We start from the raw sequence: 54,298 nt of genomic DNA, 5'->3' as shown, positions 1-54,298 counted from the left end.
CCCCTCCTCTCGGAGCCACTGGGCCTAGGCCCTAGGCTACAAACGGAAGTGTAGCTAAGGCCAGCGTAAGTGTAGACTATGCTGGTTTTATCAATTTGCAAATAATATAACTGGCTGATGAGGTACATCACCCACCAATGACCTATGTTTTGAAAAAATAAACTTATCACTTTACGTTCTTAGGGTATTGCATAGGCCTAAGCCAAGTGAACACAAAGATATCTGAACACAAATCTGTATAACAAATACGACTATAAAGGGTGCACAGCTGATTATAATCAAAGTAAGCATTACATAATCACAAACGAAATATAATTCAAATCAGTTTTTATTCAGCAAGAGGATGGCTGAGCTGCTGCTTGCAATTTAAAGCAAAACGTGTGGTGGCATTAGACTGTAGGCTAATGATTAGTATTATAGCATTTCTCTAGCATTACAATCACGCAAACTAAGTTATAAAGAGCAAACGCGTAGAAAATGAAACACAAATTATGTTATGAATTTTAGAAAGAACTACTAGAACATCGTCAGTAAAACTGATACGACAAGCTTTCAGAAGGTTAACAATTAAGCAGGTTTAAACTTCGAGCATGTCGCATCACCTCACATACAAAATCAACTCCTTCAACGTAGATAAGTGCGTGTTTTCAAAAGTACCGGTAGCTGGTCTAGCTATCTACTCCGAAAGCAATAAACATGTTTTGCAATGGTCTCATACAAAACAACACACCCAACTAAGTCCACTTTCCAAAAAACTAACAAACATAAGCAAATAACACTACCCAAATCATACAAAAGTCAGGTTTCATGAATACTTTGAATTATATTTTTTGATGGGGTGTTTATTTTTTTCAATTTTCTGTTTATTTGTTAAAAACTCTTGTTAGGCCTATTATGTTTTTATTCAGAATTTGTTGAGGAGTTAAATCAGATCCTTTCCGGTGGCGCAATAAACAGTTTCTGAAATCAATAGAGCAGTGATCTTTAAAATGCGGTAGATTAAACAAAAAATAATAATAACAAACGCTGCTACAGTGCTGTCAGTGAAGATCAGTTTAGTCACAACAATACAACGAAAACAGAAGCTGGCAAACACTTTTGCTGCAAAATACAGAAGAAAAACAATCATTGCAATATAATTTCTGTTCACTGCCGACAGGAATCGGGAAGCTTTGCTTATCCTGAGGTAACCTCTTCCTTGGATGCTTTCTTGAAAAGCTAGCTGCGAGTTGTTAACACTCCGTTTCCCCGAATTGGTGAAGAGGTAAAAGGCAAAGAAGACACAAAATCAAAGCGGTTATAAAATGATTATCGTTATATTGCACTCTGTGTAAGATAAATTAATTTTTGCGCTGGCCGCGAGTGCAAGCTGAGCGATATCAAACAGCAAAATTTTATGGAAACGCTCCGATGTTGTTGCCAAAAAAACAAATAAGCGTAAATTGATGTTATCCTTGATACCAAAAATAGCTTTATGAAATTTTGAATCAAACCTCAAATGTAACACACCACCAGGCTTGAACGAGTCCTTGATTAATTCTAACATTTTATTGCCATCTTTAGATATTCTATTGCTATAAATAACAATAGAAACGATCTTGCTTCGCTGGTATGTCGTTCAGTGGACTCAAATACATTTTTCTGCAAGAATTTTCCCACTAAATTAAACTCCTATTTAATAGGCCCAATTTCGCTTGGTCCCGATATATCACAAACAAGCGAAGTTTACGGTCGTAGAAAGCTCAAGGCTGGCCACTTGTGACACCATGTGGTCAAGATTGTCAAGACAGCGGATATTACATACATGGCAATATTGTTGCTGCAACTCCATTGCTTGGCAAAAATTCATCGCATTGCGTCATGAAAATATCACGAAAAGTGAGAAGGCACTTTGCAACAGAACTTACGCACAATTTAGCCGGGGAGAAGTTGTCTGATTTAAATCGTTTCAATGTCATTAAACATCTCAACATTGAAACAATGTATTGCTTCGCTTAGTGCAGACTTTTCATGTTGGTAAGTTAAACGGCCTCAACGTTGAAACAATGCAAATAAATGACACTTTTGCTGGCTGGAAATGATGCGAAGCAGTGCTTTCAGATACGTGGTGATTTTGACAGTTCACTTTTTGTATCCAGCATAGAATTGCACTTTTTTTTAAATAAAAGCAAAATCAGCAAATAAATGATAAGCGGAATGGCGTAAGGCAGCATTGAAAGTGGTGTTGCATTACTGATATCTCAGAAACCGACATTACAAAGTTCACGATTATGACTAATACGACTTGAAGAATTAGTATCACAGAACACTGAAGTACAAATCCGTGAACACTGCAACAAAGTCTGTGATATCATATTTGCAATGTAAGCACAAACTTGAAAATACATTCTTCGTCTTCCTAAGGATTAAAACTAAATACAAAATTGGCAATTACACTGCAAACATTCTATACTCAAAGTTTTTTGTGCATAGCCAAACATGAATATATTAAGTGTTTGGCGCCGTCATGTCCTAAAGTCTTTGCAACAAATCTAAAACTTTATCTCAAGATATTCTTATCAAAAGTTAATCCCGGCAAAATAAGTCCAATGTCAGAAATTCTCTCTCGATTAGAGATCGATGCGTAAAAGCTTGAGAAACTATTGTTCATCAAAAATGCGCATGGGGACACTGTATCAGTACTGACCCAGACAGTAAATCTGCAGACGTTGAATCAACGTAAAAACGGTTGATTTGGTTTCTGGGTAGTTGTCGAGTAGCCATGGGCCTAGTGATTAAACCTCGATTTTTCTTTTTGAATTTTGTCTTGCTTACGAGAAAGCATAGTGTTCAATGAAAAAAGAATGCCAGGGTTCTTCTTTTTCTTTACTAAGCTAGGCTTGACGGCAGAACGCAAATCAATTTGAGGATCAAGATGATATGCAACATAATTCTCACTGACCGGCCTGCTGCTGCGCGGTGTTCCGTAGCGCTTACGGTCATCCACCACACCCTCAACCAGCGACGATAAGTGGGATACCTCAGGGCGCGCTTTTATGTCTTCCTGGTGAAGGGCAAGCATACAACCACTACTACTACTACTACTATCACTACTAGACGGTGGCTTGTTAGACTTAATGCTAGTGGACATTGTTTCAACTGTAAATGTTGGCAAGACAGTAACAGCTGATTCGGCGCGGCGATGGCCTTTCGAAGCTCTTTTTTGGTGGTTGACTTTTGTTTTAGATTCGACGGAGTGACTTTTGTCCAGAGAGTCGGTGCTGCCTGCGCTGTTTCCAGTGTGCTCTCGAGTGGCAGTGTAGAAGATGGTATGAGCAGATGAACGTTTTTCTAAATGTTTAGCTTCCGCTTGACCATGTGAAACTTGTCGCCCCTCATCTAGAAGATCCGCTGATCCTCCAAGACCATTCCCTCCACGAAGCGCACTCTGCGTCCACAAAAATAACAATAAATAAAAGATAAAGAAAAAGTGAAAGTTGCTCGACAAGTTTTTGATTTCAAGAATAAATAAACAATATAACTGTGAGACGTGAGTTGGTATGAAAAAACTATTTAATATGGGAGTGCACAGTTTCAAAGCAAGAACTTAGCTCGAAGGATTTTAATTCTGTACGCACACGCAATGACATAGCTAAATGAAATAATAGAATAGTCTTCAGATTGCTTAGAGTCATGTCATGGTGATATGTCACTCGATATTATTTCTAAGGAACTGGAGAGCATTGTAAAACTTGTGTAAGACTCCAATGTATTGTGGTTTGTATTAAGTATAGCTTTAGTTCAATGAGGAAAACATAGTGTTATGAATAGAAGTGACATAAGCTTCTTGGTACAATGACAACAAAAAACAACCATGCAACTTGCGAAGTCGCCGGAAGAGTAAAGATTAGCGGGAATGAAAAAATGATGCTATAGGATGCACATTGCACACACAATGGCTTCTGTTGCATTTTGTGCATAACTATTTCGAAATTTGATATGTGTAGAAATAAAAGCAAACATATTGATGTTGTTAAAACATAAAAATGCAACAAACACACGTCGATTGATATACAATACGGTGCATTGCAAGCTTTAATATGATTAGACTCTTGGAAGACAACTTACGAGAAGATTGAAAATGCTGATATAATCAAGTTGAATTGAACAGTTATTTAAAGTACGAGTAACTACCTGCATAAGCAACGTACAATCAGTGATCACCATTGCAACTTTGATCGTATAATATCTCGGAATGAATTTGATTTTTTGACCTGCTCAATTCAAACAAAGGGAAAAAAAGTCAACATGAGTTCAGCATGCAAAACGATAAGCATGTGCCAAATAAGGTGTTCTTTCGATACTTTGTATGCCGTTAATCACGAAAGGGCAAAACAAAAAGAACAATCAGGTTTCAGTATGCATAGCATATTGGGAACTCATAAAATGGCATAAGCAAACTTTCAGTTCTAACAGGGAGCGTGCAACACGTAATAAAACTCTTTGCTGCAACTTTCAGCAGAAGGATGTGAACGACTTCTGAGTTTTCTAGTAGTTGGACAGTTGGACACAAGTGAACATTTTTTCAGTTCAAATAGACACATGCTGTCTCTTACAACACAAATTAAAACAAAATGACAAAAACAATCATTTTTAACCAACCGAACAGTGACATGCAGCATAAAGTAAGATTGGAAGTGATGCAATAGGATAATAGGCTATTGCATCAGAAATGAACTAGAACCGCGCTAACGTTAGGTTATTTCTTGAGATTTCAGATAGCAAATTTTGAGTTGAATCAACGTAAAACACGACTGATTTACTCTCTGGTACACAACCGGGAAGTCGATGCGCTTGAATTATCACTGCATATTATTATCGTCTAAGCTTTTGCATTGTTTTAAAATAAAGTGGGATCTTTCAAATGGTGCAAAATAACATTATGACAACTTTGCTTCTATGATTGCGCAATCAAAAGTAGATGTTTGATTTTATAGTGAATGGAAACATATGCTGCCAGTTCCCCAGACAGCAAAATCCATCGTTTTTACGTTGATTTAACGTCTGCAGACGATTTTTCTGTCTGGGGATCGAAACCTTTCAAACATGTTGTGTTAACGATTAACACGTATCCCGTGGAAAAATCAACAATGAAAATTGAAACTGAAGTCAGCCACACATGCTTTCGCATATATACATTCCCAGTCAGCAAATCAGTTCTTTTTATATTGATTGAATGTCTGAAAAAGTTGAATCAATGTAAAAAATGTGTATTTTTTGGCTGGTGAGACAAATTTCATATATACCGGTTGCTTCTTGTTTGTGATGCGATGCGTTGATATTGCATTGTTGAACGTCTTAACCCAATCGTGCATGTCTTCTGGGCTATCCGCCTAAGCAAAAGTCTCTCATCAGCAAATGAAGGTTCACATCGGTTTGCGAAGAACTGACACTTACCAGTCAGTCCAAATGCCTTTGTTGCACAAACGGAAATTGCGAAGACCAAGGCCACGTTATACTTTGTGCGACTGTAACTACCCAGACAGCAAATCAACATTTTTTTACATTGATACAACGTATAATCAATGCAAAAAACGGTTGATTTACTGCCTGGGTAGGATTCTTTCACGTCGTGGTGAGAGTGAGACAAACAGTGACATGCGGCACGAAAGGTGCCGATGCTGAACGCTTGCCGAAGCAGAGATAACTGATATCAATTGAGAAAATATTTCAAAGTTTGTCAGGTTTTGCGTTGGCAAGTCACACTCATTAGCAGTATTTCTTATCAACGAGGTCAAGGGATGTATATGGATCGATAGGTGTTCGTAGTACAAGGGCAATCGGGAAAGCAGTCAAATTATTGTATGTGGCAAAGCAACTGTTTCCTGTTTCGTTAAAATTGTCTTGCAAAGACCACTATGACTACAACGCGAAGACGTACAATGAGAATAACGTTGAAAATACGCAGAAGATGCGGGTCATTTAATGAAATGCAGACGTCAGAACAAAAAGATTTTGAATACAATAATCCAGTGAACGCAAGTTGATCATATTCATAACAGTTTGAAAAATACATTTTGTATCCCCTGTCAATGCCATCTTTACCTGTGCTTCTCAACCTGTTTCAGCTGACAGCCAATTGAATTATTTTAAAGGTTTACTTCATTAATACATGGGTTAACTTCACGCAATACGTGCAGTGGAAAAACATTAAAGACTTGGAAGTAATTGAATAAAAAAAAATAAAAAAATCCGCGGATAATGCAACCACAAAACAACTTGTTTCTGCAAAGCAAACTCTCTTCCAAAACTATATATGAAAAATGTTGCTTAATAATACTCAACAAAACATGACACAATTTGGTGTTAGTGCTACTGTAATATCATTTTTTGATACTATTTATAGCAGTGAAATACTGTCTTTCTTGAATTTATTTTGGTATGCCCAGTGGTTGAGAAGCACTGTTTTGTACAACACTATATGGGTAAGCTAATGTAGAGACAATTTTTTTCTAATTTCTTACCTGTACGTAATAAATTTTATCAGTTGTCACAACCAGAAACAAATTATCGCGCAAACGTGCTACTTCTTCGTTTTCAGGCTTTGCAGCCAGGATATCATTTATAGATACCGTTCGCAGGGGTTCTTTTTCCTGTTTGAAATATAATTAACATAATTCTTGAAGCATCTACGTTAAAACGTGCGCTACCGTCTACGAGGCAACTCTTACCAAAAAAGCATGACTGGACTGGCAGGAAGCGATTATTTGTAGACATAATACTAACAAAAAATACTGATTTTAATATTATCATGCTTTTTCGATGTTAAATGTAATGGATACTATTTATGTAAGACAATCACTATATAATAACAGGCCAAAACAAGCATTGATGGGTTTACGTACGTGCTCTGACTTGAAATATGCAAATCCATCTTTCTTGAGCACAAAATATCGTCTTTTCCAATTCTTTCTCTGAAATTATAAATTATATATCATATACAGTATACACATGTTGTCAATTACAAGTTAGTAGTCACTATTTGTAACTACAAGATCGGATAGCTCAGTTTCTCTAAAGAATTAGCTTTATGCAAAAAATTGTTACAAAACAAAGCAGCTTCTACCAGCCCGCTTTCGATTTGATTGTATAATCATAATACATTCATGAGATTTCTTCTCAAAATATCAACTTACCAAGCTACCACTATGTGGTAATAAAAAATGCGCAGGTTTTAAAAACTCGTTATAGCATTTTCGGAAAAGGAGGAAAATAGTAAATAATAGTGACATGCTTCACGACTTCACATTGTTTCTGAATGGTGGATCACAAACGTCCAATCTCAATAAACCTACCACGTGACCTTGCTTGACACCCCAGCCCTTCTTCAGAATATCTTCATCATTGTAATCAAACGCAATTGGAAACTTAAAATCGGAACCCACTGAGTCAAAACTTGGTGAAATTGGTTCTTCAATGGACGATTTCTGAGAAAGGCATAACTTGCACAGTTGAAATATAGCAAGTACAACAGCAACCAAAAACGAGCAGTAGGAAAATTATGCTTGCATTGGAAAAACAAGACACAAAACATCCAAAGTGAGTTGATTATTGTTAGCAAGAACCGTACACCTGGTGTGTAAAAACTTTAATAATAACCAAGCAACTAAACAAACCAGGCCTGTCAAATTCGCAGTGCTAAGCAAAGTGGAGAAAAACAAAAACAAATAGCTTGTACAGATAACAAGTACCATACATTAACATGGTAATTATCTCACCACACTTGTGTAATTTACCTTCATGTCCTTTAGTTTTTTCTTGACAACAACATTCCCAACTATTTCTGTACGATACGTATAATTAGTTTCAGATGATTCTGCAGAGAGGTCTTGAATGTTTTCTTTGTAATCTTCAGATTCGAATGCAGTTATAGATGTAGTTTGGGGGTGCATAGCTTCTGGTGGGACCTACAATCATAAAATTGAAGACATTATTTACAATAAGTCTGAAAGTTAATCATAGTTTTAAAAGCAAGCATAACTCTGTTTGAACCCTATGTAGTTTCATGATAAATAAATTCAAGTTTTTAGAATGTAAAGTTACAGAGAGATATATCCCATCTCTGAAAACAGACAAACAATCTTTTCTAGAATAAAGTAAAGTATATTTTCCGAAGAATACATTAGTCAAACAACAGATTCCCTGACATAGATCATGTCGACTTTTGTGTCAAAAGCACGGTAACATGGTATCTTTTGTAAAGTGAACTGACATGAACATTGAACACATATTGAACATTATTATAAGTTAGAAAATAAAATTGATTGAAATGATCTAGAAAAAAGAAAAAAAAATGAAGGCTTAACAGACTCAATTAAAAATTAATTTAAGAAAAATCAAGGACTTTGAAAATACAAACAATCATAGGATACATCGTTTGTGCTAATTGCCCAAAGTCCAACAATGCAAGTAATCTAGAGCAACATCAACATTATTACACTTAGTGATAAATACTTATGTTCTAGGAAAGAACGGTGGTGTGTTTCTCTAAAGTCAAAAGCAAGAACAAATAAGTATAAAATCTGCTCTGCTAAACAGATAATAAACAACTCACTACTATTTTACTGGCATCATTCAGTATCTCCACCCATTCTTCCACTTCTTTTTGATTACTTGCTTGTACATAATATGGTCGGTAAGGAGTGTTTATAACTAAACAAAAAGTCCATCAAAAGTCTCTTTGTGGAAACTTTTGCAGGTTATATTTTTTACAAAAATGTTTTTATATATATGATTTAATAATATATGAAAGCATTTATATTATATAGTAAAAATACATACAAAACTATTACCGTACGTACTATCATTTAACTGGAAAAAATTTTTTCTCTAAAGCTACAAAACATCACCTGCATATTTAGCTTTCCAGTATCCAATCATATTTTGTAATTTGACAATATATTTAAATGGCTTGTATTTGTAAGGTCATGCATTTTGCAATTACAAAAGTACTGCAGTCAATTATACTAACAGGGTCCCACCAACTAAATTGGGACTTTTTTTTATTTTCGAATAATTTTTATTTTTAATTTCTCTAATCCAGATGAAACTTTCTGCAGATAATCAGAATCTTATAACTTCAGGTATTCTAAAAGATAGTATATATGGCAATAAAACAATATTTAGACAAACTTCTTTAAACATGGAAGAATTAACGAAACGGATATCATAACATGTATATATAATACGAATTGAGATGTGGTGGGAACACACGAGTTATTGCCGGTAACCATGACCTTCTTTATAAAGACAGCCAATGGCTATGCCATGACCCTTCAGAATTTCCTCATCTGATGCAAAGAAAAAATCCTACTTCTATGATCATTTTTGCAGCTGTGGCAAGTGACACCTCCTCATTTCATCAAAGCTGGACTTAGAATCTCATCAAAGATTAGAATCAACACAATGTAGTATCTGAAGATTCTGAATCATATTTTGCTGCTTTGGATATGTAGAAATTACGATGCTACCAAAGTTATGAGCTTGTTCAAGACTCTGCCCCAGCGCATGGAGCAAGTAAGTCCAGACTTATCTGATGGAAACTCTTCCCATGTTTGACCCGAAAGACATTTGGCCTAGTAGCTCTTCAGATCAGAACGTTTGCGACTATTGGCTATTCAGCAATCAGCATGATTGAAGGGTCACAGTCTAACTCAATTCCACACCCTAACCTAAATTCTTTTAAAGCAGCCATTCGACGAGCATTCCGGAAACTCGATACCGATGACGTGAAGAGTTGTTCACAATTTTGCCACAAAATATCCAAAATTATGGAAGCAAAGGGCCACCATATTGAATAATTGTGTTGAATAGACTGTAAGGATTACGTTAATAAAGTTCAATTGATAATTTTATCTTTTTTATCCTTTAGTTTAAATCAGGAAATTACAAAAAGATGTAAAAGTCCCAATTTAGCTGACGGTCCCTGTACTGTTAAACAACATATATATAGATCTTTAAAGTAAACAAGTCTTAATTTACCAAAAAGAAATTCCATCTTCATTTTTCTGGCTTCGTCAACTTTAGTAATATAATCAATATTGATACTTCCACATGGCTGTGTAGCATTTTCTAAGTTCTGTAATTAATAATCATGTTTTATTTTGCGACAATTGCGACAACATGCAATAGTCTATACTGCGATTACAGATGCAATAGAACAGAAAGCAGTGAAAGGACATAATAGTCATTGAGTCAGCTGTTGCTCCCCCTTACTTTGACATGACATTAAGTGTCATTGCCGAGATATAGCTGTGTGCTCTTTTGAGTGGTATTGAACTGACGTTGTTTCGAAAGTAGTGCAGATGTTCTTACCACTCGGCCTGCAACTTACGTAACTTTACTTACACTTTAAGTAAGTAATTACGACACAAGGAAACTTTTAAATGTTATAAAAAAGTTTTTATATTTTAGCAATTACAAAAAGTATTTTTGTAAACGTAAATGTAGTCCTATACTCATTACTCAGTTACTAATCTTCAGAAAATACGATAAGAATCTTATCACTCTAAGCTTTCGGCACTAACGAGGGTAAGTTGATCAGTTCCTTCACTTAGCCGCCTTTCCTTCAGCACCTACCCCAACACAATTTATTACACCCTGGGTAGAGGTGAGCAGTGTTTATAACAGCCAATTAAGATAGGTGTAGAACCAAGTTTGCAATATTGGAAAATCAACGCCTTATCCGTTGCACCATCTCACCACAAATGTATCATATATATAAAATGGATCTAATATCCAACGATCTGAATTTACATAGTGGAAGTTGGTTAGTTTGAGGTACAAGTTTTTAAAACAAAGTAATAGCTACATGCAAGCTCATCCATAACTACAATGCTCGCTCACCGATGGACTATCCATGTACCATTCCAAGAAACCTTTACTTTTATCCAAAATGAAATACCTTCTTTGGAACTTCTTTCTTTTATCCTTTTCATCAACATCAAGAAAACCACAGGTTCTGCCAAGCTTGTCTTTAAATGGCATTTTAATATTTGTGTTGTAACAAGTAGAATGAAACTATCGTTGAAAAAGTAACTTCATTTTTGTACTTTGGAAAGTAAGGTATCCCAGTATTGCCGCCAAAGCTTCTTAAAAACAAACAGAATCAGACAGGCTACATGTCAATAATCAATTACGTACAACTAATGTTCAAGTTTACGTAAAATTAAGTATGGTGTTAACCTACATAATTTAATTCTGAAAACATTTTGATGATTGGTTAGCACCTTTGTTTGGATTGAGACTGTATTCAATTTTTAGACTTATGGTAAAATAAAATAAAGCAGTTATAATCGCTTTTGAAACATCTTTAAAAGCCTAGAGCAAGGGTCTCAAACATGTGAGTCATGGGCCATATGCAGTATTCATTTGGTCCTCAGAGCAGTTTGAGACCCCTGGCCTAGAGGGTGTATGGTTTGGTTTTGAATCTTTATCCTCGGACTGATAAAGCCTTGATAGGTTATTCCTGGTAGTTTCGCATACTTGTAGACTGTAGAGGCTCTTGACACAGGGCCGGTTACTGAGATTGACAGAGTGAACTTTTTCGATTGTTGCCTGGGAATTACTCCATTCACTAGATGCCGCTGAATGGAGAAAAGTCCTGAAATGCATTGCTCAAGCGCACACCTCGAGAGTCGAACCAGCGCCGCGTGATCTTGTGCCGGGCGCGTAACCACTGAGCTAATGGGGTGGACATAATGGGGTGGACAACCTCTGTGCTCAAAACAGATCTACATTACAGCATACCAGCAGTGAAGCACATTACAGCATTTGCTAGCCTAGTGTTTAATTTCTTTAAAAAGGTGCACTGATCTAACATACCCTTTTAATTAGGGATACAATAGGTTATATATACATTGATTGTGGAAATCTTGATCATAGTTTATGGAAGTGTAATCCCGGCAGTTTTACATAATGCTGAAGAATTTAGAGCTGGAGTACAAGTCTTCTACATATAAGCCAGGGGTTCCCAACCTTTTTACGATCTCGTACCACTTGGACGCTCTGTACTGCCAAACGTATCACTTCTTGCAGAACAACTAATCTGATCAAATCATATTTTATTCAGAAGAATAATATTGGCCTACTAAAATAACACTAAAGCACCACAACTAACTTTAATGAGATTTTTGTTTACTGTCCAGTGTCCACCAATTGGTCGATGCGAGGTGTAAATTTTCCAACAGCGCATCGAAAGTTATTTCCAGGCGCACCTAGTCGGTTTCGATTTTTTGACTTGATGTTCATCATGACTGAAAATCCCTGCTCGCATTCCCACTCGAAAGGGAAAATTAGTAGCTGTGGAATAGGATGGGAAGCTAGCGTTGAATATGAAGAGGCCATACTAAGCCAGAAGTTTATTGGAGAACATTCTTTGTAATCGTTGTTGAACATTTTATTCCGATCTATTTTTAGCTTACAACTAGCATTATTCAACGCTATTTGTACTAATTGTAGCTTCAGCTTTAAAACAGTAGAGCTATCTATCAAGAGCAATAATCCTTTGACATAATTAACGCCCACTGTCCCACAGCGTTGTAGGCTACGGCTTTTCAAAGCAACTGTGCTTCTTGTTGACAATTGACATGACCTGTATTTTGAAGATCGTAATGTTACAAAACTACAGAAATAGTTACATAACAATAAGAATAGGCTTCGAGATTTTTTTTTTGTGAACAAAACCAGATAAACAAAATATAAAGTTGTGAAAAAAACGGAAGCTACCCGCGTAGAACCTGAAAAACCTTCGCGTACCACTAGTAGTACGCGTACCACAGATTGGGAACCCCTGATATAAGCATATAACGTTTGCATTTTTTACCATTATCTAGACCTCTGCTTAGTTTGGCATATATCGTTTTTAGTTGTGATAGTCAGAAATAGAAACAAGCTGACCCGAACTACTTTCCAGAGACTGCAACAGTACAAGTACAACTATTTGATTGACCAAGCCTAAACTCTCTAACGCCCTCAGTGAAAAATTATGTTTGTCTGAATGGTGAAAGTGTTCATTTTAGGCACAGTCTCCACCGTGTCAGCCTGTACTGAATTGTTACACAGTTTCCTGTCAAACAAACTTGGTAGAGGCCAACTTGTTTGAACCCCGAGCATATAAAACCAAGCAACGACATGGCATTTAACAGAATACACAAAAATAAAAGATTGCAAACATTTTCGCCTGTATAATATCATCATACAAATTCGGTTTTGTCTTCGTTAGTAGGGGCGGCCGATTCTTTCTTTGCAGCGATTGCCTTAACTATTTATTAATTCTGTCTATCGCATCTTCTTCCTTCACTCCGAGTTTGTCTGCTCTACCTTATGATGATAAACTGTTTTATTTTGATCAACGACGCACGAGTACAAAATAATTGACACGGCGAGAAGAACACAATAAACATAGCCAGGTCAGAGACTTTAAAGAACCGGCCTGCCACGCCCTGTGGAGGCGGGGAGCGGCGTGATTATGGGGTGGCGATGCACCCGGAAGGGAAGTCCACCAGCTTAGGTCGCGGGGGCCAGGCTGGGGAGTCTAGGTACCTGTGGAAGGAAAGTGTGGATCGAGAATTTTGTGCGACTCGTCCGCAAAAGTTAGAATGGCGGAACGGGCCAGGGAGACGGGCTTTGCTTTCTGCAAACGCAAAAAGGTCAGCTCACGACGGGCCGGGCGACAGAAGTTTTATAAAGCCAGGCAGCGCCCACGTCTCCATCACGTGACCGTAACACAGGTACGTTTAACTCCTATACCCGGTCTGCCCGTAGGCAGAGCGGATAAACTTTGGGGTCTCCCACGAGGAAGAGAAGCTTAGCTACAAGGACGATTTGAATACTCGTGGGAGACGAAAATTATATAAAATCTGGAGCAAAGGCTCAATTAATTGGTGTAAAAAAAAAGATGGTAAGTGGGAATATATTGTATGCTTTACCTACTGAAAAAGTGTTGACGTTGAACCAACGAGCACGGATGTGCACTGGCCAGACGTTGAGGCAGGTTCGCCCAGATGGGTCGGGGGGACTAGCGATCGAAGCGTAGATATGACTAGGCTACGTTACCAGGAAAAATATAGCATAGTGGGATGAAACTTTGGAGGTTGCATCGAGTTGATCAGGAAATCATGTTTATCGATGAGTTAAAAGCAACGCGAGGTTGATCCGAGCGGGAAAGAGCAGCATATCGGGAGAAGGTAGTGTGTGACGGAGAGGGTGACTAAATCCTCACACCCAGTGCCAGTGGTCGAGGTTGCCTACATGCGAGATTTTTTTTTTCGCGCAACATGCGAGAGTGCGAGCGAGATTTTTTTTTTTTTTTTTTTCGCGCAACGCTCAGAGTTCAAGATGGATACCACTACATCTTGCAGGTTTACAAATTGTCCATATGGAATGGATTTGTTTCCTGTCTCATCATTAGTGTGTCCGCTCCGGGAGCCGTCCACACACCCAAACACTCAGCAGGCACACCATACTTACATGGAAGATACCTACCAGGGAGGCGAGGGACTCACTACGACCGAAGGGACCCACCGCGGTAGATGGTAATCTGTGGATGTAAATGTTTGGTTAGTGGCTGCCTCAAGCTGATCTGCCTGTCTCAACTTTCCTCTTGCTGATCTTGGAGCAGTCTAGGAGATGGCGGGTCAAGCTCAAGAACTAGCGCGTTTTGGTAGAGAGTTAATTTTAATTGTAATTGTTTATGTGTGTGTATCTTCTTGTTGCCCGCTTGAAGAAGGGCACCTGCTTGTGGGAGACGGGCCACTGCAGTCTGACACCTCATTTGGCGAAGATGCCAGAGAGGAGCGGCCAGAGAGAGGGTAGCTTTCGCTGACCCCAGAGTCGTCTTGGAATGGGCCGCTGCAATCCTGTCATCCCAGAGCGAGTGGGACAATGGAGAGGGACGGTTAAAGATCTCCCGCTGCAATCACTCTTCCGGCATCAGGCCGTTGTAGATGAGTGAGAGGGACGGGTTAAAGGTGGGTTGTTACGCCCTTGCGAGCGAGAGTAAGAGCTTTTGATGTTAGATTGCTCAGCGAAGAAAAGTCGACCCTTCTGATCTGTCGGAAACAACTTAAGTTTGTGGTGCCAAGTAGAGAAAAATCCTAAAAACGACTTTAGCTTAGCTGCTTCGTGCCACCATTTATTAACTATGGTGCCACAGACGTCCATGTTTGGTTAGTTGGTTTTTGAATCTTTATCTTCGGACTGACAAAGCCTTGATAGGTTATTCCTAGCATACTTGTAGAGGCTTTTGACGAAGGGCCTGTTACCGAGATTGACAGAGTGAAGTTTTCCCATTGCTGAAGTGTTGTTGCCGAGGAAATTATTCCATTCACTAAGTGCCGCTGAATGGAGAGCAGTCCTGAAATGTGTTGCTCAAGCGCACACCCTGAGAGTCGAACCAGCGCCGCGTAATCTTGAGCCGGGCGTGTATCCATTGAGCTAACGGGGCGGACCTTTGAAGGCAATTCTTGTGAGAATTTCTTTTCTCTCTCCTTACCGACATGTTTATGCCATCTTACTCAGTTTGCCTTTGCGTGTTTTTCAATAGTCTGCTTCATCTCGCCTGTGCAGCATATGATAACTTTTATCAAGTAGGCTATAGGCCTAAGAGCTGAAATATGCTTCACAACAGCCGACATGATGTAGCCTATTTTCAAAAATGTTTGAAATTTTTAGTCTTATTATGTTGAAAAGATATAGTGTCGTTGCTTTGCTTGGTTTTATCTGTTTGTCGGCTAGTTTCTTTTTGTTCTTCACCACGCATGACCTGTTGAAAAGCTTCCTTTCAAAGTACCAGAAAGCATTCTGTCACAAAGAGTGCCTGATATTCGTTAAACATTTTCGTATCCTTGCCACCCTGGTAAAATTATCTTTTACGAGCATATCTCCAAGATACTAAAACTCTGTAGGCCTAACAACTCCTCTCTCATCCAGAGTTGGACTCCCATCTCAGTCTGTTACAACATCATGAGACCTTTTTTGTAGTGTAATCGTAATGTCACAAGATTTTGGTCCAAATCACAATCACATTTGGTAAGTTGCACGCATGATATCAGTAATGTTGGGGCTCAAAAGGGACTTTTACATCACAACCTAATCTTTATCAAACGCAATTCTACTTGCCTTTAATGAAATTGTAATTTGAAAATTTCGGAACACTAGATAGCCGAGAAACATATGTAATTGAAAATACTGATGGTGGAATTGTAGGCAGATGTAATTGAAATGAAAACTGTGCCATTGATCCAACTCGGATCTCATCACATGATCACATCCCAGTTTTGCCCACATAGCCTACGTCTCGTAGGCTACTCTCCACCAACTACCACACCTTTACATCGTCCACACTCATATCGCATACCACTTGTTCTCAATTTATTGATTAATTCTGGAGTCATGGTCTTGGGAATTATTGAATTACATAATGCAATGGCAGGACTGTAAGTTAATGACAAAAGTTGGCTATGCGAATGGCAGAAAAAAAAAACGATTACACACGAAAAAAGTTTTACCACCAGGTGAAAAAATCCAATGCGTCAAACAAGACCGAAACCGGAAATAATACATATGTGCCCATACACGTTTATGTAGTGGCCTGCGTTATTTTACGTGTGGGTGTCGTTTGGCAGCCGAGCAAATTTATGTGGACTAAAGATGCTGTCAGTTGCTATTTTGCTGTTGAAAACGTACAGAGTTCACGAAAAAAACGTTGACATACAAACAGCAAGGTAGAATCAAAAAGAGAAAAAATCTACACATGTCACGTTGACAATAATAAAATATCAGAAACTGAACGTTTTCTGTTGATCAGCAAGCATGACAAAAAAAACTTTCAATGAAAGCAAAACAACTGGTTATATGTGTTTTACTAAAAACGTTACGTGTTTTACTCAAAATCAAGAGTGAAACTACGTCACTAACACATTGAAGATTAGATAGGATGGGTATATCGAGAAACATTGCACATAAACAATCGTCAGTTAATTAGTGCTTGAACAAAAAGGTAAAAGAGAATTTTAGTAACAGCCAGGCGCGAATCTAAGAGTTTTTTTCGGGGGGGGCCAGAAAATTTGAAAATCAATTAAAAAGAAAGAAAAAGCTAAACAGATATGAACAATGATACTACGACATATACGATATGCTAGAAAATATACATTAAAACAACCATTTTGATCAATTGTGATTCCGAGGGACTAATATCAGCTGTTTAGAAGCATATCAAACCATTTGATGCGGAAACATACAATTTTTCACAAAATTTCGGGGGGGCCCCCCCGATAAATCCGCGCCTGGTAACAGCAATTATGCATAAGCACATTTATAGTAAAAGCTTTGCTTTTAGTTACCCACACAAACAGCAAGCATAATTCAGTTAAAAGTTTATTTCAACCAATTACTTTTTATCAAGCTTTCAAAATGCAATAAGTACTCAGTACTTCATAAGCAAGCCAATAACAAGTTTGTGCAATACGACCCTTCCATCTAACTGAACATTGTGTTTCTTTTTTTATTTGCTGCTGTCAGTGAGTTAAACGCGGGTGTTATCTCCTGAAGAGAGAACAAACGGATGGTGCTGCTAATACATAAGGTTATATGTTGTGGGATGTATCTTAAAAAATAGCAATAAATGGCTTATTTTACGCTGTGATGTTTTAACACAGACAACTCAACATATAATTTTCAGATCAAGCAGTTATTTTACCGTTTTAAGGTTGGAAGTATAGAAAGAAAAATTTCTAGCACTGAACAGAAGATTTTCGCAAAATGTGGAGGTCTTATATTTCATACCATGCCTTGACTGAAAATATTAACATTCGTAGAAGTTTGTATTATAGCATCACCAACGCAGATTCTGAGTATAGAGCATATGGGATAGCTTATTATCAGCGTTGATATATTTTGACACTTTTTGTAAATAGTGCGTTTTGAGAAACTCGACATACAAAAGAATATCTTAAATATTAAAATAAAAACAACTGGCTTAAAGGTAATCTAGAAACGCGTAAACATAACTTTAGTACCTTCTTTCAATACACAGTAATCAATTCCAGCAATAAAATAGTATTTTTTTCATACAATGTTGGATCTCCTTTTTGCAGAACATTTCATATGTTTTATCAGAAATTGCCTTATTTTCAACAATGGGGTTTTAATTTATATAAAAAGCTGTACCGTATCTAAATCATTGACAAATATGCATGGACTTTTAACTTTCGTATTCTAAAGCTTTACAATAATAATTCAAAAGCTTTTTGCATTTTACATGATGGAAAGACGCCACAGTCTCCTTTCTATGTCTCACAGTTTCTATAACGCCAAGCGATGCAAGGTTACTGCTTCAAAGTACACCAAATGCAGTCAGGAGTTCAACCGTAGAAATAGAAAACAGTAAATTTGTACAAATCCACAGTACACCATTTTGCAATAGAGAAGTAAAACAGAAAACAAGAAATCATTTAAGGACATTTTTCACAAGTGCCCAAAGAGAAAACTGCTCAAGCATGACGGTCATATGACGCAATGGAGAGGATTATTCTCAGCAGAGGCGCTGACATCAGTCCTTTGTTAGGTTTTGGAGTTGAAAAATACAGCAAAGACTTTTCTATACACGAAACTGGATCCTGGGAACAGTATGTTCAGCATACACAGCATCAGGAATCCCGTCATCATCAAAGTCATCCTTAATGACAACGATAATTAATTAAACGGAGACACTGCGGATGTTGTGTGACAACGAATGTCACTTTCTAAATTTCTGGTTTGTTTGTTGTTTAAAGATATTTTGCGTTCACAAAATTCTGCATTGTATGTTCCTTACATTGAGAAGTAATTTAGACCAACTTTTGTCATTTCTTTTTTTAAATATTGTATAGGCTACTTCATGCCTAACTAGTAACTAGTTAATACTTTTCGATTAAATTGAACAACTGAAAATATATAAACTACAAACAGTGATAAACGTTAATCATAAAATTATGTATATATTGCTTGAATACAAAATATGCAAAATGAATGCAAAATATATATTGCTTGAATACAAAAATGTTTCATTAAAAAACAAAAAAATTGTTCACATCTTACCATTGGAACTTCCTGCAAACGGCGGAAGCGAAAAGCGTGCAAGAACTTTCTTTGATACTTGTATATTATCACCAGCAAAGCAACGACAAGCACAGCTGTCACAATACCCAATGCAACACTAGCACCAGTAGGCAGCGAGCCTGAAGCGGCCTCTGCAAACAACATGTTGATTTGGATCAGCAAGCGTGTGTGCAACCAAACTATTTAATACACATTTTTCACACAATGGTGCTACTGCTACAGTGTATTCATGTGATGACAAGACTAGCCTAACGATCAATCTAGATTCTAGAACTGGCATAGAATTTAAAAACAATCTGATTTGCATTATACAAACGTACACCCGTCAGACGATATGTCGGCATTTTCTTGATTTACATCATTCCACATACCGGTACCTGATTCAACTGGAACATTTGAAGTATTCATCCTGGCAGAGGTGGTGGTGATAGGCGATGAAGTTACAACTGTTGGTTGGTCTGCAAAGGTAATACATGTCACCACAACACAATAGAAGTGAGTATTTATTCCACACAAAAAAGGAAAAAACATTAAAATGTTAACACTTTATTTACTAAAATCATTTTTGTTTAGAAAATTACTAAAATAAATCTTTTAAAGGCAAAACAAATCAATAAAAACCTTTGGTTGAAGAATCCGACACTGGAATGATGGGCGCAGTTGAGTCAGTATAACTTTGCACAGTCGGCACCATAGATGTGGCAGAGGGCGTTGTTTGCGTCGTCGTGACCCTGTTCTGTACGGTGGTAGAAGTGGAATGACTGTTCTGCTTTGTAGTCATTTCTGTCGTGGAAGGAATTCCACTTTCTGCTGCCTGTATTGTGTTTGGTCTGGATACATTGCTATTGAGTGTAGTACTGTTGGAAATATCAGCTATTGTGGAAAACTTATTTTGCTGAGAAGTAACGTGGACTGTCATTGGGTGAGTAGTGAAAGGTGAAGTTGTTAAATTTGGTTCACGAGGAAGAAGTGTTTGAACACTTCCATTAGTATGCGCTTCTGTGGCGTTGGTATACGTAGTAAGGTTCAGTGTTGAAGGTGTAGTTGTGGTAAATGGAAGGCTAGTCGTTGCTGTGCTGTAAACAAAATTAATGCACAAGTTACATTCACCTAAAATAAGGTTACCTCAAATGTTATCAAATCAGAAGACTTTGTCAGAAGCTGCCGCACACGTCATATCATTTGAAACAGAAGTGATCAGTCCAAATGTTAGGCAATAAACACCATTTTTAAACTACCCAAGCGCATTCTTCCGTCTTATTTGAGCGACTAAATTAAAAAACTCTTCACACTAATTTATCATTGTTGTTCTTGCCTGTTCAGTTCCTGTTTCGTTGCTCCAGTTGACGTTAACTTGTCAGTGTTGTCACCTGTATTACAGTGACGTAAAATAGATTAAGACGATACCAGCGTAAGAACTAGTAGTGTCTTCACAACAGATATAAAAAAATTTGACTTATCATTACCAGAAGTGTTTACTTTTTGACAATGCCCATTGCCCAGTGATGTGAAATGCGTTCGATGATAATGCAACTAAAGTTTAAACATCTGAACACGGTTCTTGGAGTATTGCTGACACGATTTTACGTCTAATATTTTTGACCATCTTGCATGAGCAAAAATTTTACAAGATTCAATAAATATCAAAACAAGTGTCTTCACATTTCTATCAAAAAGCAACATACCTTTCACAAGATAAAACAATCCAATACATGGAAAAAGACAGAAATAGACCTGGGATAACTTCATGACGTCACCTTTAACCAACAAAAACGAAGGTCCGTGTAACTAATAAATGAATGAACGATTCAACATGACCTGATACTTTGTGTAATTACATCGTTCATCAAAAAAACGTTAAAATATGAAGATATCCGAAAATTTAAACCTTTTTAAGTGATAAAATTATACAAATATAATATAGCTGATTTTAGATCGTTTATTTAATGGCAACATGGTCGTAATCCTGCGGTTAAAAATCGAAAGACTTGAACATGGTTGTTTAAAATGCATGGATCATGCAGTTTTAACCACATTGTAATCTGACAGTAGTCAATATCTCAATAAAAGCTTAAATAAAAACAAAATTATCGTTCATGAAATCATTAACTAATATGCTTTTCACCTGTATTGCGTGAAGAATATCTTGCTATAGTTCAATTAACAGTTAAGCAATTGATTTGAAACAATAACTCTAAAGAAAAAGCAATGTGATAAATCATTGTATTGTGAATATTTCATGCAATTTAGCAGAACTCACTTTGAATTAGACCTAAACATGGGAGCAAGTCTTTTAGGTGCAGACAGTTAGGCGTCGGTCTAATAGGCGCGCACACTGTGGCGTCAGGATATTTAGGCGCGGAGCACTGTGGCGGCCGTTCATTTAGGTGCTATTCCTAGTACAGTCTGCAGATTGTATCAGCTTCTATAGGTAGGCAATGTTTTACACACAAAATGTTATATTGAACAGAAAAATATGTTGTTTTGTTAATGCGCCTGCATTTATTTGTTGTTAGTCATGGCTTCAGTGAGTGAAGCTCTGCTTTATCTGGCAATGCTTTTCACACAAAATGATGTATTGAACAGAAAAATATGTCATGGCTTCCGTGAGTGAAAGCTGCTTAAACCGGCAATGCTTTTCACACAAAATGTTATATTGAATAGAAAAATATATTGTTTTTTTAATGGGCGTGTTTGGCATTGATTTGTTGTTAGTCCAGGTTTGCGTCGGCGAAAGCTTTATCAATAAATTATTCAAGCTTCAGAACATGATTGAGTTCACTTTTAGTTATACAGTATAAGTCAAATAATAACATCACTAAAAAATATACCGTAGCTTATATTCAAGCGGGTGGTAGACTTGAGTGAAGAGTAACTTAGTTTTCCGTCAAAACCCCGACTAGGTTTTGCCAAAGCTGAGCTGATGCAATCTGCAGGCTTTACTAGAAATAGCATCTAAATGAACCGGAGCCACAGTGCTCCGCACCTAAATATCCGGACGCCACAGTGTGCGCGCCTATTTGACCGGCGCCTAACTGTCTGCGCCTAAAAGACGTGGACCCCTAAACATCGCTACGAAATTAAAGATAACAAAGTCCAACGCTGTGCAACAAGTGTGTTGAATAAATGAAACATTTTTCACTCAACGTTGAGGAATCTGTAACGTGATCCGCTTTCGTGACTATTTCATTGTGTTAGAAACACGGCAATTATTTCAAAATGAGCAATTTTTCTTCTGATAAACAGTTACTGCTTTGAATGAACAGGATCACAGTCCAATAAAATTAATATTGTTGATGGTCGGTCTGCTACTATTCGGAGAATCCGATTCGGAGAAAGCCCTTTCGGAGATTTCTAAAATCCCACATCAGCATCTGTTAGTGTTTATTCAAAGGAATTAGCTTACACTTATAGAGGTTAACCAATTAAATTGGCAGTGAAAAAGTTTCAACTAAAGTCTCAGCGAGAAAAAAAGTTATCAAACGGCGTTTCATGATTAACAATGAGGTTAATATAAACTCTCAGCTAAAAAAGAAAGCAGTGGTCAAACCGCGTTGGATGTTCATAATTAACTAAGAAGATCTAGTGGCAGTTTAGAATAAACCTGAGTTTCGGCGATACATGACCTGAAATCGCTTTGAGCTACTTGTTCTTGAACTTATACTTGTTGCACTGTTGCAGTTGTTCTTGCAGCAATGCTAGTAACAAAAATACAGCAACTTTACAGTTACCTGATAAATTTTGACGAAGTATAGCACTGGCTGCTTATTAGTATTGAATACCAAAATTACTTGGAAGTGTTTGTCGTGTAAAAATTTCTTGTAGACCAGTGTTATAGATTAAATTAATTGCCTAACCTTTTGCATGGGTATAGAAAGGTAAACACAAAAACCGCCTAAATAAATCGGAATGGCCCGTTTCGGTGAGTCCGATCCCTTAACGGGGGATTTTTTCAATTCTTTTTTTAAATTATCGGGTACCGTAGCCTAATTATCATTGCCGTTTTAGGATTAGGAGTTAGGGGTTAGAGGTTAGGAACTCACCGAATCGGACTCACCGAATAGTAGCAGACCCAAATAAATAATCCCTACAAATTCTCGAAAATGGACAAAGTCGTTTTCTCCGAAAAAGGCTGTCTCCGAAATAGGATTTCTCCAAATCGGATTTTTCGAATTGGATTCTCCGAAACGGGCCATTCGGGTTGATGATAGTACACTTTGTACTTGGTAATTTTTTTTTATGCTCAAGCAAACCAACTAGGAATCGCAATCGACAGCATAATCGTTGAAACTGCATTTCTCAGCATATTAACAAAAAGGGAGCGACTGGGCACTTGGACAATGTGATTCAACCGAAATCTGTAATCTTCTTTTGCAGAACGAGCCCAAGTTGATTGCATATCGATACAGTGCATCAATGACAAATTCAAGTAACTCTTTTTCTGCATCTCCTCGTTACAGCTTTCTTCTCACACCTGGCTCATAGATGCCAACTTTTTAACCTCAATCTAAAAAATATATAAAGATTTATTCAACGCTACAAATTTTGAACTAATGACACACATGATAAATTATTTAAACGCTTTATATTGCTACTTCATTAAGGCTTTCTTGAAACATTATTGTATAGCTTTGTAGTTGTCATGTCAATTATCATTAAATCTCCTCAATTAGTATTATTAAATTTACTTTACAACATATATACTACAGCAAAGGTATATATAGTATAAAAGCTCTAGTTTGATATACAAACTTACCATTGAGATTTCTTAAATTCAGTTTCAGTTGTTGAGTGTGATGACGAATGAATGACTGCAATTCCACATACAATCATGGCTCCACCTAGCCACCATGTAAGAGTCAACTTTTCTCCAAACAGTATCCATCCAACGGCAGCAGAAAGTAATATGTTTGACCCAATGTTGACAACCATCGCTTCAGAAGAACTTAATGTTTGCATTGATTCCACAAAAAGAGTCCACATTACCCCATTCAAAGCAACCGTGACAAGTAAAAACAGGATTTGAACAAATCCAACAACCACCCAGCATACGTTGATGGGATTATTACAATAAAAAATATAATTGTTGCAAAAACTATAAAAATACTCTCTGAATCCAATGCATTTGCCAGCTGTTGAAGCCAATGCACCACAAAAGCCAGCGCTAGCTGCAAGCATGTGACCTTTCATTTTTTGCTAAATCATGACCTGAAAAAGAAAGAACACAAAGTAATATGGCAGTTGGAATAAACGAACAAATTGTCTGTTTGATTCATCAGTATATAATATATATACCAGAAAAAAAGACTATCTATAACGGTCGCAACAATTCAGCAAATCGTTTTCAAATGAAATCCGTAACTATCACATATAATATCATTTTTCAGTATTACCAAAACTTCCCTGTGATCATGTCACATCCACAAATAAAATAAGTAGCAGTTATCGATTCAATGATATGTAGCTTAAATTACTATAAAACATGTCACACAGATTTGTATAAAGATCAATATACTAGAATGTTGAATCTTTTAAATTCAAATCTAAATAAACCATTTTTGTCAAACGCAGTAGTCCCTGTGTAATATACCAACACTTGGTAATATTACAATAACAAATTACATATATATGCGGCATATGCAACTTTACTGCTTTTCACAATACCGTAGTTGTTTCATATGTTTTGTTCTTTCTATTCATGTCAGACATGCAATTGCATTACATAATAAAATGGTTCAGGGTGTCCATAGAGAGTTTTCACAGATGCTAATCAAATTAGGAAACAATTCTCCAAAATAACAAAGAAAATTGTAATCGCTAGTTGTTGATCAATAACAAAACATATAGCAACTTTACAAACGGCCAATGAAAATAAAATGCAATTTTAGATTGGTTGCCTACTTAAACAGATTCTCCAAACAAAGTTTCAGTGTTCGACTGCGATCAGTATAGTCAAGATAATTATAGAAGAAATAGCTACAAAAATAATGATGCATTTTGAAACAATCATGAAAAAATGAATTACTTGTAATTGTAAAGACGCCAACAGTGACTCAGAAAAAAAAATCTCCCCCATTTACAATTTAAGAAAAACATCTTTGTGTCATACAGCACAAAGATAATGGTTGCATAACCTGGTTTGTACACTTTGGCTCAGCAATCAATTTTTCAGTTTTGTGGACTTGACAACTTAGATAAATTCTACTGTACCCGAATATAATAAAATCACATAAAATGGAGAAACTAGTTCAACCCTAATTTACTACAATGCAGTGGTAATGCAAAGCCAAATATTTGTGCATGACAAAAAATATTCTCCACTCAAACTTTACTGCAATGACTTCGACCATGTCATGACAGATTAATAATAAAACAGAGAACAAGTTTATAAAAAGTGATGCCGATGAATGCAAAATAAGAAAGTTTGATCAACATTCAAAAGTAAACTGTATGTACCTTTGAAGAGTTAACTAAAACAAAGTGGCTATATCTGCAGCTCTAGTTGCCATGGGTACAATCAAAAAGTATTGTTTTGTGGCAGGTGTAGCCAGAGTTAAGATTTTGCTCTCTGCTCAGGACTTTAACATTTTTGTCTTTAACAGCTGTAAAGTTTTCTCAAATTAGGACAGAATCTGGCAACACTAGTGCCATAAATATATCCACATTCTAACCAAAAATCATTAGTGTCCAAATTTGATCTATCAACCAATTCTCAAAACTGTCATGATTAAACAAAATTTAATGATGTCAAAATCAAGATATATATGACATTTTTTAACACTATTTTTAAGCCACTTTCAATTACAACTATGCCAGATTAGTTGTTTAAATCAATAGGCTAGCATGTTATTGCTGGTTATGAAAAACATGTTTACAAAACTCTTTTGAACCAAAGCCAGCCAAATAGGGGTCTGCTACTATTCGGCGAGTTCCCTATTCGGCGAGTTTTTGAAATTTTTGAAAGGAAATTATCGGGTATCGTAGCCTAATTATAATTGCCGTTTTTACATCGTTTTAACGTCGCTAAACGTTGAAATCGTGCAAAAAGAAATAAAAATAAAATGTTTGAACTATTAAATTAAAATTTGTCATGTCAATTCAGTTGTTTTTATTTCTGACCATCATAATTATGAAAAACAATACACGTCAACATAGCAAAGGTAGAAGCGACAAAACGCGAACGCTAAAACGTGCTTGAATTCGTCATGTCAGTTCAGTTGTTTTTCTTTCTGATCATGATATCAAAAACAATACACGTCAACATAGCAAAGGTGTAGAAAAAGGTAGAAGCGACAAAACGCGAACGTTAAAACGTGCTTGTGACCGAAGTAAGTTATTGAGTTGAAAGAAATTTGGCACGGTCGCAACACCTTCAGAAAAATTTAAGATATGAAGGGAAAATAAAACAAAGAAAATGTTACAAAAAAAAAATAAATAAATCATGTTTATGTCTATAAGTTAGTACTTTTGAATAGTTAAAATGATTAGTTTGGATCAACAAATGTGTGGCCTACAGCTTGGATTGAAAGGAAATTATCGGGTACCGTAGCCTAGTTATCCCGACCAGCAAAAATTTGTTCCAAGAACACAGTTCATTTTTACATTGTAGTAACAGAATGAAAAGGCTAACCAAATGTGTGGCCTATCGTGTTAACGTCGCTAAACGTTGAAATCGTGTAGAAAAGGGAGCTTTTGCTGACTAGGATACTTTGAAACTGAGAAACACTCACAGAAGCCTTTCGATGTGTTCCAAGAACCCAGTTAGCCTAACAGTTCATTTTTACATTGTAGTCACAGAATGAAAAGGCTAACCAAATGTGTGGCCTACAGCTTGGATTGAAAGGAAATTATCAGGTACCGTAGCCTAGTTATCCCGACCAGCAAAAATTGCCGTTTTTACATTGTTTTAACGTCACTAAATGTTGAAATCGTGTAGAAAAGAGAACTTTGCTGACTAGGATATGTTGAAGCTGAGAAACATTCACAAAAGCCCTACGATTTGTTCCAAGAACCCATTTAGCATAACATTTCATTTGTACATTGATTCAACGTCTGAATACATTACCGTATCTTAAAAATGCAACCTATCGTAGGGCTTCTGTGAATGTTTCTCAGTTTCAACGTATCCTAGTCAGCAAAGTTCTCTTTTCTACATGATTTCAACGTTTAGCGACGTTAAAACGATAGGCCACACATTTGGTTAGCCTTTTCATTCTGTTACTACAAATGTAAAAATGAACTGTTAGGCTAACTGGGTTCTTGGAACAAATTTTTGCTGGTTGGGATAACTAGGCTACGGTACCCAATAATTTCCTTTCAATCTAAGCTGTAGGTCACACATTTGTTGATCCAAACTAATCATTTTAACTATTCAAAAGTACTAACTTATAGACATAAACATGATTTTTTTTGTAACATTTTCTTTGTTTTATTTTTCCTTCATATCTTAAATTTTTCTGAAGGTGTTGTGACCGTGCCAAATTTCTTTCAACTCAATAAGTTACTTCGGTCACAAGCACGTTTTAACGTTCGTGTTTTGTCGCTTCTACCTTTTTCTACACCTTTGCTATGTTGACGTGAATTGTTTTTGATATTATGATCAGAAAGAAAAACAACTGAACTGACATGACGAATTCAAGCACGTTTTAACGTTCGCGTTTTGTCGCTTCTACCTTTGCTATTTTGACGTGTATTGTTTTTGATATGATGGTCAAAAATAAAAATAACTGAACTGACATGACGAATTTTAATTTAATAGTTCAAACATTTCATTTTTATTCCTTTCTGCACGATTTCAACGTTTAGCGACGTTAAAACGATGTAAAAACGGCAATTGTAATTAGGCTACGGTACCCGATAATTTCCTTTTAAAAATTTCAAAAACTCGCCGAATAGGGCACTCGCCAAAAAAGGCTCTCGCCGAATAGGGAACTAGCCGAATCGGACTCGCCGAAACGGGCCATTCCGGCCAAATAGAGTAGACAGATGGCTGCCACCAATGCCATCCATTAAACATGTCATTCCAAACCAAATCAAGACGCATAACGAATATCACCATTCAAAAATACTTTATATTAGGTACCGGTACCATATAGACCAGGTTTTATCACGAGCTGTATTGTCCATGTCTCACTTGTAAATCCTTACGCTTCATTGAGTATGGACTTCCTGTATTAGGGTACATTGTTACACTGTATGTATATGTAGGATACAACAATAACAACATATTACAATCTTCTCATGTACCAAGTTTGACTTGTTCCCAATTAAAAAGCTGGTTGTAGAATGTAGAAGCAAATGAAAATGTTACAAAAATCGAATATGGTATCTTTCCTTCACACACTGGGTAGAGGTGAGCGATGTGACCGGCTTTTATAAGTTAAGAGTCGAACCAGAATGACATGATTGAAAAGCAAGCGCTTCATCTGCTGTGCCATCCCATGAAAGATGAAATGTTGTTCATTTAAGTCAAATTTACTAATAAAGTATTCTTACTTTGATTAGCAGCTACTTGCATATGCTTTTGTGATCATACAAATTCGGAGTTACTTTTAGTTTCTACAAACGAGGGTAGAGCTATGACACTTTTTAATAGTAATAAAACTAAAACATCAGGCCATGTTTGTTTCTTTTCTGAGAACAACTTGCTAGAGCAAGATACAACATGGTTAAGGTACAACTTGTTTAGTTCGATGTGTTTGAAGGATATGAGTGGCATTGACTTACATAAAAGCTGTATATACCCTTGACGTTAGAGTCATGAAATCACAAACAATGTCAAGGTTTAGGTTTCTTTATAGCACCAACTGCAGATATAATTGTTGTCTTTGAACTAAGATTAGTAATGACAGCAGAAGATTTGACATTTTTGCTATCATCGGCAGGTGTGTCCCATTTAGTTTTTTTAGCCCCCTCGGCACTACCTGATCCCGAGGAAGACTTTTTTACTGTTCCAGTCACAAATTCGACTTTCGTCTTTTTTTCACGCTCTCTTTTTGCAACATCTTCTCTTTGAGCCCTTGCTAAATCTTCATAGTCTGGTGCCTTTCTCCACGAGGAAGGGTCAAATCCAGATTTAGGAAAGTTAGTACCCCTTTCCTCTATTTTTAAATACAAAATAAGTTTATCATATATGCTTGGATTGCGAAAGTCTTTTCGGTCTTGAATGGCTTGATTTAGGTTTTCCCCCTCTTTAATTTTTTTTTCAAAAAGTCTTTTTATTTTATCTTGAAGTTGCTTGGTGCATCGTCCATCAGGTTCCGGAGGAAGTTGAACATCTTCGTCAATCATTCCTTGAAGCTTAACTGCGAGTGCTGTTGCACTTTCACAGCTGTAACGTTTAAACTTTAACTTTGCTGGCTTTGATGTTTCAGTTAGAGGTGTCTTTTTTGTGTCCTCATCACTAGACACTATCATGTGATCAGAGTCTTCATCACTATCATCTACCTCATCATTTTCATTCCCAGAAGGTATATCAAAGTCATATTTGGAGATGTCTTGATCATCATTGTCATCAACATCATCAACAATTTCTTCATTTGTTATAGATGTAACTTCTATCTTTGCATTTTCTTGCACATCTTCATCGTCTTTTTCTTCCCCTGATTCAACATCTGAGACATCATACGCAGCTATAGCAGATAAAGCAGCCATTACATTAATATTGATTAAATTATCTGTAGAAAAATTATTATAAAATTATAAATAGTTATTCCAATGTCATGTCCACGGCTGCGGAGTCGGGCAAAAACTATAAACTCCGACTCGTAACTAGCCAACTCTGAATTCAATGTTGCCAGATTTTTTAAAGGTTTAAGCCCTTTTTAATTTTTAAAAATTTACTTTTACTTAAATTGCAATCGAAATTGTAACTACGGCTTTTCCATAAACTGGCAAGACCAAACACTTCTATTTTATGTTCAAGTTAAAGAGCATAATACAAAGAACAAGAAAAAATATTGTGAATAAGGATTGAAAACAAAATTGAATTGTTCATCGTTTTGTATCAAGCCGAAGTTGACTTTTATTTAACAACTCCGACTCTAGACATGCCAAAGTCTTTCCTACTTTACACTTTCACAGCCCGGTCATATCAACAAGAAAACATAAAAATGGAAAAATATAGAGATGTGTCAATGCAATGGTATCGGCAGTATTGGCATATCAGCGTCAGCAAAATTTGGTCAATCTTATCACCAATATTAAATGATTTATAAAAATAAAATTTCATAAAACCTTTAGTATAATTAGGCCTATATATCGCTCACCTAGAACCGAACTATGTTATGTCCATTTTTCAAGTTTTGAGAAAAACAGGAAAATAGATTCTGAATTGGGTTTTTGTAAATTATTTCCCGATATATATATGCAATATTTTGTACCAGTGTGACTAGTAATATCTTGCTGGTTGTTAGGCATCATTTATGATACTTTTTAACCACTAGGGTGAGCAATATAGTGTTTTTTTAAGTATCTGACGGACTTAACATTGTTTGATTTTGAAAATTCTAACTGGTAATTTCATAAAATAACTGACATAGCATACTTATAAAATCGATTGAAGTATTGTAACCACTGTTTTTACATTGAAACGACTTGAAATGGAGCTATAAATTGAGATAGTAGCATCCAGGTAGGGGTGCAACCTAATTTGTACCATGAACAATTCGTACTGTCAGTTCGTACCTTGAAAAGATCGAGAGAAAAAATTAATAAAAGCCGAAGTCACTGATCGCAATTTCCACAAACATTTTAAAAGGGTTAGGGTTAGGGTATCGGTCCGCAAACAAACAAACTGAAAAGATCGAGAGAAAAAAATAGAACATCGCTTGTAGGCATCAGTCCTACGTGATTCTATGAGAAGGTACCTACGCTCACTTCAAATGCTCTCTTCAACCCTTCTCCACAATGAATTAACGATTGATGCCTTTTCGTCGACGTAACACTCCGCAAATTTTGCAAGCAGTATATTGTTGTCATAAGCGCAGAAGCATCAATTTCAAAGATAGAGAGAAAAAGAGAGAGATTTAAAAACATTGATTGCGATACCCTTATTCAAATAGAAACACAATGAGGTTAATTTTGTAAACATTAAATAAGAAGTAATAACTTACAATCATTATTCAGAACCTTCACCTGCTCTACTTAGAACTTAACTTTGTCAAACTATGAAAGATAAAGTACCGTACCATAAATTATGTTAACTTTAAACATTAGTAATGCAATAACTTCATGCATCTATTCTGATTACCACTTTCTGATTTTCAAGGCAAAGTATATATTTTCACGACAAGTATATATATCGTTGCAGTTACAAAGGAAATTTATACATTGTGTTTGAAGTCTATTCCCAAGGGAAGAAGTTTACCGCAACAGCAAATTGTGACATCAGAAGTCTGACTTATGCACTTATTGTTCCAAGATAGGAGAAATAGTTTACAATAGGAATAAAGGATAGTAGACATTACGTAATGGGCGATTTTGCACTTATATTTACAAAGCACACAAGTTTGGACGTCTACAGGAAATTTGCCTCACACCAGGCAAGATGCTATCCTTTGAAAGATTTAACAATGATGGATTTATGTAGCCAGTGCAGGATGACGAAAACAAATAAAGATTTCCTTTTTGTTACATAACTTAGAGCAGGTGATTGATACAGGAGAAAATAATCGCACAAGCATACAATACTAAAACACAATAAATTGACGTCTACATCGCTGATCGCAGTTTCCGTTTTTCCGCAAACATTTTAAAATTTCCGGCAATGATCCTAAGAGTTTGCCGAAGTCGCTGATCGCAGTTTCCGCAAACATTTTAAAAGGGTTAGGATTGATCGCAGTTTCCGCAAACATTTTAAAAGGGTTAGGATGTTTCCGCAAACAAACAAACTGAAAAGATCGAGAGAAAAAATAGAACATTGCTGATTGCAGTTTCCGTTTTTCCGCAAACATTTTAAAATTTCTGGTACCGGTAATGATCCTAAGAGTTTGCTGAAGTGGGTGATCGCACTCGCAATTTCCGCAAACATTTTAAAAGGGTTAGGGTTGATCGGAGTTTCCGCAAACATTTAAAAAAGGTTAGGAGTTAGTGTTCATCGGAGTTTCCGCAAACATTTTTAAATTTCTGGTAATGATCCTAAGAGTTTTTGTTTGTTTGCGGAAACTGCGATCAGTGACTTCAGCTTTTTTTAATTTTTTATCTCGATCTTTTTAAGGTACGAACTGACGGTACGAATTGTTCATGGTACGAATTAGGTTGCATCCCCAGGTACGGTAGTATTTGTAAACTTTTTGACAGTGTAGAACCATGATTTCCTGCTTTGGTACTACACAATCTTTTCACTTATGTGATATTATGTTCAATTGTTTCTTTGCCATACTCTTACACATCTTCTGCAATAGTGCTATAAAATCTGCCAGGCTGCGCTGCTCCTGGCTAATCAGATTGAATTATTTAACACTGAGCATACTTATCCGTTCTTCTATGTTTATGAACTATACTATATGTATTGTGATGTAAGCTTGTTGTATACGGTACCATTATACAATCTGATTGGCATGTAAAGTTAGCCTATTCTCTCATGTGACAACCTAAAGCCTATAACAGTGGTCGGCAACCTGCGGCTCCGGAGCCGCATGCGGCTCTTTAGCTCCTCTAAAGCGGCTCCCTTTAGATTTGACAAAAGTTGGATTTTAAATTTACGTTTGGTTATTATTATTAACTGAATAATAATAATTTAATCAGGCACAAAAATTAAACGATATCAGGTTCAATAGTGAACCTGGTTATTCAAATTAAAAACATAACATTGCCAAAAGCGTTAAAGCACAGGGAATTGTGTTTATTGGATGAAGTCGTCTGCAAGTATTCAGATCTCAAGCCTCACATTTTGATGGCTGTCTTGGCGTGATGTAGCAAAGTGTTTTTTTTTATAATTTTATTATGAGATTTTACTTTCTACTTGTTTGACGAAAAGTGCTAAAATGATTTCATTCTTAATAAAAAAAATTATTGACAAACAGACAAATAGAAAGTGAAGTACCTGCTGTTGTCGATACTGGTGTTCTATCTTGTTTGTTTTGTTTGTTTTATTATCTTTATCCTGCATTGCGGGAAAGCAGACTTGAGCACTACATGCATCGGTGTACGCCTTCCGACGTACACCTGACCCACGCTGCAGCCGACTACAATGTCTGTTTCCGGTTGTCTACTCTATTTATGACTTAAATTTGATACTACCCATTACTCGAAATCGATCACTGGGTAGAGGCAATTATTGTAAAGTTTCTTGCCCACAGAAACAACAGCAAGTGCGGGTGGCTGGAGTCGAACACGCAGGCTCTCGACTGCGAGCCCAACGCGCTAACCACTCGGCCACTCCAAGTTAGCAAACGGCCACTCTTACTGTATATTTACAGAAATATCACGAATACGTATGTTAAATTTTGCGGCTCTTTGCTGGTCACATCTTTTGGAAGATGAAGCAGAATGACTCTTTGTTAAAAAAAGGTTGCCGACCTCTGGCCTATAAGAACTGACGAAGTTAGTTTGAAGTTTTGATGAATCTGAGTTTGATAGAACGATCAGACAAAGATTTCAGCTTTCAAGGGCACTATTTCAACTGAAACAAGGTAGAATGGAGGTTAATATTTGGTTAGGATATTTCCAATCTTGACATTCTAAATTACAAGAGGTGAAAGATACATTTGTATGTCACCACACTTTGAAATCGATTAGACAATAAACAGGCTATCAAAAATTCCATATACGATGCTATTTTTAGTTTTTTTTAAATGGCTTAGTGTGGCTCAGCAACCTATTTTCTAAAACTAAAATCTAGGCTAGTCTGGCTTGGTCATCAATCAAGTTGGAATCAATCTGAAATTCGGATATCTGATTTCGTAATACGAAATATATTCGGATGCAGATTCTAAATCACCTAAAACCTCAGTGTTTCCAGATCAGATTTGACAGAGTAAAGTCTCCAATACGAGAGTAAGACTACTATTTGGTGCTGCTGAAAATTGAATGAGGCTGTTCACCAGGCATTAAATTAAATGATATGAGATGTTCTACTGGTGCAAATTAAGCTAAACTATCACAAGATGTATACAGTGACAATCTGCTTTTATTCCGACGTTTCGTCAATCAGACACGACTGACTTCTTCAGGGGGCTAGACCAGGTAGTGACTACCTGTCTAGCATGGCAAAACACAGGACATATTGCTGAAAACAACTAAACATGCAAAATAAAAATTCAACTTCTGGACAAAAACTTATCGCGCGCAAAGTTTGAAATAAGTTAGAAAAAAGGGGGACTTAATTGCGATCAACAAGAAACTTAAATAACAACAAGATAGGAGAGTGAACGGCATGAGTCATGAATCGAGTTTTGTACGCACTACTGCACAGTTTTACAATCAGCATGAAACCAATTTAAAAAAGCGTCAAATCAGCACTTACAATAGTTTTTTGTAGATAGCGGGAAAAGAGATGCCATCATTGCGATTCATTACATGAGGCTTTTGATTGATGAACCAACTTTCAGAAAACATTCGCTTTTTATAATCACTTTCAACTTTTAGAATTGCTCCAAGTTATTTTATGATCTGAAGTTATGGCATGCATGCAAGGAGCGGAATGTTCAGGGCGTTGATATTTGAAAGCTCTTTTGTGTTCATTAATGCGAGATTTGAGATCTCGTTTTGTTTGGCCAACGTAAATTAAATTGCAATCATCACAAGAAACTTGGTACACTAAACCTGAGATTTCGCTTTGATTCAAGGGGTCTTTTAAAGATGGCAAAAATTTATATACTTATTGTCAAGAAAGGTTTCAAAGCGACTTTTACACCAATTTCATTTAAGATACGCCGAATTTTTTCAGAAACTCCCTTAACATAAGGTAAAGAAACAAAAGACTTATACTGGGTAGATGGGGGTACTAAACTTTTAGGTTGTCGTTGGCAAGCATGCTTTCTTGGAAATCCATTGAGGCGCAAAGTATTGTGTAATGCTTTGTTCTGTCGTGAACGTTCATGCGGATCTGCGACATGTGTGTCAATGCGGTCATACAAAGTTTTAGCTACAGTAAGTTTTTGATGTTTGGGATGGTGTGAATTAAAATTTAAATATCTGTCAGTGTGTGTGGGTTTTTTGAAAATTGTAGTGGTCAACGTGTTTGTGGCATTGTGACGAATAACTGAGACGTCTAAAAATGATATGGAGTTGTTTTTTTCATGTTCTGTTGTGAATTGAATTGAAGAAGATATGCTATTCAAATGTTGATGAAATTGGTTGACCGCAGACTTTTTTATAATGCAAAAAGTGTCATCTACATATCTCACCCAAAGTTGCGGTGGTGTATGGAATGAAGTGATGGCAGTGCGCTCAATGTATTCCATGAAAATGTTAGCCACGACCGGGGAAATGCAAGAACCCATCGGCGTACCATAAATTTGACGATAAAGAACGTTATTATAACAAAATACAGTAGACTCAAAACACAATTTCAAAGCTTCTGTGACGTCATTGATAGAAAGTTTAGTGCGTTCGTGTAAAGACTTATCTTGCGAAAGTAGTAGAGAGATAATCTGCAAACATTCTTTGAGAGGAACGGAAGTAAATAAGCTCACAACATCAAAAGAAACAAAGCAATTATTGCAATCAACAGAGGTGTTTTTGATTAACTGTACAAACTCAAATGAATTTTTTACAGTGTATTCTTGGTTCAACAATGGCGATCAAATATCAATTAAAAATTTCGATAAATTATAAGTAGGCGAACCGATAAAGGAAACGATAGGTCGAAGAGGGGTGTGGTTTTTATGAATTTTGGGCAATCCATAGATTTTCGGAGTTACACTCTTATTACACTTAAGACGATGATAAACTGGCATGGTGATTTTTCGTTGAGTTGCAAATCGCCAAACTAGTTTGTTTACAGATTTTTCAATAGATGCAATAGAATTAGGTCTACGTCTTAAAATTTTATATGTAGTATTGTCATTTAAAAGTTCAGAGAGTTTGTTATGATACTCAGAACTGTCCATAATTACCGTTGCGTTCCCTTTATCGGCTTTCATTATTTTGATGGAGCTGTCAGATTTCAGTTCTTTTAAAGCTGTCATTTCTTCTGGAAGAAGGTTAGGTGGTGGGGGTCTTGCCGTATTCAGAATTTGAGTAATCTTTGATCTGGCCATTGCAACACCAGCTGCGTCATTTACTCCTCTGTATCCTTTTTCTTTCTTCAATTCAATTCACAACAGAACATGAAAAAAACAACTCCATATCATTTTTAGACGTCTCAGTTATTCGTCACAATGCCACAAACACGTTGACCACTACAATTTTCAAAAAACCCACACACACTGACAGATATTTAAATTTTAATTCACACCATCCCAAACATCAAAAACTTACTGTAGCTAAAACTTTGTATGACCGCATTGACACACATGTCGCAGATCCGCATGAACGTTCACGACAGAACAAAGCATTACACAATACTTTGCGCCTCAATGGATTTCCAAGAAAGCATGCTTGCCAACGACAACCTAAAAGTTTAGTACCCCCATCTACCCAGTATAAGTCTTTTGTTTCTTTACCTTATGTTAAGGGAGTTTCTGAAAAAATTCGGCGTATCTTAAATGAAATTGGTGTAAAAGTCGCTTTGAAACCTTTCTTGACAATAAGTATATAAATTTTTGCCATCTTTAAAAGACCCCTTGAATCAAAGCGAAATCTCAGGTTTAGTGTACCAAGTTTCTTGTGATGATTGCAATTTAATTTACGTTGGCCAAACAAAACGAGATCTCAAATCTCGCATTAATGAACACAAAAGAGCTTTCAAATATCAACGCCCTGAACATTCCGCTCCTTGCATGCATGCCATAACTTCAGATCATAAAATAACTTGGAGCAATTCTAAAATTCTAAAAGTTGAAAGTGATTATAAAAAGCGAATGTTTTCTGAAAGTTGGTTCATCAATCAAAAGCCTCATGTAATGAATCGCAATGATGGCATCTCTTTTCCCACTATCTACAAAAAACTATTGTAAGTGCTGATTTGACGTTTTTTTAAATTGGTTTCATGCTGATTGTAAAACTGTGCAGTAGTGCGTACAAAACTCGATTCATGACTCATGCCGTTCACTCTCCTATCTTGTTGTTATTTAAGTTTCTTGTTGATCGCAATTAAGTCCCCCTTTTTTCTAACTTATTTCAAACTTTGCGCGCGATAAGTTTTTGTCCAGAAGTTGAATTTTCATTTTGCATGTTTAGTTGTTTTCAGCAATATGTCCTGTGTTTTGCCATGCTAGACAGGTAGTCACTACCTGGTCTAGCCCCCTGAAGAAGTCAGTCGTGTCTGATTGACGAAACGTCGGAATAAAAGCAGATTGTCACTGTATACATCTTGTGATAGTTTAGCTTAATTTGCACCAGTAGAACATCTCATATCATTTAATTTGGTGCTGCTGTTGTGTTTTGTTTTTTTTCTTGTGAGAATCGTGCGGAAGTCAGGCCCGAATATAGGGGGGGGGCAGAGGGTGTAGGTGCCCCGGGCCAGCCGACTTTTGAAGGGCCCCCCTATGTGGACAAAATGTAATTTTGTGTTTTTTTTTCTTTCAGCTTTTGAAGTTTCTGTAAAATGCTGTGCAATGCAATGCTGGATTAATGCTACTGTAGACGTAGAGGTGGTTTTTCGCACGGGGGCCCCCCGATCTAAAAGTGCCCCGGGCCCCCCATCAGCTAAATCTGGCCCTGGCAGAAGTAAAAACAATACGAAAGCACCTGCACCATAAAATATATTCCACCATAAACAGGAAGCAGCGAAATACCACGAGTCAGCTGCTTCCTTTGACCGTAATGTGACAAACGTGAAGAAATGGCAAATTATATTTACCGGTACACAAAAAATAGGCTAGTGTTCAATAAAAATTAAATTATTTGTTACTGCGACCAGTGCCGGTCTTTAGGGTGTACAAACCGTGCGATCGCACAGGGCCGCAAATTAGGGGCCCGCAATTTACTCAGAAAATGCAGTAATTTTGTCATTTTCAATAGAAAAATTCAAAAAGTGAATTCAACAAAAGAATTAGCTACAAGAAAACATAAAAACTCAACGGGTGAAACCTATTTCGTCCCCTGAGCATTTCGTACCTTGCAAAAATTGAGAAAAAAACAATAGAGCCGAAGTCGCTGATCGGAGTTGCCGCAAACATTTCAAAATTTTTCTCGATCCTTTCAGGGGACAAAATAGGTCGAAATTTGATTTTGTTAGACGATTTTAGGGTACGGTACTAAATCGGGGTACAAAGTTTTCAGGGGACGACATAAGTTGCATCCAGACTCAACATAGAAACATAGCTTTATTTCCGAAAAATGCCAAAGAAAGCATGATCTTATCATTTTGCTATGCCACCGGACAGCACCATTTTACAGTAATATTCATACCCAAATTTTTGTTGAACATGCCCTCAGAATGCCCCAAATTTAAAGAAATTTTTAAAAAATTTCTGGAGGATGCCCCCCACACCCCCGTCGCTGGGTGTCGCCCGCCGACCGTCAAATCACCCCCTCCCCTTTCAAAATACCTAGCTACACTACTGAATTGGATCATTGTCATTGGGGCCCGCAAGGCATATTCCGCACAGGGCCCGAAACACCCTAAGACCGGCACTGCTGCGACACGTGCATGCCGTAAATGCCGCTTGTAAAAATTTTTTAGTTTGGGATTTTTGTCTGTGAATTATTCCACCCAAGAGGTACATCCACTACAGAGACTAATTAGTAACTCCACTATTCCATCCACTATAAATACAACTTTCCGCTCTGATAGCTCACTTGGTTAGCGTGTGACTTCGTGGACGAAGAATCTTCAAGATCAAGCGACGCTGGTTCGACTCTCGGGGTGTGCGGCTGTGTGCTTGAGCATTGCATTATATACAGAGGTGGGCAGTACCGAGTACAATTGTCCCGCGGTACTTTTTGTGTACCGGTGCCGCGGTACTTTTTGAAATTTGTACCGGTTGCCTAAATACCCAGTACTTTTTTGGTCAAAATACCCGGTACTTTGATCGGTAATTTTTTTTCAACAATGCTAACTCCGTAACGATTTAATCCGTGTTTACGGCATTGAAAAAGTTAGAAGAACTGAAATCTAACAATATCGTTGGTGTTTGCTTGCCGTTAGTGACAGTTTTGATGGAAGCCATCCAAACGAGGTTTCATCACGTACTCCACTGCACTGATCATCAACGCCATGGCGTTGCATCCATATTTTCGGCTCTTGTTGATCCCACAATCTAACATGGATGAACGATATTCATTTCTTTCGGAAAGCATAGCGAAAAGCATCAAGACTCAGCTTGATCAGCAAGCTTGAATCTTTGCTTGAGCAAGAAGGTCAGAATGAAGCTGAAAGCAGCAGCGACGACTTAAAAGAAGTTGCTCAACATGACGAGTTTTTCGGTTTTTGTTTGAGCAACCGAGAAGCCGACGACAAAGTGCATCTAAACTGGTTGAAGAATTTCTCAAAATGAGTCCTCAGAGATGCATCACAGATGAATGCTTTAAGCATCCGACAATAGAAAGATTGTTTATTAAAACAAACACTGCAATCCCTTCAAGTGCTGCAATTGAAAGAGTTTTTTCCACCGCTAAAGACCTTTTGAGGCAGAAACGAGCTGGATTAAGTGACACTCATTTTGAGATGCTATTGTTTTTGAAAGCGAATGTCTAGAACAGGCTTGCCCCAAACTTTTACTAAACACCCAATTAGTTATAAAGTAATAGGCCTATAAATTTAGGGTCTTATCAATTTTTTTTTTGTATATATAGTGTTGGGGACTGTAATTTCATCAAGTTTTGAAAAAATATTTCAAAATCCCAATATTTTTGGTCTTAAAATATCTCACTTAATAATTTAATTTTTAATGAATCATTTAGGTCTTAGGAAGATAAACTTTTCGTTTTAACAATTCTTTTCAACAAAACTTTTCATTTTTAACAATTTCTCTTTAAAATAATTTTTTATCTTAGAAATGATACCTTTTTAACAGATTTTTATCAAAGTTACAACTTTCTACTTGACAAAATATAAAATTACTCGTGTAACGTTACTTTGGCATAAAACCAAACAAGTGCAGTAGAAAGTAGGCTAATGAAAAATAAAACTAGCCTACTCAAAAAGTACTATAGTTAGCCTACTGAACATTGCTACTTAACATAAAAGTAAAAAGGACATAGTGTCACTGTCTTTTATTTTTTGCAAGTTGCTTTTATGTTTATGCTAATTTTTATGCTAATTGCAAGCCAGTCCATTTTAGATGGATACCAGTTTTTTTGTTTCATTGCTACTTAAGTAACACTACTTTCATTACTTTGCACCTCTGATGTTGAATGGCCTTTACTTCCAATAGCTTTCTATACGGCATGTTGGGTTGGCCCTTACTAACTAACAAGTATTAATATGCCTATGTAGGGACCCGTGATGAAAATCTACTGTTTTCGACCTTGTGCAAAATGTAATTCTCACATAATATTTGCGTTTCTTGAAAAAGGATCACTTGTTGTGCACCGGGATAATTTTGATGGATCATTTTTTACTCAAATAACCTACCACCCCCAGCTTTCTCAAGTGAGGCTGTTAAAATGGCCATTGATTGCTTTCAATCTTGTTCAGTATATCCGCAGTTCACCTCTGCGACGGAATCTCACCAAGAGTTCACCCTATTTCGTAAACATTGTTGAAACTTGCCAATTTTAAATTACGTAACTGCTTGTTTTTTCCTTTTTCTGAAAGTGGTTTATATACCTCTGCACAAAACAATTTTAACAGAGACTCATAATATTACTGAAAATTAACCCAGACTCATAAGATAACTTTTCAAATTCAAAATCTAAATTCAATTCGAACTCACGAATAAAAGAACTTGAGACTCATTGCGTTATCTCTACGCCATCGAAGCTTTGTTACGCCAGCAGCGGTTCTGCTGTTATCAGGGGTTAATAAACATTTAAATCAACAATAAAACATTAAACCCCTGCACCTAGTTGCCTACGGTAGCCTACCTTAAATTTATGCATTTATACTGAGCAAAATCAAGAGACTTGTAATTGTGACATTATTTTCCGATCTGTTCCATTCAGCTTTGCGTGCCTACCAAAGGGATGGTTGAGCAGTCTTTGTGTAGAATATGAACTTCGTCATGGCGCGTTGCTTGTTAAAGTGCCCCTGACAGGTTGGACCCAAGTATAGTAACTTTTCTAAGCATTTCCTAGCGCAGAATTATGCTTAGCGATCTTCTTAATCTTAACCTCGAAGCAGCGTTGCCAGATGCTGGAAGCTGCTTGGCACCAAAAAGTAACTAAAATTTCACCAGATTGCATACAATTTCACCAGATATTTAACACACCCTAAATAAAGCAATTTTGCCTCAAAATACAAATAGTTTTTAAGACTAAAATGAAACAAATATGCAAAACACATGTTTTGTCACACATTGCATACATGGATTATAATTGTAGCAATCATAATTATCAGTAAACATCAAAAGTTCTTCACCAAAAAAGTTGCTGTTTTTATTTTAAAAGCGACAACTTTTACTGCCAGGGTTAAAATGCACTCAAAGATGCAATAACATCCCGATGAAATAATTTGAAAGACCTTTGCATATCCTACTCAGGATATCCATAAATATGAAATAAGTGGCCACTGCATACATGTAGGTGTAGGCGTGTAGCCCATAGTATGTAAGGTCAGTGATGTAACTGATAAACCTTTAGTTTCTGGGCTAAAAACAACCTGCTGCACTATATTTAAATATAAAATTAAATATAAATTTTAAATATAAAATTAGCCATTTTTGCCAATTTTTTGGTAAAAAGAACTCTCTAAAAAACAATGTCTAGCCACTGCTTGCCACCATGCCAGTGGCAAAAGCTACACAATTTTTGGTACAGTGCTGCTGTCAGATTCAAAAAATTGATTATAGAGCGCAAATTGGCCACTCTGAACTTGCAACACAATGCCATCACGCATGCGCAAACCTCTTGCAAAACGTTTTCTGAACGAGCTAGGATTTTTCGCTAAAAGGTTGAAAAAAATTTGGAAAAACTTCAGTGGGGAAAATTTCACCAGATTTCCCCAAAAGGTTGTTTGGTTCCAAGGTCAAAAAGCTTGACACCAAAGACCTCTAAATTTCACCAGATTTTTTTTATTTGGTATCCGATTTCCCCATCTGGCAACGCTGCCTCAAAGCTCGACTGGTTAGGGCGAAATTTATACAAAACGACTGCTTCGCAGCGCCACCACTGGCGAAACTCCATATTTCACTGCTCTGGGACGACTTTGGTGATGTTAGGCTACGTCATCTTGGGTGGGCGTCGTTAGCGACGGATAAAACAAATGCTTTCTAGATGTAATTGGTGGATCACAGTTGGTACAAGCGGTTGTTTTTTTCAAAGATTTATTGTTTTTTTCAGTTTAATAAAACTGTACTGGATACGTTCCTACCAGGCGCGGATCTAGGAGTTTTTTTCGGGGGGGGCCAGAAAATTTGAAAAGCAATTAAACAGAAAGAAAAAGATAAAGCAGATATGAACAATGATACTACGACAGTAGCGTAGCCAGGAATTTTGAAAGGGGGGGTTTTGACGGCCGGTGGGGGGTCTGGGGGGCAGCCCCCAGAAAATTTTGAAAAATTACTTTGAATTTGGTGCATTCTGAGAGCATTTTCAACAAAAATGTGGGTATAAATATTCTTATAAAATGGTGCTGTCTGGTGGCATAGCAAAAGGATAAGATCATGTTTTCTTCGGATTTTTCGGTAATAAACCTAAGTCTCTATGTTTTCTTGTTGCTAATTCCTGGCTGAGATATTTGAATGTTTAGTATTGGCAAAACTCGCTCTTTTAATGCAGTTTCGTTTAAAATTAGGAAAACTTTGTTTAAGAGACATAGATACTGAAAGCTTCATTCTCAATATCGTGATGTCACACGCGTGCCAAGGGGGGGTTGTAACCCCCCCCCTCCCCTTGGCTAAGCCACTATACCACTATACTACGACATATACGATATGCCATAAAATAAAATAGACATTAAAAGAAACAGCCATTTCATCAATTGTGAATGTTTGAAAAATACATTTTGCTTGAATAAAAACTGCTAAGCATGCAAAGTAAACTTGAAATCTGGTTTAAAACCCTGTATGCAGTGTCCATGACCAATTGGATGTTTGTATGTTTGCAAGCATAGACGGCAATTGATTGAAATTATAATGAAGGCTAAAAACTATAAAACAGCCATTCAAGGTTTCAGATTGTTTCAACTGACGTCATTTGGTTCAGCATTGGTTTCAGCTGAGTCAGCACCAACAAATGTTGCTATTAAAATGCATTTACAGTTGTATAACGGAATAAAGGAGTCTGATCGATGCATGATTTTAACCATAATAATAACAAAAAATTACCCCCCCCCCCCCCCCCAGATAAGTTAAGTCCGCCTTGGGACAAATATCAGCTGTTTAGACGTACATCAAACGATTTGATGCGGATACATAGAATTTCAACAATAATTCCTCACAATATTTCGGGGGGGGCCCGGGCCCCCTGGGCCCCCCCCATAAATCCGCACCTGGTTCCTACAAAACCTAAAATATACTTGAAGTGAAAAATGAAGAAATCGTCCAAATCATCATTCATATTTAATTCATCATCATTCATCACTATTCATAAATAAATAAAAGCTCTCTCTCTCTCTCTCTCATAATGTGCCTTCAGTTGGCCATTGAAATCCGGTGTAACGGCCATTTGGACTTGGAAAATTGTTTCGGATTTGCCAAACAATTTTGCATGATGGCAGCACAATCCGATTGTTGCTTCCGAGAGCATCACCTTGTAGCCTAGTATCCACTCCAATACATGCCTGTAAGCGACTAATTACTGATAACTTACTGCCTGCAAGGAAATAAAGTCACTTCTTTTAGTGTGCATTCTTTAGCGTTGAGGGTATTTTTAGCTTAATGTAACATCCTTACTCTTTTGATAGATCTCCGTTTCTCCTTTCGGTTTATTGCTTTTTCTCCAGTTCTTCCTGCTCCTCATAAAAAAAGTACCCAGAACTGCAGGATGTAAGTGTGCCTCAAAATTGGTCAAATTGGTACGGTAACACAACTAGATGCGTCTTTCTTCAAAAGTTCTTTCGTCTGTGGCACTTCATGGCAACGTACACATTCATTGGGCTGGGGCATAGACTGGCACTTGTGGTAAACGCACCACTTAGAGTTTCAGACAATTTTGAGTTGAAAACGTTTACGAGACGTTCCATTCAATCTGCTGTTAATTCTCTGTATGACCCATTGGGTTTCATTGCTCCAGTCGTGCTGACTGCTAGAATTCTGCAGTAAAACATCATTCAGCAAAAACTTGGCTGGGATGATCAACTGCGGAATTCAGATGTGCTTGAGTGGCAAACATGGTTTAAGCAACTGCATGATCTTGGTGAGTTGAATTTATTTCGTTGTTTTAAACCTCTTAACTTTGGTAAAGTTGTTAGTCATCAACTTCATCATTTTTCGGATGCTTCTGTTCAAGGTTACGGGTTTGTATCTTACTTGCGCCTGGTCGACGATAAGGGATCTATTCATTGTTCCTTTGTGTGTGGCAAAGCTAAAGTTACACCACCCAAATCAGAAAGTATTCCAAGACTGGAACTTGTAGCAGCGGTGTTGGCAGGTAAAGCCGACAAGTGGCTTCGTTCTCAACTTGATTATTCAAACTGTCAGTCAATCTTTTGGACTGACTCTAGTGCGGTAAGAAGGAGTATTAATAATGAAAACAAACGATTTAGGACCTTTGTGTCAAACCGTTTGGCAAAAATTTATCGACAAACTACGCCTTCCCAATGGAGGCACGTCAATTCTCATATCAATCCAGCCGACGATGCATCTCGCGGCCTATCTGTAATTCAGTTGTTGAAGTCTCGATGGCTAAAAGCTCCGAAGTTCTTGTGGAAAACAGAAGACTCCTGGCCTTCTATTCCCGCTTCAGAAGTAAATTTTGAGTCTTTTCCTTTAGATTTTCAGCCTCTTGAGCCTAATATTGTCTCTGCAGTTCAGGTAAGTCAGACAGTAGCCGTAGACAATCTAATTAGTTATTTTTCGACCTTGCACCGTTTAAAAAAGGCCACAGCATGGCTAAAACGGTTTTGCAAGTTTGTCCAAGACAGGTCTTCTGTAACTCCAGGACGTCTTACCGCTGATGAACTGTACATCGCTGAGTTACGTCTCATATCTTATGTACAGAAGCAAGTCTTTTCGCCTGTGTTTGTAATTCTTAAGAATTCTTTTTCTTCTTCTTCTAGCAAAGCACTCAAAAGGGAATTAAAGAGTCTTCCGAATCTTCGATGTGTTTCGAAGTTGAGTCCATGCCTGATGAGTGGTGTTCTTCGAGTTGGTGGACGGTTAGAAAATGCACCGATACTTTTCGAATCTAAACACCCAGCAATATTGCCCTATCAACATCATTTGACAACTTTGTTCATTCGAAACCACCGAGTCCTGGTTGGCCATTTTGGTATGTCCCATACATGGACATCGCTTCGCCAACGTTTTTGGATCATAAAGGGTGGAGCTGCTGTCAGAAAAGAAATTAGTAAGTGTGTTCTGTGTCGCAAACGTAGCGCACTTGGTTCTCAGCAACTTATGTCAGCTCTTCCTCCTGCTCGTCTGAAACCGGATGAGCCTCCTTTCTCACATGTAGGAATAGATTATTTTGGTCCATTCTATACTAAACGTGCACGCAGTTTAGAAAAGCGTTACGGGTGTGTCTTTTCATGCCTCACCATGTGGTCACAGCGGTAAACCATAATCACTTTGTGGGAAAATTGTAACATAAAGTTCCCGGATCCGTTCGTCTGTATGTAATGACCGAAAAAGAAACACTCCTTCGAAACGTCTATTCAAAATTGTATTTCCGTAAAAATGGCCTCAAAGCTGTCGAAATTGGATGCAACGCCGTACACCACTAAAACTTGTCACTACAGAACAGATTACTTAGATAAAAGACGGAAAATTTGTCCAGCTAGCAAGCACCAAGCAAACAGTTAAATATGCGACTGACTTCCAACAAACAATTTTACGAATGACTAGAATAATTTGCGATATCTCAAATGCACGTAGACAGTTTGGGGTATGGTGTGGGTGTTGTCGAATAGTGTATGCTAAGCACTACCGACATGCGACTCCTAGCTCAGAAGGGGCGTTGTTCTAACCTTAACTCTTCTAGAGTGCACTGTCTATTAATACCACACTAAAGTAAGCATTGTAGAAGTAGTATAATAATTCAAAGTAAACACAATAACATTAATTAACAATGGTAGAAGCTAATACAAATGAAGGTCACCAGGGCAGACCAGGTTACACACACAGTAATATTACTTAATAGAATAAATGTCCATAATCAATAGTCCGGGTTCAACCTTGTAGCCATGTTCCGATTTCCGAATGTCATTTCTTTATTGTCTTTTGTGCATCGCTTTCCTTCACTTCATTTCACGATCGATCGCTGAGTTGTTGTTTTCAAAAGTCTCTGTTTAGTATTCATCCGCGGCCACGTTCCAGCCTTGGCGCCTCTAGCGGACAGAACTATTCAGACGCAGGCAGAATTGTAAAGGGGAACGCCACACAGTAACTGTGACGCAATAATGAAAGACATTGTCACGCAATTCAAACCGTTGTTCAAAGGTAGTGATGCAATATTTCATCAGGTCTTACGACCGATGGTGCAATATTTGGACATTTTCTAGCAATTTCCATGACGTAAGATGCCAGCTAGGTTAAGTAGACCATAACGGTTTTTATATGACGTTTGATTTGGTGAAAATTGTCGGGAACATAGCGGCCCCTAGTTATGACAGTCTGACATGGCATAACTAAAAAAGAATTGACGACAATTGTGAGCCAATGAATAAAAACACACGATACATAAATTGTTTGAATCACTCACGTTTATGTTAACACGTAAATACAAAGGGCATGCAAAGAATGAACAACAATACGAATAATACACGACGATACATGAAATTGGTACCATAGGTACACGCTAAAATGACGCTATATAGGCTACAATGGTTGCGATAATAACCGACTGTTCTGGGCTCAGACAAGTGTCGGCCACCGCAGACAAAACCAGGCTCAAACCTTAACACTTAGGTGTTCTTTACGGGGGCGAGGCACGAAATATCCCTCAACACGTAGTCTACTTTTACTTTCTCCGTACTCTCATCATAGTTGCAGACGGCAACTTTAGCTCTACGAACCACAGGCTTCCCTTTCCTAATTTGTGGGACCACCTCATGCACCCTCCCAAGTTGATACTTCCCATGTTTACCAATGTCTTGGAGAGAACCCACCACTACAAGTTGACCAGGCTCCAAATTCTCGGTCATTTTTAGCCATTTTTTCCGGCCCTGAAGCCCTGGCAAGTAAAAATCGATCCATTTACTCCAAAACTGCTGAGAAAGTGACAAATTGAACCGATAATCCCTCCTTAGTTGGTCACGATCGTGTGGCTGCCCAACAGCACAGTATGGGTCTAAGTATGGGGTCAAAAGTGAGGCAGGGGTGATGACAGTAAAATCCCTAGGGTCGTCACTCAAAGGTACCAAAGGGCGTTCGTTCACGATCCGAACAGCACTGCTGGTGTACGTAAGCAGTTCAATAAAATTGGGCTTACGTATTGAAGAGTCTAAAATGTGAAAAAAGTACTTGGTCATATCGGCCACGAAACCAAATCCACCAAGCCGAAATCTAGCCAAGAGATCTGCCAGAGGGTTTAAAAAATCAGGACACGAAAACACTACATCATTAACACAAGTTCCTCGAAATTCAGACTTGCCATCGTAAACAATAAGCTTTTTTAATTGTGACGTTACAAAGTATGGTAAATGCCACTGAAATCCTTTTAAATTTTCTGCTTCACCAGCACGCTCAATATAGCCATTAGATTTAAGATCTTTCATGGTGTCAGTAAGGAAATCACAAAGTTCAGGTTGTTTTAAAGCCTTCTTCCTTAAAGCAGCAGCTCTATCTGACGCCAACACAAAATTGTTAGGTAAATCAATATCTTCCTTCAACGGAACAGGTATCTCAAATCGACCATCTTTCAACTCAATATTCGGTTCAACAAGTTCTCTAGCCAAAATATCATTGCGACACAATTCACAGGTTTCATTTTGCAAGGTCAAATCCTGAATGACTTTATTCAGGTCTGCTATTTCCATATCACGAGACTCAATTTTACGCTGAAAGCTAGAGATGACATCCGACTCTGAAGACGTCTGCACTCTGCACACATTTGCAACGCTTTCATCCAAGGGTGACTTACCACCACAAGCCAACCAACCGAGAGGAGTGAGCAAAGCATGTGGTTCACTACGATTTTCACCAACACGCTCTTCTTTAGCACACATCAAATAAGCGTTGTCGTTGCCAATCAGCACATCTACAGTACTACAATCATTCAAATGAAACATATTCACGTCATGAAAATGACGGAAACCTCTTAAATCCTGCTTATGGGGTAAAGTTTTAACATCGTCAGCCCAAGCTGGGTTAACCACCGAAGTTATATCACAAAACAGTTCATTCGTCTCTAACGACTGAATGTTGAGTTTAACAAGGTCAGCACAAGTAGGTTTCTGACCAGCCAGAGTATCCATTTTAAACGACGCTTTGTCATACGGTTTAACGTCAAGTTTGCAGACCAAATCACTCGAAACAAAGGTCAACTGCGAACCAGGATCATGCTGACAATACACCAACTTCGATTTGCCAGTCATTGGATTCGAAACACGAGCAGCAGTAATGCGGTTAAAGGCTGCTTTAACATTTCCAATCTTAACATTACGCACAGGAACTCTGGCACCAGCATCATCTTTCCCAACAGAATCCAGAGAATCACGTGACGTCACATAAAAATCATGCAGAAGAAAATAGTGTTTCCTATCGTTGTTAGGGCCACATTGACGACAGTTGTTTGCATGAACGCAATCCCTAACTATATGCTGGCGCAAACAATTCAAGCATTTGCCAGCTTTCACAATGACATCTCTCCGATCTTTAGGTGTCAAGCGCAAAAATTCTTTACAATTAGACAAAAAATGATATTCAACTTGACCACGTGACGAACAATAAAAACATGCCGGTATGTCTCTACGTCTGGCCACACCACCGCGCGGTGCGCCAACAGCAGTCGAGTACTGCGAACTCCATGAAATCACATTATCATGGGGTTTTACCGACGTCTGCCTAACCGGACATGAAGGCAATTTTCCTTTGCCAGACTTTTTAAAATGCTGCGACTCACCAGAATCGCCCATTAGCATAATGCTAAAATCAGTCGACTTGCGCGTTTCCTCCCGTACTACAAATTCAAACAAACTCTGAAAAGTAGGCTCATCAGTACCACCATACTGATCACCTAAAAAGTCAAGATAACGCTGCTTAGCGTCAAACGGGAGTCGCTTAGCCAAATCCAAAACAAAACGTCCTTCCAATTTGTCACGCTGACCATAAGCTTGCGCGTAAAGCAGACACTGCGACAATTCATCTTTAAACTCTTTCAAATCACTGGAAGAGGTCGAAGTCAATTTGCTACCATAGCGATACTTTCTAATTTCCGGTTCGGCGAAAAGACCTCCACGAACCCCAAAACGCTGGGACAAGCGAGCTAACGACATTTCTATCCTGTCTTCTTCTGACAAGCCAGGAGTGTCGGAAACCAAATTAGCAATCGTTTGCGCAGCTGTTCTAACACAAGCTGCTTGTAACAAAGTCAAACGAGTTCCTTTAAACGGTGAAGCTGCCATTAAGGCCGTAACACGATTTTTAAAGAAGATAAATGGCATATTATTACCATCGTAATCAATCAAGGCCGCCTTATCAAAAAACGTCCTACTATTTTGGTATTCGAAAAAGCAATCCTGTTGTTGAGAACTCGATTTAGCGGGAGAAGACAAACTATATCCCTTAAGGGGCTGAGTGGGCTCAGTCACATGCACAGCCCGATCACGATCCTCACACACGTTAAAATCAGGAGACGCGATACGCCTCTCACAACCACCCAAATTACGTGTAGCTGGGAGATCAAAAACTAGCGGCGCAGAAAATTGTGAAGGGGGCAAAACATTACTTCTGATAGCGGCCCCGTGACCTGTACGCTTTGGGGGAGGAGTTCGGCTATAATTCGCAGGCCTTGGCTCTACAGCCTTCGGAAGACCCTTAGCCGCGGCCCCGAGACCTCCTGAAACAGCTGGAAAACGTGTGGATTGCACTGGTCCACTTACAGATTGAACAGGCGTCTGGAAAAGGTTATGTAAATTAAACTGCGATTGATGTTCATTTCTGGAATGGCTAGAAAAGCCCTTCTTAGAACTACGCCGGGAGCCCAACTCTGATCGATATTCAGCTAAAACTACCTCTTTACGTTGTTCAGCCCTCAACTGAGCGTCTTTGAGTGCGAACTCAGCAGCTCTCGCTTCTGCTCTCGCGGCGGCCTCAGCAGCTCTCGCTTCGGCCTCAGCTCTCGCTTCGGCCTCAGCTCTTATGGTCTCAGCTCTCGCGATGGCCTCAGCAGCTCTCGCTTCGGCCTCAGCTTGTATCTGGAGCTCTTCTCGTCTTAGCTGTAGGTTAATTTGTGCCACTATCCGAGACGAACTAGTAGACATCCTAGGGCTTACACTTGAGGCGCTATCCTAAGGATGTATGTCAGCATCCAACATATCTGAGAACTCACTTACTTTTTGTTCAAGGTTATTTTTTAACGAGTTAAATTCGGGGTCTACCCTATCACGAAGTTCTGCCAAGACTGCAGAGTTAAAAATTTTAGTCAAAAGAGCATGGAAATGCCGTAAATCCTCTTCCAAAGTAGAGAACTTAGATCTAAAAATTAACAGTTCCTGCTTATCACTCAAAGAACCTAGGGCTACAGAAAGTTCCCCAATTTGAGTCAAAATATCCCTTCTAAGATGCCGGGCCTCTCGAACTGACTTAGCCTCATCGTTACTGGGTCCCTTCCCAGAATGGCCTTCCCGACCACAAAGAACATCATCAGGCTTAAACTCAGTCGAGTCGACGGCGGTCGAGTCCTTGTCGCCACCGAGTGTAGACATATTAAATGTTGGGGCTAAATTTAACAATTAAAAAATTAAGTTACACATACACACAAAATTAAGTAATAAAAAACTTAACTGCAAAGACCGTAAAAATACAAAAAGAATTTAAATGCACAATACCGTAGTTGTACGGGTATATGAAGTCCTAGAGTTCCACAAAACTTGCTTGGATTCGTTCACTTGAATCTTCAAGCACAGATCGATTGTCTTTAATCTTTTTTCTTCAAATGAATGTCAATGTTGTTTTTTCTTCAGAACCAACAAAGAAACGCCTTTAATTTTTAACTTGAAGTTCTTCAGTACCAACTGAGAAGAAATGTCTTTAATTTTCTTTTGCTTCTGTAGACTACCAACCAACAAGATCTTCTTTTATTATTTTGCTTTAATTTCTTCTTGACCTACCAACTGACAAGAACTCGTTTTTTATTATTTATGCCTTCAAGTGCTTCTTGGCCTACCAGCTAACAAAAACGTCTTTTATTTTTTATGTCTTGCCTGTGCTTCCATACAAACACTAGCCAGAGAATCCGTCTTTTATTATTTATGGTCACAGCGGTAAACCATAATCTCTTCGTGGGAAAATTGTAACATAAAGTTCCCGGATCCGTTTGTCTGCATGTAATGACCGAAAAAGAAACACTCCTTCGAAACGTCTATTCAAAATTGTATTTCCGTAAAAATAGCCTCAAAGCTGTCGAAATTGGATGCAACGCCGTACACCACTAAAACTTGTCACTACAGAACAGATTACTTAGATAAAAGACGGAAAATTTGTCCAGCTAGCAAGCACCAAGCAAACAGTTAAATATGCGACTGACTTCCAACAAACAATTTTACGAATGACTAGAATAATTTGCGATATCTCAAATGCACGTAGACAGTAACTGTGACGCAATAATGAAAGACATTGTCACGCAATTCAAACCGTTGTTCAAAGGTAGTGATGCAATATTTCATCAGGTCTTACGACCGATGGTGCAATATTTGGACATTTTCTAGCAATTTCCATGACATAAGATGCCAGCTAGGTTAAGTAGACCATATCGGTTTTTATATGACGTTTGATTTGGTGAGAATTGTCGGGAACACCATGAGAGCCGTTCATGTTGAAGTCGCTTCTGATCTTTCCACCGATTCCTTCATCAACGCTTTTCGCCGTTTTGTCAGCCGCAGAGGTAAACCCAAAGAAGTGTTTTCCGACAACGGTAGCAACTTTGTTGGAGTCATTCTATACTAAACGTGCACGCAGTTTAGAAAAGCGTTACGGGTGTGTCTTTTTATGCCTCACCATGAGAGCCGTCCATGTTGAAGTCGCTCCTGATCTTTCCACCGATTCCTTCATCAACGCTTTTCGCCGTTTTGTCAGCCGCAGAGGTAAACCCAAAGAAGTGTTTTCTGACAACGGTAGCAACTTTGTTGGAGCCGAGAGAATTTTGCGAGAATCTCTTCAAGCTCTTAATCAAGAAAATATAGGAACGTTCTTTCAACAAGAACAAATAAAATGGAATTTTAACCCACCAACAGCTAGCCATATGGGGGGAGCTTGGGAAAGGATGATTCGTTCAATCCGCCGAATTTTTAATGCCCTGTTAAAGTCACAAACCCTTACAGATGATGTTTTGCACACCCTATTCCTTGAAGTTGAAAAAAAAATTCTTAATTCTCGTCCTTTAGTTCCCGTTGTTATTGATCCAACCGCCGACGAGATTCTTACGCCAAATCACTTGTTATTACTGAGACCAGAAAGCAATTTGCCGCCAGGCTTGTTTAACCAAAAAGATAATTACATAAGGCGTCGTTGGAGACAAGTCCAATACCTGGCAGATCAATTTTGGAAAAGGTGGTCTCGTGAGTACCTTCCAACTATTGCCTTACGCCAAAAGTGGCCAGACGTGAAACGTAACCTTCACCAAGACGATATCGTTCTTGTTGTTGACAACAATGTTCCTCGTGGAAGATGGAGAATGGGTCGCGTTACCAGATCCTTTCCTGACAAAAAAGGAGTCGTTCGAATTGTAGAAGTTCTCACGCAGTCGGGAAGTATTCAACGGCCTATAGCAAAACTGTGCCTCATCCAGGAAGCAGATGGGATCGCCTCGAAAGAAGATGACATTACGGAAATAGTAAAAGAACAATGATCGGCATTATGTTTTGCAGCACGCTTACAACGAGAGACACTAAATGAGTTGTATGCACATACGTAGGCCTAATTATGTACTGTATATGTAAAGGACACTTGTTTGTAGTAGTGTAACATAGAAGTAGTGATGTTTGTGTGTTTGTAAAATGTATCTCATCCCTCGTTAGCATTTTAAGGGGGAGGATGTAACATCACTTTTGTGAATATAAAAGTTGTGTGAGCGAAATCAAAATTTTCCTATCTGGAAATTTGGTTGTCTGTTGGATTATAGAAACAACATTTAAATTCTCCCTTTGTCTGTAGCGTCCGGAAAAAACAAGTCTATTAACTATCTTAGATTCTGACAGTTTTCAGACTCAAAAGGAGTTTATGCCTCCTTTAGTCATATAGTGGCGCCCATATTTCTGAAATTGTGTTATTTTTAACTTTTAACGCATCGAAAATAGCCTGTGTTGTCGGATTCTTTCCCGTTGATTAATTATTGTGAGATAACATCTGTGTATACATTGGCATAGCACAGTTTGACGTTGATTCTATGCTAAATAGGTTCGCTTGTTTCAAAACGTATTTCTTTGTGTCAATTTCTTAAAGATTCGTTGTATTGTGAAATACTCAGCATTAGCGTCAACGAACGGCCTTTTTATGCAACTGTAACGTTTTTACATTCAGCATCAGGAATAACTTTTTTCCTAATTCATGGCTTTAAATAGAAGGACTTCGCGTTATTTTTCAAGTTCAGCAATGATAGCTCATCTACGCGAACATTCCTTTGCGTCAATTTCACACGTAATAAGGGATAGAATTGTTTAGCAGTTTAGAAATAGATTACTGTATTTGTTAAC

General features: G+C 37.7%; 4 protein-coding genes and 1 long non-coding RNA gene across 6 annotated transcripts; 2 read left to right on the top strand and 3 right to left on the bottom strand.

The window, feature by feature from the left end:
- Window positions 1-262: 262 nt before the first annotated feature.
- LOC145782247 (pleckstrin homology domain-containing family A member 1-like) lies at window positions 263-11,228 on the bottom strand. Its single transcript, XM_082594031.1, has 9 exons — window positions 10,885-11,228; window positions 10,021-10,117; window positions 8,594-8,691; window positions 7,776-7,946; window positions 7,335-7,466; window positions 6,885-6,953; window positions 6,504-6,632; window positions 5,286-5,372; window positions 263-3,427 (listed from the first exon to the last, which is right to left on the bottom strand). The coding sequence occupies exons 1-9, from the start codon at window positions 11,023-11,025 to the stop codon at window positions 2,768-2,770; spliced, it is 1,584 nt and encodes a 527-aa protein (XP_082450157.1). The 5' UTR covers window positions 11,026-11,228; the 3' UTR covers window positions 263-2,767.
- A 4,805-nt stretch (window positions 11,229-16,033) lies between these two features.
- Window positions 16,034-21,329, bottom strand: LOC145782082 (uncharacterized). Of its 2 annotated transcripts, none has more exons than XM_082593819.1 (7): window positions 21,263-21,329; window positions 20,823-20,894; window positions 20,453-20,507; window positions 19,759-20,213; window positions 19,509-19,595; window positions 19,117-19,268; window positions 16,034-18,715 (listed from the first exon to the last, which is right to left on the bottom strand). In XM_082593819.1, exons 2-7 carry the CDS (start codon window positions 20,884-20,886, stop codon window positions 18,638-18,640), a joined length of 891 nt encoding a protein of 296 aa, XP_082449945.1. In that variant the 5' UTR covers window positions 20,887-20,894; window positions 21,263-21,329; the 3' UTR covers window positions 16,034-18,637. The 2 variants fall into 2 exon arrangements, with proteins under 2 accessions (XP_082449945.1, XP_082449947.1); XM_082593821.1 differs by having other exon boundaries at window positions 19,515-19,595.
- Window positions 21,330-25,931: 4,602 nt separating this feature from the next.
- Window positions 25,932-28,188, top strand: LOC145782464 (uncharacterized). The gene is made up of 2 exons (XR_014290837.1): window positions 25,932-26,046; window positions 28,116-28,188. It is a non-coding gene; the product is annotated as an uncharacterized LOC145782464 (long non-coding RNA).
- A 724-nt stretch (window positions 28,189-28,912) lies between these two features.
- On the bottom strand, window positions 28,913-30,187 carry LOC145782463 (SAP30-binding protein-like). The gene has a single exon (XM_082594256.1). The coding sequence runs from the start codon at window positions 29,788-29,790 to the stop codon at window positions 28,915-28,917; it is 876 nt and encodes a 291-aa protein (XP_082450382.1). The 5' UTR covers window positions 29,791-30,187; the 3' UTR covers window positions 28,913-28,914.
- A 22,418-nt stretch (window positions 30,188-52,605) lies between these two features.
- LOC145781679 (uncharacterized) lies at window positions 52,606-53,454 on the top strand. The gene has a single exon (XM_082593354.1). The coding sequence runs from the start codon at window positions 52,606-52,608 to the stop codon at window positions 53,452-53,454; it is 849 nt and encodes a 282-aa protein (XP_082449480.1).
- The last annotated feature ends 844 nt before the right edge of the window (window positions 53,455-54,298 follow it).

Source organism: Aplidium turbinatum, chromosome 13 (assembly GCF_918807975.1).
Source record: "Aplidium turbinatum chromosome 13, kaAplTurb1.1, whole genome shotgun sequence".
Taxonomy (NCBI): Eukaryota; Metazoa; Chordata; class Ascidiacea; order Aplousobranchia; family Polyclinidae; genus Aplidium; species Aplidium turbinatum.
This window is presented reverse-complemented; position numbering and strand designations above follow the sequence as displayed.

Coding starts and splice junctions, on each gene's coding strand:
- LOC145782247 (XM_082594031.1), bottom strand. CDS start 11,025: ATGCCATTTAAAGACAAGCTTGGCAGAACCTGTGGTTTTCTTGATGTT. Junction 6,954..7,334: donor GTGTCAAGCAAGGTCACGTG/GTAGGTTTATTG, acceptor TTATAATTTCAG/AGAAAGAATTGGAAAAGACG. Junction 6,633..6,884: donor CATATTTCAAGTCAGAGCAC/GTACGTAAACCC, acceptor TATTTCAAACAG/GAAAAAGAACCCCTGCGAAC.
- LOC145782082 (XM_082593819.1), bottom strand. CDS start 20,886: ATGAAGTTATCCCAGGTCTATTTCTGTCTTTTTCCATGTATTGGATTG. Junction 20,508..20,822: donor ATTGTTTTATCTTGTGAAAG/GTATGTTGCTTT, acceptor ACTGTAATACAG/GTGACAACACTGACAAGTTA. Junction 19,596..19,758: donor GTCGGATTCTTCAACCAAAG/GTTTTTATTGAT, acceptor TTACCTTTGCAG/ACCAACCAACAGTTGTAACT.
- LOC145782463 (XM_082594256.1), bottom strand. CDS start 29,790: ATGGCTGCTTTATCTGCTATAGCTGCGTATGATGTCTCAGATGTTGAA.
- LOC145781679 (XM_082593354.1), top strand. CDS start 52,606: ATGAGAGCCGTCCATGTTGAAGTCGCTCCTGATCTTTCCACCGATTCC.